This window comes from Panicum virgatum, chromosome 1N, assembly GCF_016808335.1.
Source record: "Panicum virgatum strain AP13 chromosome 1N, P.virgatum_v5, whole genome shotgun sequence".
NCBI classification, from domain to species: domain Eukaryota; kingdom Viridiplantae; phylum Streptophyta; class Magnoliopsida; order Poales; family Poaceae; genus Panicum; species Panicum virgatum.
Window position 1 is genome coordinate 181,883 of NC_053145.1, and position 69,825 is coordinate 251,707.

General features: G+C 46.5%; 5 protein-coding genes and 2 pseudogenes across 18 annotated transcripts; 2 read left to right on the forward strand and 5 right to left on the reverse strand.

The window, feature by feature from the left end:
* The first annotated feature begins 18,979 nt into the window (after positions 1-18,979).
* Positions 18,980-20,429, forward strand: LOC120654340 (annotated as a pseudogene).
* Positions 20,430-20,559: 130 nt separating this feature from the next.
* LOC120654339 (glycerate dehydrogenase HPR, peroxisomal-like) lies at positions 20,560-23,378 on the reverse strand. Its single transcript, XM_039931846.1, has 9 exons — positions 23,139-23,378; positions 22,839-23,063; positions 22,598-22,719; positions 22,273-22,519; positions 21,927-22,109; positions 21,736-21,813; positions 21,580-21,624; positions 21,350-21,452; positions 20,560-21,074 (listed from the first exon to the last, which is right to left on the reverse strand). The coding sequence occupies exons 1-9, from the start codon at positions 23,259-23,261 to the stop codon at positions 21,052-21,054; spliced, it is 1,149 nt and encodes a 382-aa protein (XP_039787780.1). The 5' UTR covers positions 23,262-23,378; the 3' UTR covers positions 20,560-21,051.
* A 197-nt stretch (positions 23,379-23,575) lies between these two features.
* LOC120654341 lies at positions 23,576-26,999 on the reverse strand (annotated as a pseudogene).
* Positions 27,000-30,397: 3,398 nt separating this feature from the next.
* LOC120654342 (E3 ubiquitin-protein ligase UPL3-like) lies at positions 30,398-39,425 on the reverse strand. 2 transcript variants are annotated; one of them, XR_005667041.1, is made up of 18 exons: positions 38,424-39,425; positions 38,239-38,349; positions 38,006-38,122; positions 37,744-37,911; positions 37,495-37,656; positions 36,290-36,526; positions 36,080-36,201; positions 34,525-35,935; positions 34,074-34,166; positions 32,340-33,902; positions 31,987-32,217; positions 31,793-31,897; positions 31,609-31,689; positions 31,468-31,536; positions 31,250-31,378; positions 31,024-31,143; positions 30,738-30,926; positions 30,398-30,574 (listed from the first exon to the last, which is right to left on the reverse strand). XR_005667041.1 is itself a non-coding variant. In XM_039931847.1 (17 exons), exons 1-17 carry the CDS (start codon positions 39,165-39,167, stop codon positions 30,861-30,863), a joined length of 5,529 nt encoding a protein of 1,842 aa, XP_039787781.1. In that variant the 5' UTR covers positions 39,168-39,425; the 3' UTR covers positions 30,398-30,860. The 2 variants fall into 2 exon arrangements, 1 of the variants encoding a protein (XP_039787781.1); XM_039931847.1 differs by having other exon boundaries at positions 30,398-30,926.
* A 719-nt stretch (positions 39,426-40,144) lies between these two features.
* Positions 40,145-50,730, reverse strand: LOC120654343 (kinesin-like protein KIN-6). 13 transcript variants are annotated; one of them, XM_039931861.1, is made up of 24 exons: positions 50,130-50,730; positions 49,809-50,020; positions 49,571-49,691; positions 49,252-49,346; positions 48,898-49,033; positions 48,753-48,818; positions 48,548-48,610; positions 47,789-47,839; positions 46,707-46,789; positions 46,187-46,301; positions 45,653-45,707; positions 45,401-45,522; positions 44,899-45,144; positions 42,565-42,640; positions 42,408-42,484; positions 42,194-42,259; positions 41,793-41,922; positions 41,549-41,707; positions 41,369-41,466; positions 41,094-41,181; positions 40,894-40,985; positions 40,659-40,750; positions 40,501-40,586; positions 40,145-40,406 (listed from the first exon to the last, which is right to left on the reverse strand). In XM_039931861.1, the coding sequence occupies exons 1-23, from the start codon at positions 50,592-50,594 to the stop codon at positions 40,529-40,531; spliced, it is 2,766 nt and encodes a 921-aa protein (XP_039787795.1). In that variant the 5' UTR covers positions 50,595-50,730; the 3' UTR covers positions 40,145-40,406; positions 40,501-40,528. The 13 variants fall into 13 exon arrangements, with proteins under 13 accessions (XP_039787795.1, XP_039787792.1, XP_039787785.1 ...); XM_039931858.1 differs by having other exon boundaries at positions 40,154-40,406; positions 40,501-40,573; positions 42,194-42,220; ... (1 more) ...; positions 42,601-42,640; positions 50,130-50,729; XM_039931851.1 differs by having other exon boundaries at positions 40,154-40,406; positions 40,501-40,573; positions 42,408-42,481; positions 42,601-42,640; positions 50,130-50,729.
* Positions 50,731-52,447: 1,717 nt separating this feature from the next.
* Positions 52,448-54,401, forward strand: LOC120654345 (probable pathogenesis-related protein ARB_02861). The gene is made up of 3 exons (XM_039931862.1): positions 52,448-52,906; positions 53,072-53,606; positions 53,713-54,401. Exons 1-3 carry the CDS (start codon positions 52,711-52,713, stop codon positions 54,122-54,124), a joined length of 1,143 nt encoding a protein of 380 aa, XP_039787796.1. The 5' UTR covers positions 52,448-52,710; the 3' UTR covers positions 54,125-54,401.
* A 53-nt stretch (positions 54,402-54,454) lies between these two features.
* On the reverse strand, positions 54,455-55,710 carry LOC120654346 (uncharacterized protein At5g39865-like). The gene has a single exon (XM_039931863.1). The coding sequence runs from the start codon at positions 55,514-55,516 to the stop codon at positions 54,647-54,649; it is 870 nt and encodes a 289-aa protein (XP_039787797.1). The 5' UTR covers positions 55,517-55,710; the 3' UTR covers positions 54,455-54,646.
* Positions 55,711-69,825: the final 14,115 nt, after the last annotated feature.

A 69,825-nucleotide genomic window follows, 5' to 3' on the forward strand; every position in this document is an offset into this window, starting at 1 on the left:
GTAATGTTGGTACACACTGTCTGATAGATGAAGAAGGGGAAGCAGCATCTCTCATGTCGAACATGCATGGGCTGGTGACTGGCCAGGACCAGGATCGATCATCGAGTGGCCTTAAGGGGGATAAAAGGTTTTTCTAGATGAGCTAGTAATATATCTAATTATGCAGTACGACGTGGCACAAATATAAAGTAGGGACAAAGAATAGTAAAATCCAGCTAGCTAATTAATCATTATTCTAGCTTGTTTATTACGTACGTACGTACCTGCTAGAGGTGCAATAATAATTGGCTATGATGCATGCTTTCGCTTGAGAAAAGGAAGGAAGAGACCAGAGGTACTACTGGGCCGGGGCAACACTGTTAGAAGTAGCGCTAGGTTAGGAAGTAGAGTAGTACAAGTAGGCCCTGTTTGGCAAGGCTCTGAAACAGGCTCCGGCTCCGACTCCACACGGAGCCCTACCAAACGGGGTGCAAAGAGGCAGCTCCATCGTATAAGCTCTTGAAAACCCACTCTCTGGAGCCAATCGACAAGGGTGGAGCCAAAAAATGTAGCTCCGCACACCTCCATGGAGCTCCTCCATGTTCCCTGCCCGCTTTGCCCCCGCCCACGCAATGCCTCCTCGCGCCATCTCGTGCGGGTGTAGGGGATGGCGGGAGCTCGCGATGGCCGACGGTGGGAGCTCGCGGCGACGGCCGGCGGGAGGTGGTTGTGGCGGCCGGCGGGCGCGAGCGGAGGCAAGCAGGAGGGGCAGTGGAGGTGGAAGGAGATGGGGATGACGGGGAGGAGGGGGCCGAATGAATACGGAGGAGAGGAGGGGAAAAAAGAAAAGATAGAGAAAAAAAGAAGAAGAAAAAAAGAAGAAAAGAAAATGAAAGAAAAAGAAAAATATAGAAGAGGTAATTTAGACATTTTGTAATCCCAATTCAATAGGAGAAGCTGTTTTGTCAGAAAAATTCAAAACGACTTCAACTTCATCAGATAGCTGCTTCACCGAAATCGATGTCCTAATAAATAGGCCCGCAGACAAGTGGTGCCTGCTCACCAATTTGACTGTGTTGAGTGAGGACACGTCCAACCGCAGGTGGAGTAGCTAGCTAATCTGATTTTCTATCCTACGTCATGAGGGAAAAAGAGTGCTAGCTAAGCGACCAACCAATCTATTTCTCCTAGCCTAAGAAAATGAGAGATAAGGCTAGTGGTGTATTTAAAGAAGAAAAATTATAAAATAGTACTCATTCCCTTTTTTTTCCTCTCACCTCCATGTTAAACTAGCTACGACGTAGCTAGTGCTACGAGGGTGAGGCTAGCCTGGCCAAGTAACTGCCTCTGCCTGCAAATGTGCAATGCACTGCATTTACTCCCCGGCCGACTTAAGGTCTTGTTTACATACCAAAACACAAAATGTAATTTTTTTTAAATCACTTGTATGATATACTAAATATAGTCAAAAAATAAATCGCATTACACAAATGGATTGTAAATCACGAGATGAATCTAATGAGTCTTATTATGGTGTGATTATATACAAAATTGCTACAGTAATTGTACAGTAAATATGCTCTAATGATAGATTAATTAGACTTATTTGATTCGTCTCGTAGTTTACAGACGAGATCTGTAATTAATTTTATAATTAATCTACATTTAATACTTCAAATATTAAAAATTCTCTTTCAAAAATGCAAAAATGCAAAATACAAAATAATCTAAACACACCCTAAACTGCTGGCCTTGTGCATGCATTGGAGGAGCATGCAGCAACCAGAGGCAGCAGCCAGCAGGCATTTTGCTGGTGGAGTATGGAGTGCATGCAGATCGAGCAGCGGTCATTGGGCGCACCTTAATTAAGTTATACGTACGGGTGCAGAGATTACACCAAGTACAATGAGGGGGGACCGAGCCTTAGGCTTTCTCCAACCATTCCCCCCATCCAACTCCCCCCAAACGTACTATTTACTATATTTTACTACCTTCCTCCAAAAGATTCCTCCCCCTATAACTCCTTCTCTCCAACCATTCCCCTCATATCTATTCCCCCTATATACTATCACTCATTAACTAACTATTTATTTAATATTTTTGAATTTTAAAAAAATCATACAGTATTTGTACTGTCATAATACGCATTATCATCATGTTACGGGGCTCAAACGGGATTAATATCGCGAAGAAACGGTGTGATTAGAGATATAGGGGGAGTTGGAACTCACCCCTATACGTAGGGGGAGTTTCAACTCCCCCCGTATATAGGGGGAGCTGTGGGGGGAGCCGTTGGAGCGCTCCCTCCCCCCAAAGCCCCCCCTACGTAGGGTGGGGGGCGCTGTCCAGGGCGCCGTTGGAGGAAGCCTTAGCTCGGTTGGTGCGCTCTCCAGGTGCGGAGGCCACCGGTAGCGGGTTCGAGCGCTGCTCGTCCCGAATTTCCCACCGGGAACAGTAGGTTCCCTATTAAATTATATTGTCTCTCACGCGTGGAGCCACAAAGGGATTGCGACGCGCCCGTCGCCTACGGAGCCTTGGATGGATCCGGTGATCTCACGAAGGACGCGATTTGATCTGAGTGTAGTTGTAGGTTTGTTTGTGTACGTGTGGTGTGAGTGTGGTGTGCGTGTGTAGGGTTGTTGTGAGTTGTACATGAACAGATACTACAGCTGTACCCAGATGAGAGGCTTAAAAAAAGTACAACGAGGGGTTTTATAGCCATTTGTTTACTTATGTGAGAGAGAGAAAAGCAAAAAATTAGAGAAAATGCTCTTATGCAAGAGACGTCTCTTCACACACCTCTAGACAGTGAAAGTAAATGAAGTGGAGAGAGAAAGAAACAGAAAGTGATTATGGACCCACCAGAAGAGACAGAGTGAGAGACAACATATTGTATGAGTCATTTTATAAGTGTCTCTTATAAACTTAAAAGACAAAAAAACTCTATTATTGAACATGCTCTTATAATTAGTTAACGTGCAGTGTAGAAGCTGCGTGCCCTAGGTACATCAATATGTAAATTTACGGCCGGACACTCTTCTATATTGATTTTTGTTGTTGGATACTACTCAATCTTATACTTGGATATTTGCTACAAATCACTATGTATTAATTAAAATAATAATTTTCTAATTCATAGAAGAGAGAAAATAAGTAACAGAATCAAAATACCCTTGCGAGCCGGCCGTCCTGCCAAAAATATATTTATAGATAAAGAAAAAGATTACGTATACGATTAGTCGCACTATAGATGCAAATGACACGACGATGCAAACAGTTATAAAATAATTATTTGATTACTTATGAACATGTCTAGCAGCATGGCCCCGTAGGGACATTTTGGTCTTATTGTCTATTTTTCTCTTTTCTCTGAACCTGAAAATTATTATTTTAATGAACATAGTGCCTTATATATACTACTAAAAACCATTAACTGTAACCTTTAAAAATACCCTCGGAGACCAGCACTATTTTGAAACGCCTTGGTTAATGCCTATGATTAATCGAGATAGTCATTTTTCATTAACCGAGACAGTTATAAAAACTACCTCGCAAAATGTATTAACAGAGGCGGACAATGTCCGCCTCAGTTAATAGATATTAACCGAGACGGTTGTTTTAACGCATATGCCTCAGAAAATATATTAACTAAGATATTAATTGAGGCGGGCGTTGTAAATAAACTGCATCGGTTAATCAAGCCCAACCCGCTAGTCCACACAGCCCATTTACGTTGCTGACTGCCTAAGGGGATAACTAGTTCAGACGTCCGAACTTTTTATAACTTCGGATGTCCGAACTTTCTTTTGACTTCAGACATCCGAATTTTTACAGGTGGATAGTCCGCCCGGGGCTGTGCGGACCGTCTGCCAGCTAACACCTGTTCTTGGATCGAAGGGGCGGACGGTCCGGCTCTGTAGGGGCGGATGGTTCGTTGTATATCTTCTGACCGAGGCGCTATAAATCCACACTCCGCCCGCTTGCCGCTTTCAATCTCTCACCCCCCTGCGCGGGGCCGGATTCAACGACTCACGCGGCGGCAGCGGCATGGCCCCCTTCCCTCCCCCTCCCCTCCATCCGTGGCCGCAGCAGGACCACAGACGTGAGGCAGCGGCGCAGGTTCGGTGGTGCAGATCTGACCAGGAGGGCCCTGTGGCAGTCCCGCCTAAATTAATCCGGCTTAAGTGTGCTAACCATCACCGAAACGGCAACCAGGATTAACACGCACTTAAAACGGAGTAATCCGACAGTGCTGTCGGGTAAAATCCCAATTAAACCACTTGAAACAGGATCGACAAAGCAGTTCAGAGAATACAACATTCCGCAAATTTTACAGCACAGAATATGAAACTGAATTATTATTACAAACCAAGTTTGAATTTATAAACGTACAACAGAGTTCAAGTTAATTTGACGAAAAACGAACGATAGTCTAGCGACGAAACCAGACATCATGATGAAGCCTGTACATGACGTCAACCACAGCCTCAGATGTACCACCTGAAAAACAAAGCCACAAGCAAGGCTGAGTATACTAATACTCAGCAATGCTTACCCGACTAAGGGTATACTTAGCCCTTTATCTAGACATACAAGGCTTTTGGCTTGAGGGGTTGGTTTTGCCGAAAAGCAGTTAAGAGTAGATCCTTAATTTTAGATTTTTAGCTTTCAGGTTATCAATTAACCATTCTAGGTGAGCATCTATCCAATAGCATACATGGTGAAAACAATTATCTTTCATCATCCAACCAGTCATATTCATCATCATCATCTTTCACTTCTTACTCTATGTGGCAGAAGTATTAAGTAGTCCCAAACCGTGAGAAGCGGACGATTTGAATTGAATTTGTTAACCTTGTAAGGCAGACCTAACCACACGTCATGTGGTTACTCCCAGAGTCACACGTGCAACATTTCCCCTTTCTTTCCGGGTTATGGATCAGGGTTACCCACCTCGACTACAAGAATCCACGTCTGGCGTGCGCCTTCTTGTACCCGCATGTGGCCGCATGTGAACCCAGTTCAAAGAGGGTGAAAGTAAAGTCCACTCGCCGGGCCGATCAGGTACTTAAGTTTACCGATTACCATATTTCTCGGCATGTGGTTAGTACGTTCAAAAGGTTAACCACCACTACCACACACTGCGGCCTTATCATCTTTCACTAAACAGACGGGGCATCACAAGTACCACAGCCCCGCCCGTGAGCCTTATAGTTACAGTATGTAGTAGACATTCAACTCCTATAATTCTCGCGAGTGACAGAAAATCACTCGACTTCTACCAAACCATTAGCCTAGCCAACTAACGACCTACACAAACTAGTGTTCAAGCATAGGTACCTAGGATTATGCAGCTAAGGTTCCAAGTAACTCCTGTAAACTTAAATGCGCAAGTAGATAAGAATACTAATAAGTTGCATAAATTTTAAAATAGATAGGACATGCTCCGGGGCTTGCCTGGGATTAACACTAGGTCAGTGTTAGTTAGAGGACAATCGGCGAGCATCTTCCTTCGGTCGTGCACACCGGGGTCCATCCGTCCATCTTCTAGACGTGTCCACCATTCACCGTCTTCTGGTTCGGCTCCAACGTCACATCCTTCACGTGGTTCATCTATCATATCTAAATGAAATGCAGCAATGCATATGTATGAATGCACAGTTTCGAGTTGCTCAATAATGTAGATGTTTTTACTTTTCCTTCACGATAAAGTTGCAGTCCAATAAAACTCAAATCAAGAAAACAACCCTTTCATTTTCTACTTATTGGGCAGTCATTTATACAGTAATCTAACACAATTTAGTTCATAAGAGGAACGAGGTGGTTTTCAAAATCTCGCTAAGTCATGTAACACAAGTATTTCAACAAACACTAGTCAAATAAGGATAAATCGTATATGTCAAATCATGCAAGCACTGGTAATTAAACTTTAACCGAGTGTTGATTATCTTAGAATGAGCTTACTGTAAAATTTCCAGGCTCAGACTATAAGTACACAAGGCATGGAAAATACAACAAAATATAACTGCAGTGATAAAGATTAATTTGTACAGCAAGTTCTAGTATGTTTTAGAGGTTCATAATTTACTTGAATGAATATGTACCCAACTAAAAGCTCCAGTAAAAATATAAGATTTTTCCAGTTAAATAAACTATTTTTCATGATTTAATGTATTTCTCCTTACCAAAAATCATTTGGTCAAGTTGAGCTTAACTAAAAATTCTCAAACTTTTTCTATAGTAATTAGGAACCAAAATAAAGGTACTGTAATAGTTTCAACTCATGAAACATAGTAGAACAACTTGGAACAATAAAACCATTTAACCTAGGCATTAATCAAGATCTATTTCAAAACATAAGTTAGGAGTGAGGACTGGCCATCAAATTTTTACACAAGACTACTCTACTAGCATATAGATCACTGGCCAAAAATGGTGGCCATGCAGTACACAGAACTTGAGATTAATTAAGTGACAAATAAACTTGCATTTAACCTAGAGAAAAATACATTGAGCAAATGGAAAAGTGCATGTAGAGAAAGTTGTAGATTTACTCATGAGGAACTCAGAACAATTAGACTTGCATTTTTCTGATTTTTCTATGAATTTCTATCGATTTTATAAGTTCACTATTTTTGAAAACAAAAAGGAACTATGGACTTGCGCCTAGGCCCCTGGAATTCTGAAAGTATTTGCAGGGAGGCCCCTGGCCAGAGGTTGAAGAATAGGGGCAGCTCGGCCGGCCAAAATCCGGCAAGGGGGCTCACCGGTGGTTGGGGAAAAGTGGTGGGGAAGCACCACATCGTCGAGAGGAACCCGTGGGTGGCTTTGGTCGGAGCTGGGATGGCCGGTGGTGGCTCGCCGGTGAGGAACAGAGGCCGGCGCCGATGAGCAATGGCGGCGGCGGGGCTCCGACGGCCCTGGGCGGTGGCGGCCGGGCTTGGAAGGACTAGTGGAGGTCGAGGAAGCTCGCTAAAGGGTCGGTTTGGGGAGAGGAGGGGCACAGGAGGAGGCTCGGCGGCGGCCTAGGTGGAGGCGGCGGCCATGGTGTGGTGGCGCCTCTGCGCGTGCAGGGAGAGGCGGTGGTCAGGCCTGGAAGATTCACGGGGCGAGGGGGATGCTATTTGGGTGCTGGGTTGTGGCGGAGGAGGGGCAGGGCAGAGGTTTCGCGGCGAGCTCGAGGGAAGGCGGCGCTAATGGCAGCGGTGGCAGCGCTCCTGAGCAGGGGAGGGGTGCTCGGGCTCTGGAAGAGGCGAAACGGAGAGGAGGAACACGGTTTGGCTTCGACGACGGCTTAAGTGGTGGTGAATGGAACGGCGACGCGTGGAATTGCCGATGAAAAGATCAGCGCCGGCGGCCTCTGCTCGACGGGCAAGAACAGGGGAGAGGGAGAGGGTAGAGAGGAAATTTTGACCGCATTTGACTCCGATTTTTCTCAAAATTTTCAATGAAAATGTGAAAAACTTTGAATACAAAAGTTGTTCAAGATTGGATTCCCTACAACTTTTGTTTCAAGAAAAACTTCATTTGAGGTTTGGTTTGAAAGTTAAATTTGAATTCTTGATGATTGTGCATACTTGCCATATTCAAGTTTAAATTTAAATTTTTCTCCACTTTTTGTATGGAAACTTGAAAATATTTGAACATGAAAGTTGTTACACATTTAAAATTCTACAAATTTAGTTTTAGGCAAAAGTTCATTCGAGCAATGATTTAAAATTCATTTTTAAAACCCATTTGTTTCAATTTGAAAGATATTTTAAATATTTAAAATTTTTGATTTGAAGAACTCGTCATTTCATGTGTGAAATTTCATTTTCTCACCTGTATTCAAATACACAGACACACATTCATAGACATAGACATTCAAGCATACACATGCATTCATTTTAAAGCTTCTTGGTTAATAATGCATGATGACAGGTTTAATTTCTCTTGCTTAACATTTTAAAAACCCGGGCTGTCACAGGCCCCCTCGGCGGCGGCACGGTTCCCTCCCCTCCATCCACGGCCGCAACAAGGTGGCGGCGTAGGTTCGATGGTGCAGATCCGACCAGAAGGGCCCCCACGGCAGCGGCATGGTTCCCTCCCCTCCTTCCGCGGCCGCAACATGGCGTCGGTGCAGGTTCAGCAGCGCGACAGTGTGGATCCAGCCAGGAGGGCCCCCATGATAGCAGAACCGGTTAGGAGGGCCCCCACGGTGGTGGCCCTAGCGGGACGTGGCGGCCCTAGCGGCTGGCGCGAGCGGTAGCAGTGGCGAGACGCGGCGACGACGACCGATGGTCTCGGTGGGTTCGGGATGGGCTCGGTGTGTAGAAGCACACATCGTGTATGACTAGGACTTAGAGTCTGATGCTTGTATCTCTTGTACCCTGTCCTACCCAGACTTAATCTCTGGGATATATAATGAACACGGGAGCCCTCATTGGGGCTAAGCTGTTCCAACATATTTTACATGGTATCAAGAGCCTCCTTCTCCTAAATACATCTAGCTACCAATTAGCGTTTTTTTCCCGTCAACGACCTACATGGCTTCGACGAGCTCGGCTTCGGCAAATTTCTCAATCCCGGTTTCTGAGAAACTCAACCGGGGAAATTTCCTGGTGTGGCGAGCCCAGGTGTTGCCTGTCGTGCGAGGTGCACGGCTTGTTGGCCTTCTTGTTGGATCATCTGTGGAACCTGCGCCTATGATCACAGTCAAGAAAGCCGACAACACTGAAGAAAAGGTGGAGAATCCAGCCTATGTGCAATCGATTGCACAAGACCAACAAGTATTGTCCTACCTTCTGTCATCCATGACAAGGGAGATTCTAGTTCAAGTCTCCTCTCTTGAGCATGCTTCGGAGGTTTGGAAAGCTGTTTTGGAGATGTTTTCATCCCAAGCCAAGTCGCGCATTCTTCGGATCAAATCTCAGCTCTCCAGGGAGAAGAAGGGAGATCAATCTGCGTCGGCTTACTACACTAAGATGAAAGGGCTCGCTGATGAGATGGCTGTTGCTGGCAAGAAGCTTGATGATGATGATGCCATTGATTACATCCTGAACGGTCTAGATGCATATTACAACCCTTTTGTATCCTCTATGTCCGTTAAAGACAATCTCAGCTTGAATGATCTATATTGTCAATTGCTCTCCTATGAAGCTCGTCTGCTCCAACAGAACCAAGATGGAGGGCGCATCTATTCCTCAGCCAATACTGCTTCTAGTGGTCGAGGCCGTGGTCGTGGCCGTGGCCGAGGCCCTGGACGTGGCACATCTAATTCTGGCTGTGGCTTTGGAAACCGCCAAGAGTATCGTCAAGATTCTGAGGATCAGGATGACGGGCCCTGGTGTCAACTTTGTGAACGCTATGGCCATACTATTCATCATTGCTGGTATCGCTTCAACAAAAAGTTTGTTCCTCCTAGTGCTGGTTATGGTGGTCCTAAACAATTGGGCTCCCAAAAGTCTGCTTCCTCTGCTGCTCCGTCGTATGGAGTCGATACAAATTGGTATTTTGATTCGGGCACCACTGATAACATCACTAATGAGTTAGAGAAGCTTTCCGCACATGAATGGTACGCTGGTAATGATCAGATTCAAGCTGCCAACGGCAAAGGTATGAGCATAAGTCATATTGGTAATACTGTTTTTCATAACCCCAAACATGATTTTTCCATCAGTAATGTCTTGCATGTTCCTTCTGCAAATAAAAATCTTGTTTCAGTACATCAGTTCACTTCTGATAATGATGTATTCCTTGAATTCCATCCCACCTATTTTTGTATTAAGGACAAGGACACCAAGAATCTTCTTCTTTGAGGTAGATGTCGAGACGGGCTCTATTCTCTTCCAACTTTTTCTCAAGTTCACCACATCAGCAAGCCCTCGACCACCAGATGGCATCACCGTTTGGGGCACCCTTCCTCGGTCATTGTTAATCGAGTCCTTAGAGATTACAACTTATCCTTCATACATGAATCTAGTGTGTCTATTTGTGATGCTTGTCAACAAGCAAAAAGTTGTCAGTTACCCTATCCTAAGTCTGATAGTGTTTCCACTTTGCCTCTCCAACTTATTTTTTCGGATGTATGGGGTCCTGCGCCTACTTCGGTTGGTCGCTATCAGTATTATGTTAGCTTCATTGATGATTATAGTAAACTTACATGGATTTCAACAACTAGTTGAATGCCTTTTTGATCGAAAAATTCTTGCTGTGCAATATGACTGAGGTGGTGAATACCAAAAAATTAAACTCTTATTTTCAACAAGTTGGAATCACGCATCATGTATCTTGTCCTCATGCCCATCAACAGAATGGTTCTGCTGAACGCAAACACTGACACATTGTTGAGGTTGGTCTATCTCTTCTTGCACAAGCCTCTATGCCACTCAAATTTTGGGATGAAGCCTTTTTAACTGCTACATATCTTATCAACCGTACTCCTACTCATGTCCTTGATTTTTTTCCTCTCCCTTCTCCATGTGTGCCAGCTATTCCGACAGCTCCCGTCCAGCAGCTGGAGTCTGCGCCTGTGGGATCTTCTGTGGTTCTCCATGGGTCGTACGTGCCAGAGGCTATTGTTCATATTCGGAGGCTTCCCCCTCCCCTGCCAGGACCACCACGTCCTATTCATGGACCTATTCCATCATCAGTACGCCGTCCAAGGAAAAGGCTTCAAGACAATATACAGAAGCCTAAACAATTTACTGATGGTACAGTTCGTTATGGCCTGCTCAGTGAAGTGGCTGAACCAAGTTCTTTTCGTGATGCTCTCAATTCTCCAAAGTGGAAGGCAGCTATGGATCTTGAATTTGATGCTCTCATGAAGAACCGTACCTGGCATCTTGTTGCACCTCAACATGGGCAGAATGTTATTGATTGTAAATGGGTTTACAAAGTTAAGCACAAAGCTAATAGCACAATTGACTGATACAAAGCACGGCTTGTTGCCAAGGGGTTTAAACAATGTTATGGCTTGGACTATGAGGACACATTTAGTCCTGTGGTTAAAGCAGCTACTATTCGGCTTATTCTGTCTTTGGCTGTCTCAAATCAGTGGAGTATATGGCAGCTTGATGTACAAAACGCGTTTTTGCATGGTGTTTTGGAGGAGGACGTCTACATGAAGCAGCCTCCAGGCTATGAACATAAAGAATTCTCGGATTATGTGTGCAAGCTTGACAAGTCTTTGTATGGGTTGAAGCAAGCTCCTCGTGCGTGGTATTCTCGTTTGAGTAATAAGCTTATAAGTCTTGGGTTTCAAGGTTCCAAGGCAGATACATCGTTATTCTTTTTTCGCCAAGGTGCTGTTACCATATATTTTTTGGTCTATGTTGATGATATTATTGTGGTCAGTTCATCAGATTTGGCTGTTCAACGATTGCTACACCAGCTTCGTGATGATTTTGCTCTCAAGGATTTAGGTTCCTTGCATTACTTCTTGGGTATTGAAGTTTTGGCTGATTCAGAAGGTCTCTTGTTGACACAATCAAAATATGCCAAAGAATTGATTCAAAAATCAGGTCTGGCGAACTGTAAGGCTGTTCCTACGCCCATGACCCTTTCTGAGAAGCTCACGGCTGCTGGTGGAGATACTTTGGATGATGCTACTTCTACAAGCTATAGGAGTATTGTTGGTGGTCTTCAATATCTTACTTTGACCAGACCGGATATAGCCTTTGCAGTAAATAAAGTTTGTCAATTTCTTCACTCTCCAACCTCTGATCATTTTACTGCTGTAAAAAGGATTCAGCGTTACATCAGTGGGACCATTGATTTTGGTCTGTGATTTACTCGGTCTTCTACTTATGTCATCAGTGCTTTCTCAGACGCGGATTGGGTCGGATGTTCTGATGATCGTAGATCTACTGGTGGTTTTGCTATGTTTCATGGGGATAATCTTATTTCTTGGCAATCGAAGAAGCAGGCAACTATTTCTCGTTCTAGCACAGAGGCGGAATACAAGGCTTTGGCTAATGCTACTGCTGAGGTCATATGGGTGCAATCACTTCTTGATGAGTTGGGTATCTCTCAGAGTCGGGTACGAATTTTATGGTGTGATAATATTGGGGCGACTTACTTGTCTGCTACTCCAGTGTTTCATGCAAGGACCAAACATATTGAAGTGGATTATCATTTTGTCAGAGGACGGGTTGCTCGTAAACAACTAGAAGTGCGCATTATCTCTTCGGATGATCAAGTTGCAGATGGTTTTACTAAAGCTCAACTGCTTCGACAGCTTGTTGAATTTCGTCGCAATCTGAATGTTACAAGTGGCTAGCCTTTCTTACGTTCAGATTGAGGGGGGATGTAGAAGCACACATGTATTAGGATTGGGTGTGTCATCGTGTATGACTAGGACTTAGAGTCCGATGCTTGTATCTCTTGTACCCTGTCCTACCCAGACCTGATCTCTGGGATATATAATCAACACGGGAGCCCTCATTGTTGACGCAAATCTCGGTCAACACACGAACGCACTAGATCGTGCGGCGCGAGAAAGAGCTCGATGCAGCTCTTCTTGCGTGGAGCGGTCAGACCGGTCTAAGGGACCAGTTAAACCGGTCGCCGGTGAGAATCGGCGACGGCCGACGAACGCGAACCCGGGAGGGACCCCGTCAGGGTAGGCGCATGTAGGTTTGTTCTAGGATCGGCAGGCCACCTAGAACGCCTTCAAACATCGCGGAGACGAAGGAAGAACAGTAGATGGGGTTGGAAAAGCTAGGGTTTGGAGAAGAGGATAAAAAGTAGAGTTTGTATTGATTTTGTTCGATTGGATATCCTCAATCGGCCGTGACCCTTTATATTTATAGGGTGGGGTGGACTTATCCCGCAAGGAATCCTTTTACAGATCTAAATCTATTAAAAACTCTAATTGTACTCGGACTCCTCCTAGACCGGTCAGACCGGTCGGTCTCTGCCGGACAAGCCACAGTGCCTCGACCGGTTGGTGCCAATTTTGGCTGTCAACATATGCCCCCCTGTTTTTTTGGTAAAGCTTGCTTACCAAAAAAACATCCTTCTGAGCCAAAATTGTCTAAGGGCGATGATTAACGTTACATCGGCCATTTTTTGTGCTAAGGGCGATAAACAATTATCGGTCATAACTTGCTCTAATCAAGTGGATGTTGAAACAACTTGTTTGGGCCGCCACACCATCTTCATTGTTGTTGACGTCTTCGGCACGGCCTCCACTTGTTGCTCCATTGCCTCCTTCTTGCGCATACGTTGCAGCCTTCGCTTCTGAGTATGAGACAAGTCTGAGGGACACCACCTCGGCTGTAAATACTTTGAGTCTTGCTCCTTGCTCTTCTCATTCTCCTTGCTGCAATTAACATTTTGTTGGACCAGATTATTGCTAGCAACAATTGGTCTTTTTGCATTGTTTGGATACATAGGAGGATATTTAATATAATATGACTGCATATACATCCTACTATAATCCATCGTTGTATAAAAGTAAGGATACCAGCAATACCATGGAGCAATCGGTCCATTAGATGAAGTATAATTAGCTTGACTCGATTGCTCTTGATGTCTTGGCGATGATTCCGTATCCTTGACTTTGCTTGGTTGCCCCTTCTATCTCTGAGCACTCCCTTCCTTCTCATATTTGGCCAAGAGTTCCTTAAAACTCAGCCTTGTCTTGATCTTGGAGGAGTTCCCAGATTTACTGGGCGCGCCGGTCAGATCGGTCCCATGACCAGTCAGACCGCCGCTGTGGCCGGTCAGACCGGTTGACTTGTTGTCGGCCTTCTTCTTCTTGTCTTGCCCCCGAGTGTTTTTGCGCCTTCAGGGGTCTTCAATGTCAGCTTCTTTTTAGATCTTACATCACCAACGACTACATTTTTTCCTTTAGTTGATTCGGCTTGACTCGGCCGAACTAGCACTTTAGGGTTATTCAATTCCAACATATGCACTAGGAAAGGATTTTGATCAACCTACATATTAGGAATAACCAATCGTCCTTCATTAATGGCCGATTGAATCTGTCTACGCAACATATTGCAATCATTAGTAGCATGTGAAAAAGTATTATGAAGCTTACAATATGCTCGCCGCTTCAACTCTTCAAGCGGCGGTAAAGTATGTGACATCTTGATGTATCCAAGTCTATATAATTCATCAAATATTCTTTCGCACTTGGATACATCAAAAGTAATTTTTTTGTCTTGCCGATTTTTGTGAATCGGCTTAAGAGCAGAACAAGTATACGGTTTGGCTTGGGATGGCCAAGCAAACTCAGCAGCATATACATCATTAGACTCATCGTCCGGACAATCTGAATTGCACTCTAAAGCATGCACACTAGAACGATGATGTCTATGAGATTTTTGAGACTCTTTGCTTCGGCTTTCTACAGCCAAAGCTCTTTGATACACCTGAGTAACAGTGAAGAAATCATAACCCTCTAGTCTTTCTTTAATATGAGAGCGCATGCCATTAAAAGCCAAATCAGCTAGATCTTTTTCTGCAACATTCACACTAAAGCATCGGTTTTTTGTATCGCGGAATCGTCTTATGTAATCATTGACAGAGTCATCACGCGATTGTCTAACCGATGTCAAGTGAGACAACTTAAGCTCATCATGTCCACAGAAAAAGTGCTCATGGAACTTCTGCTCTAATTGTTACCATGAGCCAATAGAATTAGGTGCCAAAGATGAAAACTATGAGAAAGCGGTTCCAGTCAAAGATAAAGAAAAAAAATGCACTTTCAACTCGTTTATTGAACCAGCTTCTCCTAATTGGGCAAGATACTGACTAATATGCTCAAAAGTACTCCTATTATCTTCCCCACTAAATTTAACAAACTCAGGCAACCTAAAATCAGCAGGGTATGCAACCGAATCAAACAAAGTAGGATACGACTTTTTGTATGTGCGGGTTTTGCTTCTAACATCCACTCCAAAACTTTCTCTAAACAGATTAGCCAAATCGTTCTTATAATCAGTAAGCATTTTATCAAAATTGCTCGAAGAATTTGGTTGTGTGTATGTAGATACCTCACGCTGGTTTGAAACAAACTGACCCAGTCGGACCGGTCGGTACGACCGGTCGGACCGATGGGGGGGAACCGGTTTGACCGGACTGGTATACCGGTCTCTGCCGGTTCCGCCAACGCTGCACATATCGGTCGAACATCTCGTCGGAGATAGGACCGATGTGTGGCACTGAGTTCCTGGAGATTTCTAGTGGTGTATACTGAACAATTTCATTTGTTCGGCTAATGTTGGCCGAACCAGGAATACTCATAATAGGATCAGTGTACGTGGGTGTAACAGTTTGACCACTGAAATAATTCATCGGCATCCCATATTGTGGTTAACTCACAGGAGATGCTGCCGATGGTTGAGGAACATAAAATTCAGAAGTAGAAACAGATGGAGGTTCATCGGCTGTTTCTGGTTTCTTACCAGCCGATTCCCTTTCCTTAGAGTTAAGCCAATTAACTCAATAAACATCACGCTCAGCTAGCAATTTCTGAATTTGTTCCATAGTAACACTAGAAGGTGGAGCAGTCGCAGCAGGTGTTACCTCAGTAGATGCATCCGTGGAGGTGGAAGCGAAGTCGATCTCCTTGATCTTGGTGACTTTGCCGCGTCGATCAACCTTGATGCTCGCAAGCGCCGCTTGTAGATCTTCTTCATCGCGCTTCTTCTTGCGCTCCTCCAGCAGTAGACGGACGTCCTCCGGAAGATGCTCGTATGTCGAAGGGATGATGTTCTCCTTGTCGATTTCTGCGTTGGAGCCCATCTTCTTTAGGGTAGATTAGATCGGTTTTGCTAACCAAGATCTTTCGTCCTCAGCGGAGTCGCCAAAAAGTATGTTGACGCAAATCTCGGTCAACACACGAACGCACTAGATCGTGCGGCGCGAGAAAGAGCTCGATGCAGCTCTTCCTGCGTGGAGCGGTCAGACCAGTCTAAGGGACCGGTCAGACCGGTCGCCGGTGAGAATCGGCGACGGCCGACGAACGCGAACCCGGGAGGGACCCCGTCAGGGTAGGCGCACGTAGGTTTGTTCTAGGATCGGCAGGCCACCTAGAACGCCTTCAAACGTCGCGGAGACGAAGGAAGAACAGCAGATGGGGTTGGAAAAGCTAGGATTTGGAGAAGAGGATAAAAAATAGAGTTTGTATTGATTTTGTTCGATTGGATATCCTCAATCGGCCGTGACCCTTTATATTTATAGGGTGGGGTGGACTTATCCCGCAAGGAATCCTTTTATAGATCTAAATCTATTAAAAACTCTAATTGTACTCGGACTCCTCCTAGACCGGTCAGACCGGTCGGACCTACCGGTCGGTCCCTGCCGGACAGGCCACGGTACCTCGACTGGTCAGACCGCTCGGTCATACCGGTTGGTGCCAATTTTGACTATCAACACTCATGTCCTACCCAAACTTGATCTCTGGGATATATAATGAACACGGGAGCCCTCATTAGGGCTAAGCCGTTCCAACATATTTTACGCGGTGAGCTTTTCTTTCTTCTTTTTCTATTCGATTAACCGAGGCGGGCAAGCAACTGCCTCGGAAAATACTCCATTTTCTGTAACATTTGCTCCGAGGCGGTTGGGGTTGCCCGTCTCGAAAATGTTTTTCAACTGTCTCGGACAAGATTATTGTAGTAGTGATAGCAAATATCTAAACTTCAAAAGTGTCCATTGATAAATACATGATTGAGTAGTGTCCAACAGTAAAATCAACATCGGAGAGTATCCAACACCAAATTTACCCTACATCAATAAGACAAGCATTTCGATCAATTGGAGAACTCGAATGCACTAGCTAGCTAATATAATATAATGGTCCTGCAAAAATCTAGACTTGCTCAAATGTTGCCTGCCTGACTGCCTCGCTCCTTTCGGCTGCAGGAAGTGATGGAAAGTGTGTGTATAATATGTAGACACACACGCACACTGCACATGTAATAAAATATGTAGGTATAAATGGTACTAGGAAAACGTTAAAATCCCTTGGAGCATGCCAATTGGAGTATGATGAATGGGGGGACTAGCAAAGCAATCTCCTTCTGGATCCGGAAGCAGAGGGAGTTACAGTACTACTGCAGTGGTCGATCGACTCTGCAGCTGCCTACCCAGGCATGCCTGCATTTACTACTGGAGTATCTGCGTCGGCATGGCACTGCGTTAAGGCAGGATATAGCCAGCCGCCGGCCAGGCCCAAACCCAATCACCCAACGTCCCCAATCCATATGGATCGACCGCATCTTTAAAACTCGACCGGAGGGGTAGACGGCGCTAGCCGTTCTTCATCACTACAACGTACAGGCGCTTTGCGCGCGCTATCAACTATTTTCCTTTAACGTTTTGAAAAAATTCTAAAATAAATATTGTGAACGAAAAAGTTATGAAATATCTTATGTAATTATTTTAACAGCATTCGTATTGCTGACTCAGTCCGTAGGTTGTGCTTAGCCATATATTTCATTTGATGAGCAGCATTAGAAGCTAGTAAACATTTTAGCACGTAGCTCGCAATATTGATTCAATTAGAGTAGAGTATACTAAAAGAGGAGGTAGTAGATATAGTTTGATCATGAATTATCCAATGGAGAATTTTAATTGATGCTGAGAGCATCGCTCAGTTTATAAAATGAATGAATGGATAGCATGGAACAGCAAAGTCATCAGATGTGCTCATCTCCTTCCTCCTAAGCATCAATGCTGGAATTATAAATATAGTCTAAACTAAACAACTATCTTGTAGGCAGCAACCAAAATTACTCAATGAGTAAACGAAAGACGTACTTGACTTTTCATTTTTTTTAAGACCTAGAACTCTAGATCCAAAATTCTAACCTACAAAATAGAATGCATAATGTGATCAATGAATCACATCTAGAGGCATAGCCCCCCTCTCTCTCATGTACATAGAATTGAGAAAAGTGCCTGTACATATAGTCTAATACAAAATAGAATTGATATTACAGTTAGTAGGAAATAAAGCATAATACTTCATAACCATATTTCTGTTGAAAAGTATAAGATGTTTAGAAATATATAAATTGGAGAATGTGCAGCAACATGAGCAGTTTTGCATATGCAAAAGATTAGGTAGGCAAAATGTGAAAAACAAATAAGGCAGGCGCCTTCACTTTTGACAGGACAATGCTCAATATTATGGGTCACGCACGCAGGGGTGGTAAAGGGCCCAACATTTTGAACTAGAAAATTTAAGGATCAGGCCCTAAAAGGGCCGGGCTCTAAACATATGTATTTTTGAACTAAAAATTTTAAGGGCTTTATTGGGCTGTGAAGAAGCCACTAGGGCCATGGCCCATTACCACCCCTACGCACGCGGTTGCGATCCGTTCTGTTGCAGAAGAGTTTCATGCTGGTTGTTTTCTCCTATTTTTGCTTTTTTCGCCCGGTCTAAACTTCCTGCCCAGCTGTTTCTAATTCATAAAAGGAATAAAGTCTTCGTATTCATACCTCGAACTCCATGCAAACCATAAAAAAATACATAGTTTGCAAACTAAACACTAAAATTAAATCGTAATTACAATCTTTAAAATAAGTCTACACTCAACTATATTTGATTTAATTTTTTAATAATTTAGTCCCACCAAAACTCGAACTTAGGATCTAAAGAGTGCTACCGAAACTATCTAACAGATAATATAAATACCCTCGCGAGTCGCGAATCGATGACATCTATGCGTGCCGGCATTGCATTTACTCGGCCATGTGACACCTACTGTAGCTACTAGTACTTACTACTCCGGCGGGCGGAGGGGATGGATGCCGATGCAAGTCCGGCGCGGCGCGGCGGCGGCACGTACTGCCGTCAGCCGGGGTCCTTCCAGCACCAACAAGTCCACGAGCCAGCCGAATGAATTGAAGCACGGCATTTACGACCATAAATCAAATCCACCGTCTCCCATCCACCAGGATCGTAGTATCTATTATATATATATATATATATATATATATATATATATATATATATATATATATATATATATATATATATATATATACACACACACGCGCTATGCAGCAGCAGCAGAGAGAGATATATATAGCTCCAAATTAATGTTGCACGCACCACACCACTAGCAGATCGAAAGGAAAATGAGGCATCGGGGAGAGAAGCAGCTCATCAGCTGCAGCTTGTTGCTCGTGCTCGTGCTGGCCGCAGCCGGTGTAGTATCTTGTGCAGCTGCTGCTACTGCCAACACCACCAGCACCACGAGATCCAAGCCCCAGGCGGCTGCCCTCATCGTCTTCGGCGATTCCATTGTCGACCCCGGCAACAACAACGGCATCAACACCATCATCAAGGCCGACTTCCCTCCCTACGGCCACGACTTCATCAACCACCGACCCACCGGACGCTTCTGCAACGGCAGGATACCCACGGACTTCATAGCGTCCCGGCTGGGCCTCAAGGACCTCCTCCCGCCCTACCTCTCCCCTCAGCCGCTGGACAAGCACGACCTCATCACCGGCGTCAGCTTCGCCTCCGGCGGCACCGGCTTCGACCCGCTCACGCCCAAGCTCGCCTCCGTCATCTCGCTGCCCGACCAGCTCGCCATGTTCCACGAGTACCTGGGCCAGGTGCGCGCCGCCGCCGGGGACGCCAAGGCCGCCGAGATCCTCTCCCGGGGCATCTTCGCCATCTGCGCCGGCAGCGACGACGTGGCCAACACCTACTTCACCATGCGCGCGCGCAGCAACTACGACCACGCCTCCTACGCGCGCCTCCTCGTGCAGCACGCCTCGGCCTTCGTCCAGGACCTCATCCACGCCGGCGCCCGCCGCGTTGCCTTCATCGGCATCCCGCCCATCGGCTGCGTGCCGTCGCAGCGCACCCTGTCCGGCGGCCTGGAGCGCGGCTGCTCCCAGGGCCACAACGAGGTGGCCGCCGCCTACAACGCCGGCATGGTCAGGGAGCTGGCGGCGCTCCGGGCCAAGTACCCCGGCACGCTGCTCGTCTTCATGGACATCTACGGCTTCCTCTACGACATGATGATGCACCCGCGCAGGTACGGCTTCGCGCAGGCCACCAAGGGATGCTGCGGCACGGGCCTCCTCGAGGTCTCCGTCCTCTGCAACGGGCGCCACCTCCGCCGTCTGCGACCCCGTCGGCGACTACCTCTTCTGGGACAGCTACCACCCCACGGAGAAGGCCTACAAGATCCTCGCCGACTTCGTCTACGACAACTACGTCAAGCTCATCATCTGAAATCTCATCTGATATAGATGGATTCATTTAATTATTCCTTCCTTCTTCAATTCCTTTAATTATTATAATTAATTAATCTCTTCCGGACTACCGGGCATCTGCTAGCTAGCTGCATCTGATAGATGATTCATTTCTTTCTCCATCTGTTTTAGGACTCTCTCGATTGTTGATCTATAGCTCTCTTCATCATCGATACGATGATTGAGATCTTCATGTTTATTTGCTATATATATAGTCGATCTGTCCTTGTTGATTCCAGCATCTCCTCTGATCTGTTTTCCTCACTGATGATGAATTGTACTGTACGTCCTTGTTGCATGTGTACATGTCGACTGTAGCAATCTATTGCTGTATCTATCTATTCTAGCCAGCTAGCAAGTATGTATCCGTACTACAAATTAATAAATCATATACATAGGTGGTTGTTGTGGCCGCCTTTAATATAAAACGTGGACACAATCACTGTGTTCGGCAGCTCCACCGGCCTCCAGCTCAATAGTGTTTTTCTCTCACACCGCTCCAGCATTAGCCCCTAGTCAGCCAATAGTGTTTTTCTCTCACACCACTCTAGCTCCAGCCCAGCGAACAGTGTGAATAGTGCAAGCAACAAGTACCTACTAGCTAGATCTGCAGGCCGGCCGGTCCACAGCAAACATGCATATGCTTTTACACATGATGGCTTTATTCCAGATACATATACATGCATGGATCAAAAATTACTATCAATGGAAGCTCTGACTGCATATGCTGTGCAGACTGCAGCTGCTCATCAGCCCTGACCTGATAGATGCCTTCCAAGTATATGTATATAGGCAGGCAGCTGCATCTTCGCTTCACTTGTAACATATGCAGTAGCAACGTCCTTTAATTGGCCCCTAAAGCTTTGAAGATGGCATGCCTGCAACAACCATATATAATCAGATAACTGAAGTAAGTGGCAAATGTATACTTGAAGAGGCAGCAAGCGGCAATTAACTAACATCCATGTGCATGTTTATGTACTTGTCCAATCCAAGCAGCATGCAATGCATTAACCATGCGTGTTTACTTTGGACGAGACAAGATGGATGACAACACACGCACCCCGCATAATGAATGCATGCATGGTAGAGACTAGTAGTAGTACTAGTAAGAGACAGATGCATTCCATTCATTATTTGCATGGTCACCAACCATTAACGATGCTCGGGCAAGCAGGCGGTGGCGTCGCGCTCTCCTTCAAGAAGGGCTCCACCTGATTGGGGTTTCCCCAAACAGGGTAACCCTTGATCTTACCCTGTTTTGTTAAAAAAAAAATCGACCCAATGCAAATTCTCCATCAATCAGTAAATCAGCAGAAATATATATAACACAATACATTACGTATGTGGCTATTGCTACTGCCACAGCAGCAGCAGACTTACAAGAACGTTGAGAGCAGCCAGCGTTGCCATTCCTTCACGTGTCCACTGAAGAAACAAGGAAAATTGCATGGGCAATGTCAGTAGTTGTGTCTATCTATTCAAACATAATAAGACTCATCACAACAACTTGAATATTGGCTGCCACCGTGTTCCTACCTTGGAGGCTGATGCAATGTGTGGTACAACGACGGCGTTCTTCATGTCGGCCAGTCCAGGTTTCATGTAAGGCTCATCCTGTTGAATTATTAGTATCAAATTGCAGATTATGTATTGTCAGCTTGCATGCTGAATTGCTGATGGATGACCTACTGATCATGCGCTATTCGATCATTTCAGTTTCAGTTTACCTCAAAGACGTCGAGCCCAACGCGGAACATGGGATTGGCCTTGAGATGCTCCACCAGGGCAACCTCATCGATCACAGGCCCCCGGCTTGCGTTCACAAGAACCGCATCCTTCTTCATGATGGCCAGCCTCTCAGGGTTTATGAGATGGTAAGTGGTCTTGTCCAGCACCGGATGCAGACTTATCTGCCATGATGCCCAACAGTATGTAGTACAAATTAAATGCAAATATATATATATATATATATATATAGTATGATGCATGTTTATTTATATGGTAATAATTAACTAGATTAATTGCAATGATGCATACTATATATGAAAATTTAAAATCGATGAGCTGACTGACCACATCAGCCTCCCTGAGGACATCCTCCATGGTGGCGGCCCTCTTCCAGGTGACAGGCTGCTCACCGTTGGCTTTGAGGAACTGCCCATATGCTGTGACGAACTTCTCAAGGCGTGTGGCCTGGTAGAGGTCGTAGTAGATGAGGTTCATCTTGAAGCCCTCGATCATCATGCGTGCATACGCGGAGCCGATGCGACCAGCTCCGATGACCCCAACAGTCTGCCCCTTGAGCAGGTTGCCAACGAACCTGCAGCAATTTGTTCGATCAGTAACCTGCTAGCTGCTCGGCACCCACTACTTGTATACTATGATCATGGATACTGACAGGTGCGGGAGCCATCCCTCGTATAGGCCAGCCCTCATGAACTGGTCCGCCTCCACGATCCTCCTGGCTGCTGCCAGCGTGAGGGAGGCGGCGAGCTCAGCCGTGGTCTCGGTGAGGACGCCCTGCATCGCCATCATGTGCAGTACTCAGTGTATATAGAAGTTGATGGAGTGAAACGGAGATCAGAGATATATAGCTAGTAATATGGTTAGTTGCCGATCGATCGAGCAGCACTACTCACCGGCGTGTTGCCGACGGCGATGCCGTTCCTGTTGGCAGCCTCGACGTCGACGTTGTTGTAGCCGACGGCCATGTTGCTGAAAGCCGTCCCGCCGGCGCGCTTGAGGGCCGAGAAGAGCACCTCCCCCCAGTCCTCGGTGAGCTGCCCGATGACAGCGTCGCACCGGTCGCCAATGAGCGCCAGGATGTCGTCGACGGAGAGGATGGTCTTGGCCTCGGTGCATATCTAGTTGATGATAGATGATTGCTGAGTGAGTGAGTGGACGGCAATGAATGGAACAAGAGATCGCTCGATGATTACCTCCAGGCGGCAGTCGTTGTCGGTGAGCAGGCGGATCCACCGCGTTCCCGGCATGGACTTGGTGCTCACCACGCGGTACTTGCCGCTGGGGTTCCACACCTCGATGGAGATGGGCTTCGCCATGGCTGCCCTTCCTGCTGCTCCTTCCCCGATCGCCGCGCTTATGATGGCCTGGCCTGCCTGGGCTCTGCCTTATCGCTTGGCCTCGCCCAATGGATCGGATGGATAAAAAAGCAGAGGCCATCCAGGGCTGCAGGCCGTCAGCATCGAAGCTGCACCCCCTATCCTATTCACGACAAACACATAGCACCATAGCAGAAGAAGCACAGCAGCGCAGCAAGCGAGCAACTCATCAAACAGGTGTGCAGCAGGCAGCTGCTGATTCCCAATCACACAAGCCATGATGAGATGAGAGACCAAAATAAAAAACAAAACAATAGAAAACAACAAGCTGCAGATATATAACCCATTCGAACATACATGGCAGTGCCACTCAGTTTAAGTTCCATATCTAATAAACCATAACCACCTAGCTACTAGGTAGGTTCGCCAAACGCAATTTATCACAACCATTACGACCAGAGAGTAGCAGAACTAGCACTGATAAATACTAGCAGCATTTGCATTGCCCACTTGTTTCTTCCAAGCACGGAATGAATGAAGCAGCCATCACAGGAGAGCCCACTGGTTGTCCCTGATGATCTCCTCTTCCTCATCAGGGGAGAAGTCGTTCATCATGTCGAACGTCTTGCGGATCTCCTCCGGACTCCTGCCCTTGATCATGTCAGCCATCGCCTGGCAGGTCAGGTCCAGCAAACCCTTGATGTCCAGGAAGTTGGCAGCCTGAAAGGCAATCACCGTATCAGCAGCTGTTAGGCTAGAACATCAAACTGCCTTTGGCATAGGCAACTTTAATTTGGTCAATTGCTAACAACTGCAGATATTGGACACATCTCATAGACAACATGTCAACAATGATATGTGCATTGCTTTCAATATAAAGCAGGGCCAAACCTGGCCTTTGGTCTAATTATATGTGCAGGCTACATTATATTCAGGTGACACTACCAACGGACATATGTTTGGTTTTATTCCAACTAAGAGGGAAATCCATACAAGCATGGACACTGATACAAGGACATATAGATATGATTGCGACACATAATCAATCAATCTAGGGTATAATCCAGAGTATATATAGATAGGATTGCAACACGCAATCAATCAATCTACACCAAGTAATCAATCAATCTAAATCGAATAATCAACTAGGGTATATTTTCCTCTAATACATATAACCTGATCACAACCTACAGATAGATCTAATAGGGGTTCAAAATCAGGAAGAGAGGGGAAAATAAGTCGGGGGTAACGATGTGCTATACCTCGATGAGGTCGATGAGAGTGGCCTGATCGATCTTGACCTACTCGGCGGCCCATTTCTTGAGGTCCTCGCCGCCGATAGCGGCGTTGGCGGGGGCGGGGGCGGCGTCCTCAAGTTTGGCGGCATGGGCATGCTTGGTGCAGTACTCGATGACTATGGAGAGGAGCTTGGAGTTAACGTTGGGGATCAGGATGCTGTTATCGGCGCAGTTATCCTCAATCATGTGGCGGATGGTCTGCGACTCCATCGCCACCGCCTCCTCCACCTCGAATTCCACCTTGTCGGAGCTCTTGAGAGTGATCATCTTCTTCTCGCCCTTGCCGGATGCCATCGAAACCCTAGCAGCTGCGGCGGCGGCGGCGAATGAATCGAACAAGATGGAGATGGATTTGGGGACGGCCTTACTTTCCCCGGACCCAACCTCTCAGCTTTTATAAAGGCCAGATACTAGCAGTACAACTCTAATAACGTCCTAATGTACTACTATACTAAAACTCTAATATGTCTATGTTTATAGTAGGTAGAAAAGAGTCATCTTAGATTTCTTTCCTTAAAATACATATTTGTGCTATGCAGGGACTTTATACCATGTTTTACTTACAGCAATTCTAATCTATAAACCCATACATGGCATATTTTCCTAAAACCTGTTGTTCCCAATGCAATATTTCTATCTATAGTCCAAGCAATTAATTTGCCACTCAGTTCGCACTCATATCTACCGATTATCTTTCTTTCTCATCTATAGTATCGTTTAGACATCCCTTTCTTCCAATGTAGGAGTAGATGATCAGACAAGCGTGATACTTTGGCATACTACTCTCACCAGCGCTACCCCAGCCCCCCCCTCCTTGGGTTATTTAACTATCTTCGAAAGCCACTCTTATTTTAGCTCCTAGATTCTCCGCTCCTAGGGGTGGGCAAATTTAACCGAAACCGAAGAACCGAACCGAAAGAACCGGAACCGAAACCGAAATAACCGGAACCGAAAAATTCGGTTCCTTGTTCGGTTCCAGTTATTGAAGAACCGAAATAACCGAAAAAAATTCGGTTCCTACCCTCGGGTAACCGAATTAACCGAAAGAACCGAATTACATAAACTTTGCATTTTGTAAGAGTATATTTAGTTTACATGTGATGTATCATACTTCAATTGCCATGTATTTCTCTTACTATATTGTTATTGTTCTCTTCTCAATTATTATTCTCTAAAGTAGAGGAAGTATTGTCTAAATTTGCTATAGAACATGTATATTTTTCTTGTTATCTTAGCTTTCGGTAAAAAAATTCGGTTAGTTCGGTTAGAACCGAAACCGAACCGAAAGAACCGAGAACCGAAATACTCGGTTCCTGAAATTTCTTGGAACCGATCGGTTCCTATTTTCTAGGAACCGAATTTCTTCGAAAACCGAGGAACCGAACCGAACCGAACCGAATGCCCACCCCTATCCGCTCCTCTACGCACGAAGCTAACTATTTGGCAATTTTGCCGACATGGCAAGCCACCTTCTCATACCAGCGTGGATTGGCCATGCGAAATGACAAAGCTGCCCCTGTGTTTCTTACTCACATCGCTAGCCTAGTGGGATGCGTCGATCTTCCACCTCCAGGCAAGAGTAATGATGAGGTACTTGAGAACAGCAGCAGCTCATCTCCCTTCTCCGCGCTTTGCCCCCAAACGAATCAAAGCATTAATTAGCAGTAGCTTAGTTGCATTGCCCATCTATGTGATTTGCTCCCAAATCAAGCCACCAATGCAAGCATCAACTGCGCCAATCTCCTTTCCTCCCCTCCATGTCATTTTTCTCCTGATGCAAATCAACACCAACGCTAATTCCTCGTCAACCGAGCTCCACCTACCAGAACTTTCAGATCATGCAGCGCCATTGCCGTCCAAGCCGAGCTCCACGCCTCCACCTACCACCACTGCTGGACACTTCCGGCCCTTGTCCTCGTCGTCCAACCCCTCAAATGGAACACGGTGAGCTCCTGCTCCTCAGTCCTAATGGCATCACTAACTCGCGACGTTTGCTGCCATATCACCGGGAACGCGGCCGTGCCACCATGGAGAGGCCGTCCGACGCACGGCATCGGCCGTGGGCATGCCGGCGGCGGGGTGCTGATTCCCAGCCCCATGCCGGCCACCGCGGAGACCTTCGCATCCGTAGCCTTGTGCGCGGCACGATATCGACCTGACATCAGCCATGGCGCCAAGCTCAGCGGCGCCCAGGCGGCCGGACCGCATGGCAGGCGATGAGGACGGGGGAAGGGTCGGGGGAGAGGGAAGGACTGGAGGGACGGGAGTAGGATAGAGGCTGAGGATCTGGCGGCTTCGTACCGCGGCAGAGCAGCCGGCGCGGCGGCCTCGGCTTCGACGACGCACTCGTCGCCGCCAAGCCGGACACCGATGACGCCTGCTGCTTGCGCAGCTAGAGAAGATCCCACCACTCAAATCGAATCAAGTGGTGCCCCGAACAGCGTACCCGCGGTCGAGGAGGAGGTTGACGATCCACGACGCGATGAAGCCGCCGGCGCCGGTGACGCACACCGTCGACGACCATGGGCGCGGGGCCTGGCGCCGATTTCTCCTCCCAAAGACCCAAACAGGCAGGTGGGTTTGGAGGTGGAAGGAGATGGGCGGGTCCCACCACCACCAGTCGTAGAGTCGATATTGGCACTGTTTGGTTTTGCTTAGGTTAGGCCCTGTTTAGTTTGAAAAAAAAAATTGCACAGTATCCGTCACATCGAATCTTCGAATACATACATAAAACATTAAATGTAGTTAAATAAAATAACTAATTACATAGTCTAATTGATTAGCACCAGATGAATCTTTTAAAGTTAATTAGTTCATGATTGGACATTATTTATCAAAAAATATGCTACAGTGTCAAAATCAAAACTTTTTCACCAACAAAACACACCCTTATAATCGCTCGCCTCTTGATTCTCATTTCTCGTGGTTCAAATCTCTGAAATGGATTACCAAAGAAGCAAAAAATAAGCAAAGCATTTGGTGCAAATATCGCTTATTTTCACCGATAAACCAAATATAATCAGAAACAAACAGGGCCAATACAGAGAGAACATAGGGACAGGTTGGTCATTTTGCGTCTTTCATTAATAATATTTTAAAAATAATTATTTTTGAATAAAAATACTATATGTGATAACAATTGGTTTGATTATGAATAAATAGACATTACTCTTATTTTGCTAATCTTTATAGTTTTCTTACCATCTACGGTCAATTTAAAAGATTTCACTCAGAGAAAATCTAAAAATAGCTATTTGTAGAATGGAGATAGTATATAATTAGCTTCACGCGTAACACAACAATAACAACATAGCTTTTTGTCCCAAGCAAATTGGGATAGGCCAGATATGAAACTCAAAAGAAATAAAGGTCACCGTTCAGACATGTGTTAATAGTTAGTATCCAAGCTCCTATCCAAAGTTAACTCTTTAGAGATATTCCACTCCTTAAAATTTCTCTTAACCATCGTCTCATGTTAGTCTAGATCTACCTCTATCTCTATTTATATTATCAACCAGCTTTAGAATTCTATTACACACCGGCACCTCAGAAGTGCTTCATTTGACATATCTAAACCATCTCTACCGATGTTGGAAAAGTTTTCCTCAATTGGTACCACCCCGATCCTATCCTGAATAATTTTGTTCCGAATTCTATCCCTTACTGTGTGCGCGCAAAACTACCGCTACATCCACAACTCAGGTACACCCAGTTGTTGGATATATCATCTTTTTTACGCCAAGATTGGGCTCCGTATAACATCATCGAGCGAACATCCACATATTTGCTACACTCAGTTGCTAGACATGTCATCTTTTTGTAAGGTAAGATTCAGCACCGCATAAGGCTGCTCGCACTGGGTCCGGTACCCATCCTGGAGTATCGGATAGCGCAAAAAACAGCTGCAACGGTGCCTGTAAAGCTTCCGCTAAAATCCACGCAAAGCGCCGGGTTCTGCCAAATTAAGCGGAGTACCGGACGTCCGCTGCGCCACTGTGGCCCCACCTCGTGTCAGAAGCAACTTTCGCGCGCCCCCGCCGTTGCTCCGTCCGCCGCTGGCCGTAACCGCCGCTCGCCCCCGCCCGCCGCGGCTCCTCCACTGCCGGTCGGCCAGGCCTCTGCGCGCGGCCGCAAGCTCCAGGGGGCGCACGGCGTGGCGAGCGGCGGCGGCGCACAGCAGCTGCCGCCGAGGCCGCGCGCCTCCGGCCGACGCCGCGGATCCGCAGAGCTGCCGCCAAGATCCGCCCAGGTCGACGGGTTCAGGCCCGTTTGCCTTCGCCTCCGCCGAAGATGGGAGGACCGCCGGCTGCCGTCCCCCGCACGCGCTGCCGGCTGCCGTCCCCCGCGCGCGCTGCCGGTTGCCGTCCCCAGCATGCGCTGGCGGCTGCCTTCACGCGTGCGCCGCCGGCTGCCTTCACGCGCGCGCCGCCGGCTGTCGTCCCTCGCAGGGAGGGGGCAGGCGGAGCGCGGATTCGGCCGCCGCCGCCATGGCGCCGCGTGGGCACCCGACATGGCCGTCGCCACCATGGATCCGCGTGGGCTTGCCGCGGCCGTCGTCGAATGGGGACATAGGGGCGGGCAGAGAGAGGGGCCGTCGTCGAATGGGGACATAGGGGAGGCATGGCCCCGCGCGGGCACCCGCCAGGGCCGCCGCGCCCCATGGACCCGCATCCGCGCCGCGAGGGAGACAGGACGCCCGCCGCCGGCCGCCGCTTGACTGGCGCGGCGAGGGAGGGAGAAGGACCAGAGCTCGGCAGCGTCGAGCGCCAGGGGAGGCCGTGAGTCCGAGCGCGGGCCGTCGTCGGGGAAGGGAGGCGCGGCGCGGCGAGGCGTGCCGGCGGTTGCAGGAAGAGGGAGGAGGGCGAGGCACGGCGAGGCGAGGAGAGCTGGTGGCGGCAGGAGGAGGGAGGAGGTCGTGGCGACTGGCGAGGCGAGCTGGCGGCGGCAAGAGAAGGGAGGAGAGAGACGGAGGGGAGGGCGACGGGGTGGGTGGGGTGGGTGTGGATAAAAATAATCTCGCTGATATTATAGAGATTAATGGGTAGAAACTTGGTATAGAAAAAAAATCTCGCTGACCAGACAGAGATATTTTTTTAGAGGATGAATATAGAGTAAAATCACTGTGGATAGCCTAACATCACCGGACGAACAGCCCGACCCAACCCGCCCGAAAAAAACCCGACCCGAGCTACATGGCGGGTGGGCGCGGACCGTATTTTTTGACCCGCAACAATCAACGGGCCGGGCACGGACCGTGATTTTTGACCCAAAACCCGACCCAACCCGAAAAAACCCGACCCAAAGGCCAAAAAACCCGACCCAACCCGAAAAAAACCCGACCCGACACGCCCGCGCAGGGTGCACGGGCCAACCCGACCCGACCCGGTGATAGGTACGGGTCGGGCGCGGGCCGTCCTATGCGACCCGTGACCCGACTTTGACCCGACCCGAACCCGACCCGACCCGACGTTTGCCCAGGTCTACTTCAGCAAGACTTTGCCATCTTTAGCTCTCGATGATAACTTTTATAGAATTCAATGAGTGATATGGACTACATTTTTTTTCTTTGTTCAATGCCTTCTTTCACTAATTAGCCTTTATAAATTTATTTGTTGCTGTAAATATTTGTGATGAAAGTTTCATATTCTTTTAAGTGCGTAAATAATTAATCACCGCTACACCGAGTTTGTTGCTAGCTCAACTGTGAACATGTCTCTCATCCGTTTAAGTTACATCAGCAAACACGTGCTAATGGTATTATCTGCTGTGCTTGTGTTTCTGGATCGGATAGCCTAGCAGTACTCGACAGTAAGCCTAGCAGTACTCGACAGTAAAAAATACATATAAGGTACACCGCACCACGTTTATTATCAAATCAGTCATCACACATTTACAGGTTCTTTGTTTCTGGATCGACACAGCAAAGGTACCAATTCTGGAACAAAAAAGATTCCTTTTTATTACATGTACTGAGAGAGAGAGCGGCTTTCTGTTCTTGTTGGTGCACTCAAGGGGCTACACAGGAAACAAATCAAACGCAAACCAAAACATATTAAACTTCAATGATAAAGAAGTAAATTCATAATAGGTGACAAGGGCAATTCTTTCTACGAAAAGTGTGTGCATATAGAAAGGATCCGAGGAGAATTAGATGAACAACAATAAAAAAACGCAGCACCTGGTTCACCCTTGAAGCTGTCTGCTGAGCGGCTAGTACCTCAACCTATGTTATAGGGACCAACCAAGAAACTAATTCTGCGACATAAATTGACCCCTGTATGTTAGTTTGGATATATATTATTTATGAAAGATCAAATGATCCTCGCCCTTCCAGGATTGCATAAAGCAACTTCTTGCGCATGATTTCCTGTTCAAACAGCAAGCAGCAACCAGTCAGCAGGAACCATCAGAATGTCAAATCTTTTTTTTTCAGAGAGAAGGTAAGAAAATAAAGGGCGCCATACTTTTGTGGAGTAGGGGGGCAACTTCAGATAATTAGCACACGTCATCACACTAGGCAAATCATCATCTGCGGACTCTGTCGCCCCAGTTGAATTTGAAGTATTTACCGCACTTGAAGGGTGCTGCCAATAATCAAAAGTAACACCAAGTTACCCAAAATACAGCATCAGACGGAATAACTATACACATGTTCCAATAGCAAATGTCATGATAGATCAAGAAATATACCTTCCTAACAATAGTAAGCTTGGGGCTAAGGGCTGCCAAACCACCGGGTGGAAGGCGAGGAGCACCAGTTACAAACTGGCAGAACGCATGCTGCTGATCAGGGGTGAATTCCGCCATTATATCGAGTAGCTACAAACAAGAGTAAAGAATCAAGGAGCTGCACTTCTTCAACACAACAATTGCTAAGAGACGTAACACTTAAGCACGGATGCACTTACATTCACAATCGCAGGACTTTTAGCAGTATACCCATGATCAAATTTTATGTTATCCACCAGGGATTCCGGCTGCAGAGACCAAGATTTATTCAGTGGAATACTTAACATACTATAACTTGGATAAAGAGAACAGAGCCCTACCTCCCAAATTTCTTGTCGGCCACATATTAGATAGTCAAGTTCTTGAGGTGAAAATATTTGGAGGGATGAGATGTCAAACACCTAAAGTATCAGTAAACCAGAACATTGGATTAAGCTCAATAAATATCATATCAATAAATGAAACGATTATAAATATCTTAAAGCAACGCAAATGAGGCTGTACCTGATTAAACCCTGATCTAAATGCCTCAACCTGTCGCTTTATCCCCGACTTAACTGTAGCATCCACTAGCAAAGTAACATACTCTTCTAAGTTGTAAATGTTAACCTGCGAATGGTAATTGCACTTGATAATACATAAAAGAAATACAAAGCATAATCACAAAGGAAAAACCCAGGATGGACGTTATATCTTACAATTGCGCTTCCTTCACCCTCTTTCAGAACATAATCAGGATAACCCGGAAGAGTAAAATCTAAACACAAATCTTCAATAGCAGCACCACGGAATCGCAAGTCTGCAACTTCTAGCTGATTCTCGCCAGGAGTGGACTCAAGGAACTTCTTTCGTTCAACAAGAACTCGCAGTTCTTGCAATGTCTTCCCAAATTCAGAATCAAATGAGACTATGTCAAACAAATCAAGCTCCTGTCCAATGAAAATGCATAGGTCATGAAATAGAATACAACACAGCATTAACAAATGAAACAAAGCAAAAAAAAATGAAAACAAATACACAGCACTTGGGAATAGAGCTTCTCTGTACATACCTGTCCAAGTATAAGCTTATAAAATGCTGTTGATAAAGGCAAATCTAAAAGTCTGCCATCTTGCAAGACTTTTGCTGTTACTTGACCAATTAACCGGAAATACTCCAAAACTTTGAAGAATCTGCTACCTTCTGAAGCATCGGCTTTAGGTGGCCAAGGCCGAGGAAACAATCCGAGAGGAGCTTGTATCAAATGTCTGCCATCATCTGGTAAATCTGAGCTGAGTTTTTTTCCTGACAAGCTATCTTCAGGGTCTAAATTAATCACATCATTCATATCAATTTGCAATCCTGAATCATATGGAGTAGTAGATCTCCATAGCCCCAGCTTAGCACTTTGTAGCTCATGACTTAAGAGAGTATAAAACTCCAAAGTAGGCCCCAGCCCAGTTCCAACTTCACCAAAGTATTCCACCTCAAGAACAGCCCTCTGACTGGAGAACATCTCCATAACTTTAGCAGCAGAATCCAGAATACGATTACGGGAAACACGAACTTTCTGGCGTTGTAACCTGCCAAACCGAACCTCTCTTTCACCACCAGAGCTGTGATTGTCACTCTGCTGTTGCTGAAGTCGATTCAATGCTCGTGACAGCCCAAAGGCTGTGGAGTAGAAGTATTGCCTCCTTGTCTCAAAAGGGAACAGAAATGGGCAGGCCTTGGTCATTTGATAACACCAAGAAGGTAAACTGCCACTACAGAGTGCAAGAACATCCTGCATTTGCCGAGCAAGCTTTGGCGTCAACTTACTATTGACAAACTCCTCAGAGGATACCTTGGCTCCAGTTCTATATAGCTCATCCAGGGTTTTGATTTTCCCCTCAGCAAAATCATCAGATGCACCTTGTGCTCTTAAGCGAGGGGATAACTGATTAAGCCCCTCCAGTACACGTAATAGTGCTAAAATGTTGTATGTTGAGTTTGTTCTCTCAAGATCACAAGGAAGTTTTCCTTGTAAGATGCTATCAAGAAGAGAAACTCCCTGTGCTTCAGAGATAGACCTTAAAGAATCTGATTTTGAGTTCAATGAGGTGGAACCCCCTTGGGATCCCTTCTCGGCTTGGTTATCAGCCTTCTGGTATGTTATTGTGAACACATCACCCCAGAAGCGGTTTCCATCGTTTGATAAATCAGATCCATTGAACCTTTCTTCATCATCCTCATCAAGCATCAGTTGACGTTGGATAGCTTGGTACACCGTCAAATGTTTGCTGAGCTGCTTCCCACCAGCAGTGAATATGAGTTTATTGTTATCATTAATGCTACCTCCAAGTGACAGACCACGCCGATCTCGGGAACCTCTAACACTGCGACCACCAACAGAAGCTAGCCCAGCCATTGTTGCAGCAACAAATGACATTGCACCTCGTGAACCAAATGTGCTTGCACTTCGGAATTCAGAAGAATCTGGTCCCCTGTTAGATGTGTTTCTAGCAATGGAACCAGATGACAGCTGCGTCTGGCTAAAACTGGCTGAGCCGATGTTAGACTCATCAGCATCACCCAATTTCACATCATGCACACCATCTTGAGAACAGATGGGAAGAGACCCTTCTTGGAGAACCTAAGAATTCGAAGAGATTATTTAATTAGTCAAAAAGAAAGCAAATGGTCATCATTCTGAATCAACAAAAAGCTCATTTTTTCCTAATCATAAATAAATATAAGACTAACCAACAACCAGTGTTAGAAACAAAGCAACAAGAAAAGTGGCATTCCATTTACAAATAGTTACCTCATGATCATCATCGTCATCCTCTGAAATGTCATCATCATCGATCATTAAAGCATCATCAATCTCAACGGGAGATGTATCAAGCTCTTCATCCTGCATATACCATTATAGAATGTGTTACTTATCAGTTACCATGCTTCCCCTCCCAAGTAAAAATGAGAGTACAAGGACATAATTTCTAGAATATTACATTAAGATTTTTCAAAATTACAGTCAGTTTGACCATGAAAAATCCATATATACATTTTATAAGGGTAGTCTAAATTTAAGACCTAGCTCCATGGACAAAAATCTCATGTTTATTTGGTGCCCAAGCAATGCACTATAGGTTACATTAATAATCCCAGAGAAGTAGAAGAACCATTAAGTATGTCTGCTAGCCAGCTAGAACTGGAAACAGAACCTTTTTAACTAGGCACTAAACAAACCAGGCATGCAAAAGAAATAATACCTCAGAGCTACTGTGACCATGCGCTCGCTTCATTTCTGAATCCTTCTCTGAAACAGACTTTTGGCGGGCAGCATTCCTCGTATTAGGTCCTTTTGATTCATCTGAGTTTGGTTTTACAATAGCTTTGCCTTTTCCTTTGGCAGTACTAGTGCTTTCATTGGGAGCGTCCTTTTTCGATGTACCACTACTTGCAGCAGACGATTTTGATCTTGTCGTTGGACGAAGACCGGAATGAGCTGTTGCAGCTGTTAATGATGCACCAGCTGTGGTGCCAGGAACACCTGATTCAGAATTATTTACAGATGGAACTGTAGGTTTCGAAGCAACCTCACTGCGTTGAACCCTGGGCCAAAGGAATTCTTCAACAGCTGCTAGACTGGCAAATGGGTCGATAAGCACAATATTTGATGAATAATCCCGAAGTGATTTTTCACCTTGAGCTCGGGACAGACGCAACTTGAAGGGCTGAGCCAGAGCACTAAGACCTGAGGTCAGACGGGAACCACCAATACCAATCCTACTAGACTGGCTGAGGACAACGGGGAAACGTTCCAATGAAGACAATGCACTTTGTAGTTTTTGAACCAACAGTGCCATGGGAGTTCCATCCCTTTCATGGTCAATAGAAAGGGCAACACATATGAAGGACTTGTATCGCCTAAGGACCTGCTGACGAAGCTGTGGTAAGTTTCCTTCAGATACTTTTTCCTTCCCAAATGTCCCACAGGACAGATAGTCAAGCAACACTGTCACAACTCCACTTCTAATGAACTCAAATGTGGAAACACCATTAACTTTGCTAAGCTCAGCGAGCATCTCAGATATCACTTCGTCTAATTGTTCTTCTACATCAATTGAGATGTCAAAACAATCAGCGCTTATAGCTTTTGATTTCCCTTTGGCTTTTGTTTTGGCATTCTCAATTGCAGTATTGAACTTTGAGCAGAGTGCTCTCAGTTTAAGAAGGTCGTCAGTAACTCCAATATCATTTGAATTACTGTCCGTCGGGAAGTATCTATCTTTGAAAGACTTTGCATGATCGCTAACTGCAAAACGCAAGCTGGTGTTTGGAACTTCTGAAGTGCTTGTTGTTGAGCAGGCAACCCCAAGATTGGAACTGTTTGATTCATCTAATGAACTGTTTTCTGCTGGCACAGCACCCCCACGCCTACGTTGACGCCTAGAACGTGACGGCATGGCAGAATCATTATCTTTATCCTGTGGTGGTACCTGAGAAGGCAGTGTATTGGAGGATTCTGAACATATAAGTGACTCCACAGCGTGAACAACACCTTCCCTTACAAACAACTTAGAAAATGTCTCTGGAAGCTTTTCCATCATTATTTCTGCTATCTGAAGAGCAGGAATCAACACTTGAGGATCTTTCCATGCAAGTATTCCTGCGAGGAAGCTGCAGATGGGAAATGATATACCTTAGAAGGGATCAAAAAATAAGTACATCCATTGAGAGAGTGCAAGAAGTTTTAGCATCCAATGTTCTGAAACATTTCTCTAGGCAAAAGGAATCAGGCTTTGAGAGAACTTGTATAAAAACCTGGATATGTTTGTTGTGCCAAGGAGGGATTGTATTGTTTCAGCAGAGCTGTAGTACATTAACTTCCCAATAATGGATAAGCACTTGTGACGTATCGGTGCATTTACACTAGAACCATACACCTGAATGAGAACACAGGCTATTAAGTACCAAAGACAAATACCAATAGCAGTTGAAATTGGTCATCAGGAGAAGAATTTTGGCACGAACCTGTGTCACCGTGGGTAACAAATCCATACCAAACTGCTGTAGAAGTTCAGGATGCTCACGCAATAGCCTCTCACGGCCAGATCTTTCATTTTCTGTTGAACCAGCCCCATCTTGTTTGATCGAAGCAGATTTCTTTGCTGAAGAGCTTTTATAAGAATGGTAGTATGTTGGTAAATTAATGACTCTCGCAGGCATGTGTGGAAGCAAATCATCAGCAAGGCTCACTATCTCAAACATCTGCAGAATTGGAAGTAAGTAAAATGAAAAATATTTGGGCAAAGAAGCGTACAAGTGTATGAAACCCATGGGTCAAACAGTACATGTTTCTATAATTAATGTTTCAGCAGTTACATGGGGAAATAGCAAGCAGCAGCTGCAGAAAACACTATATATCCGTACTCATCAAATGCCAGACTATTTTGCATATGTACGACATATGATTTCAGCAGCTAAGCAAGACGGCAACAAGCAGCAGCAGATGACACTATAGATTCATGATTAGTAAATGATACTCTTTTCTATCCGTAACTTATCGCATATGGCTGATCAAACACACAATTTACTTGCACACTAGGAAGAATCGAATAGCTACTTAATAGTGATGTGATGAGCAATGACAGATTTTGCTCTCGTATATTCAAGTTAAAAATGAGATTTGAGCTCCCTTGTATGCCTTAAATCAACACCTCCTGCCTCATTAAAACTAAAAAACATCTCAAAAGACTCGACTCATGGATGACAACCATATTAATCAACAATGCATGGCTTCAATACTTGGTTCTGGACAAGGACGAAATCTTAGTCCCTCAAAACAGCAGAATAAAAAGGATGCAAGTCTTTCAACAGACAGTATCTATTCAATGACCGTTTGCATGGTTTATGAAGACAAGTACAGAGTAGCTCAGTACATTTCAGCATCTATGTTCAGTGTTCACGAAGAATACCCAAGTAAATGCTCGATGGTGCATACAATTATGAACATATGATGTGACCTTTGGAGTTCTCAAAAGTTGTCCAGGTAGATGCGATAGATGTAATTTTATAAAGTATGAGATGCCTAAGCCTAACAATTTTCAATGATAAATCAGAATCTGCTTGAATATAATCAAGCCAAGTGCTACATTCACAGAAAAGATGGCTAAATTGGTCAAAAGTCTAGCATAGAATCAGAGTTTAAGTCATAAATCAGTGATAGAATTATTCACCTGATCGGCAGGCCTTGTTAGAGCAGGGGAGACTGAAGTTCCAGAAATCAAACCAGATCCAGAAAGGATATCTTTAAGAGTGCCACTGATCCCCAGCAGAAGTAGTGTTTTAACTGCCAGCAGTGATCCACTTGCACATACTGAGAGAAGACGGATTAAACCCTGAAAAAAAAGTACAACCTAATCTTAGCACAAGAGAGAGAGGGAGCATGGCAAACCCTAAGAAAGGATATAAAAAACGGTGCATACTGTATATGTGGAAGTACTTAGTGATGCCTGGCCAGAGGAGTTGCCAACAGATATCAAGCTAGCAGCTTGAGCAACCAATCCATGATTGCAGAGCTCATCAAGTTTCTCTGGGTGGTGGGTAAAAGCTTCGGCAATGCGTGTCAAACAAACAGAAGCATGCTCTAGTACCTGGAACACACATAACAGAGTTGGAATTGCATGCTATACCTGGACAGGATGGATAGGTAAATAAATAAGTCAGAGGTCCTAATCTGAAAAGCACCTTGGAATCATGGTGGTTCAGGAGATTCGTGAGCAAAGGGACAGCTTCCATGACAAACTCGGAAGCATCAGATGGCAGCTTCCTGCAGATATTTGCGGCGGTTGACAATGCCACTCTCTACAGAACAAAGATCCCCACCATGGGAACAGGTGTAAGTAGAAGCAAACAGTGCACAACATATGAAAGGCTGTGAGAATATAAGAGGGCTCGAAAGATATGGAATGCCTGAGTACCTGAACCCCAGTGGAGAAGAAGTCGAGATATGATAGGACGGCCATTAGCGCCCCAGCACGCAAACACGCGGTTGGGTGCTCGAGAGAGATCTTCTTAAGAGCTTGTAGAGACTAAGAATATGGGTGGATCAAGTGTTAGCAGCATGTACTCAATGATTGATTGTTATCTGGGGGAGACAAGGTACCTGCTCAGCGAGGTCCATGTATTCAATGGTTAGCAGTCGAGCACAGAAACACTGTATGGCCCCATAGTGCACGACGGCGGAGCAGGAGGACGGGAGCACGTCGACGAGGTTGGCGAGGGCCCGGGCAGCGAGCAGCATGACGTCGGGGCTGGCGCCGGCGGTGGCAGGCTCGTCCTCGCGGCCGAGCATCCCGACGAGGATGGGGACGAAGGCGTCGACGGGGAAGGCGGCAAGCGAGTCCTCGGTGCCGATGGAGAGCATCTCGCAGAGCTGCATGAGGGACTGGAGCTGGCGCGACTCGTCGCCGTGGGCCTGCAGGCCGGCGAGGATCCTCTTGAGGTGCGCAGAGGTGGCCGAGGAGGGGGCGGAGGAGGAGGAGGAGGGGAGGAGGTCGTCGAGACCGGCGCCGAGCCTGCGGAGGAGGCCCTGGAGAGCGGTGCTGGCGGAGGAGAAGGACTGGGGGAAGGGGGCGTCGGAGTCATCGTCGGGGGCGGGGGGAGAGGGGTCGGAGGAGGCGGGGTCGGGGTCCTTGCCCTTGTCGGCGGCGGCGGCGGCAGCGCGGGAGCGGCGGCGGGAGGACGGGGAGGGTTCCATCGAGGGGGCAGGGGCCGGGGCCGGGGCGGGGGCGGGGCCGGCGGCGGAGGAGTTGCGGCGGGTGTTGGGGCGGAAGCGCTTGGAGGCTGAGGAGGAGGAGGAGGCGGCGGCGGCGGCTGCGCGCTTGCGGCTGCTGCTGCGTGTTTCCATACAAGGCAAGGCGCGCGAGGAGAGGGGGGCGGCGGCCGGCCGGCCGGCCGTGACTAGGCGGCGGCCAGCGGCGAGCGGGGTCCAATAAGAATAGATCTGCGGGTGCGGTGGTTCGATTAGATCAAACCGGATGGGACGGGATCTCTCCTCTTGAGAAGAACCTCTCAATAGAGGAGAGGGGATTGGGGATCGGAGAGGACGGAAGGCGGAAGGGATTCGATGACGATTGCCGTTGCCTTGCCTTGCCTAGTGGGGGGGGGGGGGGGGGGTCAGGGGAGGGTCCGTTGGGGAGGGGTGGCAGGAAGAAGACGCCCGCGGCCTCCAGTGACAGACAGCCAAGCCAGACGACGTGTCACCCCCACGGGCCACGGGCCATGGTTAGGACGGCAACCACTGGGCCGTCGTTTTCATGGGCTGGGCCTTGTCTCCAAGCCCAGCTTGGTTTGCTTCCAACACAACCCAAACCAAACAAAGCAAATCCCTATATACAGACCTAAATAAAATTTGTATTTGTACCCCTAAAAACAACCTAAATAAAATTTGTGAGACACGTCACCTTGTTTTCATGGCCGTTGGATTTTGATTAGGCCGTCCAAAAGAGGGTATGGTTTCTCACGATTTGCTACGAAGCAGCCCCCTCTTCAAATATCTAATTTTATTTGTGTGAGCAGGGATGAAAAGACTAGAACTGTATCTATGAAAAGGTGATCGGTTATGTTATATTTCTTTATCTGAAACTCTTATATGCTCCAACCTTTACATTAGCCACTTTTATATGCATTGGCAACTCCATATCCTCTAGAAGATTGGAGCTATAAATAATTAGCTCACCATATGCTTGTACATTTCATGAGAAGATGGACAAATAATTAGCTCACCATCTCAGATCACCAATGCTATGGTACGTCTAGTCACGGTTAACATGCTGGCGCTCAAAACCCTCCCACCTCCTCGGCCTTGCCCACACACCCCCCACATCCATCGCCAAGCAGCAAAGTAGACAGATTAACATAGACTAGCATATATACAATCAATAAGTTGCTTGCTTAGCTAAACAGATTCATGGCGTTTCAACTGTCTGTCAACGAGCAGCTGCAACAAAATAATGTGCCCTGCACATGAAACTGTGAGGCTATGCCTAATTGCCTATACTCTACGGACTGGACGGGCCTTCAGAAGTCGAATCAACGCATCTGATCTCCCGGATGCCACGCCGGATGATGATTTGCCTCTTTCTTCCTGCAATAACCACCAAACCGCCAGCAAGTCAGCAAGCGTACCCATATGCTTTCAAAAACTACTGATACCATTTGCAGCACGCATGCATGCTTACCCTTTTCGTATCCACATCAAGGTCAGCACTAGTGAATTCCTTGAGCATCATAGCAGTGGCTGGCTGCAGCTTCCTGCTCGACAAAACTAGAGCCCAGTCACAATCACTGTTTATATATCTCTACTTCCACATAAGCAACAACATAACTCTGCACTCACCTCCTAGTTTTCTTTGTATCTTGAGGTCTACACGCAAAACCTTCTTTCTTTTTATCTGCAGCTTCGTCTGCCTCACTGACCTTACTTGGGGCCTAGGGGGCACAATCATAAGCAGCACAACACTGTATCAGAAAAACAAGGCAACACTACAAGAGAAGTTTCCCGGACACCGCTTCTAAAGCCGATAAAGAACTTTCAAGCCCATTCAGTAATGCAGACAAAACAAACATCTTACCTTTGAAGCCTTCACTGGACAAGTTATTTCCTTCAGCAAACATGGAACCCTGCCTCCGCAATCACTCATTTGCTCTGGAGCTTGACTGTGGCCTACACAAATGTTATGCATTTGTTAGGTAATACCTCGTCCAAAAAGAATTGCAAGGATCCAGACAGTCATATCGAAAAAAATTGCCTACATCAAGTACAACATATTACCTGCACATTCCACAGTTGCATTTACCACTCCTGGTTCACATCTTTCAGGTTCCAGGTCCAGTTCCGCAAGTTTCTTTTGAGGAGCAACCTAGACAAAACACGTGCAACCAGTTTTGTCATGTTTTAGGGACATTGGCAAGGCAGTAACATAAAAAGAAAAAAGAAAAATCTAAACCACAACTGAACCCACAAAATAAGCTAAGAATAACATAGCAATATCGATGTAAACTACTCCCAAGTTTATTTGGTAATGAAATCAATAATTCAGTACAGACCATTCCGAGCAACTCCAAGGAAGATTGGCTGGAGCTGACATCTTCTGTGTCAGAGCTCACTCGCTGACAAGAGCTCAGATAATCAGGATGCTTCACTTCTGTTAAGAGATCCAATAAAACTGTAATAGATTTGTATCATAGCAAGGAAACAATCAATACAAATAGAAATACAAAACTGACCTCTTATACTGACATCATGACGAATATCTTCTACTGTTATCTTGCTTAACTCTTCTATTTCATCTTCACTTTGTTCTATGGTAGCTTTCTTGCTGCAACTAGTGAACTGTGGAAACAGGTTGACCCTTTCAGTCTTGAGACATGGAAGCATATGATGTTCTGCAAAAAAGAAATATGATTCCTAACATCCTGCAGGTTGCCATGTAAAATTATTTAAGGGAAAAAATTGAAAAGTATAGGAAACCTGTCAAGCTTTGATCTGATTGATTATCTGAATGGCTGGATGAAAGCGTTACACCACCAGTGTGTGCAGATGTTTGCTCAGTAAAACATTCAGATGCATCCAATTTCTTATGAATCGCTTGTACCTCTACCTAAAAGAACAAAAGAGTAAAAAAAGATTTATTGCTATTACTTCCAATTTCTAGTTCTTTTGTTCTGGTCAGAATACGTAGTTCTTTTGCCTATTTGGTCTAGTGGACACTCCTGAAAATCTTGCCACAAGTGCTACTAACAACAAGGACAAAGCCTATTAGTTCCAAGCAAGTTGGGGTAAGCCTACATGTGCTACAGGTTTTTTTAAAATAATAAAAAGAAGGGGAAAAAACATTGGTAAATATGCAACTAGAGAATTGAAATATTCACCTTGGTATTTCCTTCTTCTGTGTGAGACTTGGGACCAAAAGCATCAGCAAAACATGTTTTTTCTGGCTAAAAAAAGGATTACACTGTATAATGTATATCAATGCAAAATGAATCTATGTTCCTCAATATTAGGTGGTATCACTATAAGTTAATATGTGAAATGTCAAAGGTTTGATCATGAGGGTGCACAAAATACAGAGGATAAGCATCAAACCTTAAGACCTCTGGAGCTCAGTTCTTGTTCATCTATCAAAGAAATCGACGACGTATCACAACTGATGGATTCCCCTGCTATAAAAAAGTGGATTCAGGACTGAAAACAACATTTTAAAGATGTCAAATCTAATATGTCTATTTTGGACATATTTAACCATTCATGCTACAAGGAGCTGAAGAATTTTCAGGACCATGGCTTTTGAGTTCTTTTGAGACATCTTCTGCTACTAACTGCAGGGGGGAAAGGAAGTTTTATCAGTGCCTTTTTTTGTGTATAACAAACAAAATCATATCATAGGAAACCACAACATCATATGTGTTACAAATGGAGGCTTGTTGTATTGATAGAGGCCCAAAGGGCAATATATATAGAGTACATGAGACACCCCAAACCCTAGAATATGTGAAGTGACTAAACTACCCTTGACACATATATAGTGACTATAATACCCTTAACACCCCCTCTCAAATGCAACGTGAATGCAATGTCGTTGCATTTGGAGAGTTGATACTAAGCACTAGACTCAAACATAAACATGAAAATAATACATCCAAAGTCCGAAATCAAAAGATGTCGAAGCGTGCAACTCTTGGAACATGTCGATGTAGAAAAGGATCTCCTCCACAAGAGGGTGTTGCCTTCACAACCGTACTTCAGCTAATACCTCAAGTCTTCACAAACCAGTACTTCAACTCCTCAAACATGAGCCTTGCTTTGGAGAACTGAACCCGACAGTAACATGGAGATGTGTCAAACCAGCCAAAATGAAGGAATGAGAGATCACTGCTTGAAGACGGCAAGTAGGAGGACATGTGTTGATGACGACGAATAGACGGCCATTGATCATGATGTGGAGCAAAACGGCTCCGAAAGGGACCAAGAGGGCAAAGGTCGCACCAACAATGACGACATCGGTTAGCAAATCGACGGGATTCAACTAACCATAAAATAAAACAAAGATAATGGCTGATCTGACAATGGAATTGTGGACATACACGGCTTCGACGAATTGAAGTGTATATGGACTTGGATTGACACTGATGCAATGTGGCAAAGGCAAATGACACTAATACTAGCAGCAAACTTGCATGGACTCAACAGAAACAACAAGCAAGGGTACTAGCAGCAGGCAGCAGCAATAGCAGCAGTCAAAAGATGACAGTGGATAGGAGCAGCCCAAAGTATAGATGCAGGCCCATATGTGGCCCAGGCAGATGGTCTCAAGGGGCAGACGGACGGCAGTCGGCAGGAGCTGCGACGGGCAGAAATGAGGGTGAGCCGCGACGAGCAGCTGGAGACGGTGACTAGCGGAGATGAGGAAGCGGCCGGCGACTGGAGGAGGGGCGGTCCGGCCGCCACGACGGCGACGGGCAGCGCTAGGACAGGCAATGGGACGACAGGCCGCCGCGGCGACGAGATCTGCGATGGACGGCCGGCGGAGGCGGCGGAGCGACGACGGGACGACGGTGGAGCGGCGCTGGATCCGCGACGGGCGGATCTGAGGCGGCCGCAATGGCGACCGGCGGGCGGACGGACGAGCTGCTTCGACCGCGAGGACGAAGACGGCCGGCAGAGATGGGCGGATCGACGAGGCGGCCGGATCCGCGACGAGCAGGTCCCGCGCGGACGGCGGCCGCGGGACGGGCGCAGACAGCGCCGACGGGCTGATAGGTGGACGACGACGGCGACGAATCGGCACCAGGACGAGCGGAACCGGCGGCGGAGAGGACGACGGCGGCGCTGCTGCCGCAACGGGCGACGATGGAAGGGATTGCTGCTGCTACGACGCAAAGGGAAAAAAATGGATTTGGGGCTTGAGGAGATGCTGGCCCCCAGGAGCAGATTGATGCTCCCAGGGGCAGCGCAGGAGAGATGATGGTGCCTACGGGATCTGAGATTTCAACCTTAGCTGTGATACCATGTTACAAATGGAGGCTTGTTGTATTGATAGAGGCCCAAAGGGCAATATATATAGAGTACATGAGACACCCCAAACCCTAGAATATGTGAAGTGACTAAACTACCCTTGACACATATATAGTGACTATAATACCCTTAACAATATGTATATACTTCTGCCAATGATATCATTTAACATTTACAACTAACAGCATTTTATACAATTAAGATGCCAACATAACAAAGGACACATGCTCCTTCTCACTTGGATGCGAGTAGTTGAAAGTAAACAGTAGGTAGAGAAAAGTAGAAGACACTGAAAAAGGGAAAGAGAGGGAGAAAAAACATGAACTGATGGTAGCCTTCCAAGTTCCAAAATAAAGATAACAATCCATTCAAAGTAGATAACGATCCTTTCAAAGTAAGTTCCAATGATTGTAGCAAGCAGAGTTGGCATGTATGGTGTCCAGGTTCTCCCAAAAGAAAACCAAGGAGATAAATGGAGTGATAGTCTGATAGATAAACCAAGTTTTGTGTATTAAAGTATCTTTTACTTCCTCTATCTCAAAAAGGAGTATCTTTTACTTACATGGAAATTATCTACTGAAGCATCATAAGATCCAAGGTTGGGTTTATTTGATAGAGAAACCAAACTTCGGCCAGCTTGACCAGATGATACAGAATCATCTTGGTCGATAGAGGTGTCTTCGGTCACTGGAATGTTCTTGGATGAACAGCAAGAGTTTAGAACCTCCAGCTCCTTTTTCAACTCCACAATTTGGATATCTTGATCTCTAATCAATTGTGTCATGCTCTCAGCAGCATTCTCAGACTCCTATAAGCAAACACATGGATCAAAACAGCATAAAACGAAAATAAGTAGGGAGGAAATAGGAGTACTTTCCTTAGCGACAAATAACATATAAAAGCATTCAAAGTCATTATATTCACCATGGAAGTTACAGAAACATTTTATTGCATACTTTAGTCTTTGACAATATTAGCAGCCCAGAAAAGTTATCCAATTAAAGAGATGTCCCACCGAACATAGTATCATACTCAGAAGAAAAGAAATATGCACTAAGAATTACCAGAAGTTTGTGTTTATACTGCTTTAGTACAGTCCATAAAGCCCTGGCAAAGTTCGTCATTATTGCTTCGCTTCTGGATACCCTTCGCAACTCTGAGTTGAGAAACTTGTGCTGCTTGTCATCTGTACACATTTCAAATATCATTGCAATATTGAAAGTTAATCAAATATTAATCGGTGCTGCAGATAACTTGAGAGAAAAGTAAAGCATGTGAATTAAACTAAATTAAATATTAGCTCGAATACACAGAACCTTCTTCAGAAACTTTAGCAATATTATCTGTCTCAACGTTTTCCTTCCGTTCAACCTGCATAAACATAAAACATATGACTCACTCCCACTAAGAAACAAAATATGTTTCCTAACAAATATCTTATAAGATATACTTCTTGTACATTGCAAAACAATGAAACGCATGATATGAGAGCAAACAAGAGAAATGTCAAGCTAAGCACTTGCAATGTAGTGATTGTATTTGTGAGCAGAAATGATAAAACACTACATTGATAATTCAATGACAAGGACAACAGAGGTGTACAAAAACAAGAATCCTAGCTTCTAAACAAGAGTAGTGCTTATAATCAGATAGGAGAATTTACTGGTTGACCCAAAAAAACATGAGTTTAAGACAGCAATATATATGAACTATGATATGTATGTGAACTGAAACTGTGAGATCAACATTCTCCGACACCTTTCAACTCAGAAGATGGCAGTACATGAAACTATATACAGTATTAAAGCTAAATAGACTAAAAACATTGGAAGCTAAACAGCAATTTGTACCCCAAGGACTTCGGGCTTCTGAACCTTCCTCTTTTTCTTGTTCTCTTGGCAAATCAAGGAGGCATTGCTTCTCTTTTGTGTAACCAAGTCAGAAGAATCCTCAAGGCTGGTGTACCTAAAAGATAAAAGGAAAAGAGATGAATAAAAAGAGGTAAAAATGGACATTTAGGCCATAAGATTGTCCAGTTATGATTTATGAATATCACATGGTAACAAATGACTTACAAATAAAATCCTAAATTGAATTCTTATCCTTTTGTCTAAGACAGAAAAGCTATTTGATTTTACCAAGTGAGCACTGTTGCCACATTCCTCATCGCATTTCTTTTTCTGGAGTTACATCCTATGATCTTTCCATATTAGCTACATCTACCAATATAGATCTCAACTATCAACCTTCTAGATACTGATATTGTTCGCATAGCCATTAGTATTAGTTACATTATATTCTTCTCAATAGTAGCAAAAGAGAGGAAGCAAATATAATATGTCAGTGAAATAGTAACAAGAGTAATAGTACTTTATTTTCATGTACGGAGAAGCTTGTCTGAGAAGAAATGATGTATCCAGGTAATCATCATTCGCTGGCTTCACATTCAGAACCTGAAAATGAGGCAATAAATAAATATTAAATTATACAGTAACCAATGGATGATAGACCATGGAGTAATAGCACCAGTGTCATGCAGCAAATTATGCAAGCACTTTGATGAGAAGTGTAAAACATGTCATTTACAAAGCCGTCATTAAGGAATTTTGACAGTCCAAATAACTCAAGGAAAAGGAAGACTTCTCATTATGTGAATAGCAACCATAGGAGTTCATAGCTCTGGCTCCTAGAACAATAATTGAAACTTCAAGGAGAAAATTCTTAGAATAAAGATCTACAAAAACCAACAATTTAATGGGAACATATCAGGTACAAACCAACCTCTTCGTGCAAACTTCAATCTGGACCACCAGATCAACATCCAAGGGGGTGCGCACGGGAGTGGGAGGGAGGATTTGCATAAGTGTGATTAGAGGCGGGCAATTAATTGTAAAATTACCCAATCCCCCCATGCCCCTGGGATGTTGATCCGGTGGCCCAGATTGAAGTTTGCACGGTTTGCACGAAGGGGTTGGTTTGCATCTGATATGTTCCCCAATTTAATACGCATACCAGAGTCCAATAGCCTCACAGTCCAAGGCACCTATTGTTTATAGCGCCTCTTGCTCCTGTGAACTAGTGGTATTGGGCATTGGCACCAAAGCTAACTACAATGTGAGGTCTAATGGTTGACACATTGGGACATTGCTAAAAAAAGCATTACTTGCTTAGGCAACTCATTCGAGAATGAGCCTACATGCCAATATGCCATCAGCAATGTAGCCATCATTCCTGTCTAGATCATCAAGTGTTTTACATAAATGTTATACCTTTTGGGTTTCCCCTATACTGCTAACTTGTAGATAATATTTACCAGTTCCCCTCAAAAATCAAAATAGCATAAACCGCAATGGCGCATTCAGAGATAAACAAATAAAATCGTAAGTAAAACAGTCATTTCAGGAACTATGGATAGAAAAAAAAAATGATTATTTGAGGTCAGAATAGGATACCAGAGTCATTTTCTTCCTTCCTTCTAGGTAATCCCTTAAATACCTTGTCAACTGTCAAAATGAAAAAAGATTAGGGAGGTAACAATAAGAATATTACGTACTACTACCTTAAGTTAATTAGGAAACATCATATGAAGTAGTTCGAGAAAATAAGTAGGTTCTTAGAGCTGAAGTAAGTGGTCAGAATTAGCACACTAATTTGATCTTTATATCAATAGACTTGCGCTGTATACATGAAGGGATCCAAGTTGCACGAGTTAAAATAGCAAATATAGAAAATCAATACTCCCTCCGATTCCAGATGTAGGTCGTTTTAGCCTTCTAACGTTATTCAAATGAAAGTCATCCTAGAACTTCTATGTCACCCTTTTTTCCCTCCTTGCCCCTGCTTAAGAAACGCTACTACTCTCACAAATGAGAGTCATCTTTCCAATTGCAGTATAAATGTGAAGGGTACAAAGGTCATTTGATCTACTTTCTTAATTCTCATGAACAATTCTAAAATGACCTATGCTTGGAATCAGAGGGAGTAGATCAGTTTGAGAGGGGGTGTCCCTCAGAAATATTGTGGCTGCTAGATTTGTCACTTATTATATACTCAATGCTTATTGATCTACATATCACCACTGCAAATGAAGATTGCACAAAATATGCATTAACGACTATGGTTAGGGAAACAAAAGATGGGACATGATTTGGACTTTGGAGTTGCCCACGGCAACCACAAAAGAAACAAAAGAGGCGACATCTGAAACTCACCATTGAGTTCTTGAAATGCTTTTCTAATGGTTTCTTCTGATTCTTCTGATATTCTAGCAAAGACTGCAAATAGAAAACAAAATGAAAGAGGGCATGAGCTGGCAGGCATATCTTCTATTGATTCAAAGACACAAATGATGACATATTTTTTGCAAGGAGGCTGCTGTAGAAGAAGAGCTACAGAAGAAAAGCTATTTGGCAGTACCCTCAAACAGAGACCAAAAACCATAGATGTATTGTTGATGAAGTTACTTTCTAACAGCCTTGAACCCTGCAAATGGATAGTTAATCAGTTTTGAGAAACTAGCTGTTGTTATATATTACAAAGTGACATTGATTGGGAAACAGACTTGATTTCCAGTTTTCCTTTCCCGCTCTGCCCCAGCAAGGTCGGCTATGGTCAGAACAGCATTGCTAAGTAAATGTTCACTGTCCGCATCACTGCTTTTATGAATGCCATGTATAGTGATGATGCACTGTGATCGGCTGTAATACAAAGTGAAGTTCACAGTAACATCACACTGATAACTACGACTAAAAAGGTTCTTTAAAACACCTAGAAGAGAAGCAAGAAAACAATGGTGCTCAGTAGAGAAATACAGCATCTATTACTATTAAGAACATTCCTTCAAGGTACACGTGTATATTCTAGATAAACTTTCCTTTACTAAAGACCAAGGGGAGATAATTATAAGAAAGCATACCTTGAGTTGCTGTTAGCATTTGTTGCAGCAGTGCTGCGTTTCAGCATACCACGTGAAACTAAGCTCTCAGCATCTGCGAGATTTGAAAGTGGCACCTGCAGATCAGAATAAAGATAACGAATTATTGTGAGCTGCTGCCAAGCATATTAGTCTCATCCTCAATGCAATTCAAATGCCATGTGCTGTTCGAACTTCCAAAGCATCCATTATGATCAGAGATCAAGGCTGGCACAGCACCGCTCACCCATGCTCATTCTGACTATCCAATTGGAATTCTCAGGAAGATGCAGTGTACTAAAGGTGTTTGTTTCAGATCTACCTCTTGAAGACCTTTGATTGATGACTGCTGAAGAACACACTCTGCAGCATCAGACAGTAGGTCAAGAATGCGTTCTCCTTTTCCCTCAGAAAGTATCTCAAACATTGACAAGGAAAATGATCTGTAATCATAGAATGAAAAATGACAAGATATGAGCTCAGCTGGGTTTTAGATAGATTCAACACATACATAGCGCGCAAATCTAACTAGGGATTCCTTGTGAAGTAGCATATTTTACCTTGTCGTTGCCGGTTGGCTGGCGACCTTGTTTTCATCCTGTGCTTTGAAGATCTGCTGAAGCGTAAGCGGTAGTATACCAGGATTCCTCGGAGAACCGAAGATGGTATGCGTCTTTCCAGACCCTGTCGGACCCATAGCAACCAGAAGGCCGCTCTTTCCTCCCAAAAAGTCATCGACCAGTGGGTTCATCACTTGCACGAAGATATCAAGCTGTAAGGAGGAAAGCAGCAGGCAGCAGAAATATGAGATTGTACCAGAGATGCGGTGCGGTGGGTTTTGACAGTAATGAATGGGGATAAATGCAGGTGAGAAATGGCACCTGGGTGGAGTCGGGCGGGAAAACGGCGGAGAAGCCGTCGAAGACCTCGGTGCGGCCTCGCTTGGGGTCGACTAGCTTGGACTGCGGGACGGTGAGCGCAACGGAGTTGGGTCCGGTGGGCACGAGGCAAAGGTCCGCGCCCCCGGCCTGCTTGGGCTTCCGGCGCGGGTCCTTGGCGGGCATCGGGCGGGGGACGGCCTTGCAGTGGTCCCGGACCGGGAGGGGGCGGATGCGGAGGAACACCTTGAGGCGCTCCTCTTGCGGGGAGGACGAGGAAGGAGGCGGAGTGGGGATGGAGGCTGCGGCTTCGTATTGGAGAAAACGGGAGAGGGAGGAGGGCTTGGGTTTGGGTTTGGCGGAGGCGAGCGGGGTGGGGGGAGGCCTCGCGCGGCGTGGTGGGTTCCGGCGGACGGTGGTCGGAGGAGGCGGAGAGGCCGGCTCCGGCGGCGCGGCGGCTGGCTCCATCACTGATCGATGGAGAGGACCGATGGGTGGCCTTCCTTCCCTTCCGGGGGGCACCGGGAGGCGGCAGGGCGGCGGCGGCGATTCCCTTCCGGGCGTTCCCTTGCCTTCCCTCCCTCTCAAGTCTGAAAATTTAAAGGAGGGCTGAGGCGCGTGGCCGCCGCCAACGCAACAAACTGGAAGTGGAACACTACCCTTTTTTTTTAAAAAAAAAAGTAAAGCTCATCATGGATTCCTAAATTTGTTCCACTGTATCATCCCGGTATCTAAACTTGCAAATCGATCGTTTAACTCCTCAAATTTATTCGGATGTGTCATCCCGACCCCTAAACTTAGAAATTACTCGTTTAGATCTTCAAATTTGTTCAATTGTGTCATCTCAGTCCCTGAACTTGATTTTGAGTCGCATCTAGATCAAAACAGGGTGATCTAAAAACTCTATATTATAAAATAATTTATAACCTTTTCATATGAACTTAAATGAAGATAAACTTTATGTCAAAATTATAGTTCTCAACACGATCTACAACTTTATAGTTGAAAAGTTTTTTATTTGAGGTCGTTTAGTGTCCCAAAATTTAATTCTAAATTCTAAATTTCAAAATCTATAGACTTATAGAAATATTTTGGGATCCTAAACAGTTTTAATTCAGAAACTTTTCAACTACAAAGTTATAGATCGGTTCGGGAGCTACAATTTTAATATAAAGTTTGTCTTCATTCGAGTTTATATAAAAAAAATTATGAATTATTTTTTATATAGAGGTTTTGGATCATATTGTTTGAAACTAGATGAGACACAAAATCAAATTTAGAGACCGGGATGACACAAGTGAACAAGTTTGAGGACTTAAACGGATGATTTCTAACTTTATAGACCGAGATAACACCACCGAATAAGTTTGAGGACCGAGATAACCTATATGAATAAGTTTGAGGACCTAAACGGTCGATTTGCAAGTTTAGGGAGGAGTACAAACTTATGAACCGCTGATGTACTTTACTAAAAAAACAAATGTGAAACCGAACAGCAGTGGATGCAGATCTCACCATTCAATTACTTACATCAATAATCTACTACTACGAGTATAATTTTATTAAATTAAATGTATAATACTCCCCCGTTCTAAATTATACATTACTTTAGCATTTGTACTAGGTGCACATAGTTTTTGCTAGCTAGTATAATTTGTGGAACGGAGGTTCTGATTTTGTTAGAATGAACGACTCTAGTGTTCAGCCTTTTTTATGGAGATTTACTCATTTTAAGTTAACTTAGATCTTGTATTTACGTAAATCACCAACGTGGACCATTGGATCCCGTCTAGAATCGATTTGTGTCTTGTTTTGCCTTTTTTATTTATTTTGTTTTGTTTGTGTCTTGTTTTGTGTCTAGTGTTACAAGTGACTTATGGAAATACAATACCTAAGACCCTGTTTAGTTCTCAAAAATTTTCATGCAGTAACCGTCACATCGAATCTTCGAACACATGCATAGAGCACTAAATGCAGTTGAAAAAAATTAATTATACAATTTAACTGTAAAATGACGAGATGAATCTTTTAAACCTAATTAGTCCATGATTGAATATTAATTGCTAAATAACAACGAAAGTGCTATGATTCCAAAATTCTTGTCGATGGGTTTGCAAGAATGATACACTTTGATTTTCTTGCATTGTGAGCTCCCTCCCTACCTACGTGTTGCATTGTCCCTACTTGTTCATCTGAAAGAAACCCAAGCCTGAACAGAAGCATCCCTACTTTTTTGCAGACGGTTTCCCTTGGCATGAAGAGCGGTGGAGGCTTATAATGTACAGGGCGGCGTATCGGCCGCGTCACACAAAGCTAGCGATCGATCATATCGATGCGCAGGTATGGTACGGCGGCATGGCATGGTATATATACCGCACCACATGGCCATTCATTCACCAGGCAAGGCAGACATGGAAGGATCGATGCAGATCACCAACAGCCTACCCAACACCACCCCAGCAGCCTAATACTCCCAAGTAATCAGGGTGCTTGCGTGCATTGCTTCCTTCCGATCCGATCCGATCCTTAGGCGGCGGCGGCGGCGGCGGCTGCAACCAGCACAGCACAAGACAGCTAGCCGGTGATGGATACGATGATGATGATGATGAACGAGAAGCGGCTGCCGACCATCATCAGCTGGTTGACGATCATCTTATTGGTCGCGTTCGGCCCGGCGGCGGCGGAGGCGACGGCCCCCGCCAGCACGGTGGTCGCCGGCATGGTGTTCTGCGACCAGTGCAAGGACGGCGCCCGGGGCCTCTTCGACTACCCGCTCTACGGTGGGTCCGATGCATCCGTCAACTACCTGCTTACTACTCCTATCATCTCAATCATCCAAAGAAGAAAGCAAGCAAGCAATGCAATGCAATGCATGCTCTTGCCTCTGCCCACCTAACCCATACCAATCGGCCACGCACGACCTCGGCGTGCCTTGCATATTGCAGGCGCTCGCGTCGCCATCCAGTGCGGCGGCGGCGACACCCCGCTGACCGTGCGCGAGAGCAACACCAACTGGTTCGGCGGCTTCTCCATCCGCATGGAGGGCTCCCCGGACATGAACCGCTGCACCGCCCGCGTCGTCCAGGGCACGGGGCACTGCGGCGCCGCCACCGCAGGCGCGCCGAGGGAGCTCACCCTCGCCTTCAGGATGCTCGGCCTCGCGCTCTACACCGTGCCGCCGCTGCTCTCGCAGCCAGAGGAGGCCATGGACTTTTGCCCCGGACGAGACAGGCGCACTAGGCCTCCTCCTCCTCCTCCTGCAGCCGCGCGTTGGCCTTGGCCGGCGGCGGCTGCCCCGGCGCCCGCTCCTCCGCTCCCGCCCTTCTGGCGCAGGAGGCGCCTGCCGCCCATCTGGCGCAAGCCGCCAACGTCGTTGCCGCAGCAGCAGGACCAGCCGCAGGTGCCGCCGCCGCCGCAGGTGCTCCCTCCTCCTCCTCCTCCTCCGGCGCCAGCGCTGCAGGGATCGGCCTGCACCTACGAGTACGTTGACAGCCCATACATATATGTGTGTATATATATATATAGGTAGCGATGTACTATGTACCAAGAAAAAACCAATATATATGCAAGCCATGTCATCGATCAGGCAGTGGGCGTCGCCGGAGCATCGTTGCCACTGGAAGGTGGTGACCCCCAACACGACGGTGGCCATGGCGCTCGGGCCCCTGGCGGCGCAGCGGTACGGCTCGGAGCTGACGCTGCGGGACGCGCTGGAGGGGCGCGGCGACATGTACCGGACGCTGCTCCGGGAGGCCACGGCGGCGCTGCTCAACGCCTACTACAACGCCCCCGGCGGGCCCTTCCTGTACCCGACCACGGCCAGCGTCATCGACCACATGAACGGCGCGCTGCTCAGCTCCACGCAGAGGGTCCTCATCGAGGGGGCGCGCTTCCGCAGGGCCAACGCCGGAGGCGGAGGCCCAGCCGGACGGACAAGGCTGCCGTGCGTCTTGACGCCCTGCTGCTGTGCCGCGCCGCCTCCCGCGCCCAGGAGCTAGCAGCTATGCTCTGCTCTGCTCTGCTCGTTGATCTACTTACCACTAGCTAGCAGTACCAATTGCAATGCAGAGAGGGATAGATTGATGCAATTACTAGCTAGTCACGACTTGCATGTTGTTCGTTTCAATTGTCGTTCCAGCACACCACCAATGTCTGAGTCATCAGACTGGAAGCTCCTTCTTCCTTGATAGATGTATGTTGCTGACCCTGCAAGCAAGGGAGCACTCACTGATCTATCTATCTATCTATATCTATAATAGCATGAGATCGATGAGAGAATGCGCGGTCCAATCTGAATTTCAGTTTCAGACTTTCAGTTTACTAGTTACTACTGCAGAATACCATTCTCTTTGACTTGATCATGAACGACCAGGCTTGGCTTGATTACAACCACTTGATTGATTAGTACTAATGCTGCACTACTGATAGAGAGGAGAAGAAGAGGAAATTATTAAAGGAGAGGAGAGGGGCTGATCTGAATGGGGTTGGCTGGTTGATTGATCGACGGATCGGAGGAGCAGTCAGGAGCAGATCGGGCAGAGCACGAGGCCGTTCTCGTTGCACTCCCCGCAGCGCACCACCACCGTGGTCCGCCGCCTGCGACCCGCTTGGTTGCCGGGCACGGCCACGGCCACCTTGCGGCTCCCGGAGCAGTCGAAGCAGGGTAGGAAGCTCGTGCCGCCGCAGCCGTCGCAGCAGTAGGTGCCCGATCTGGGCAGGCCCTCCAGCAGCGGCGCCAGCAGGCCCTGCTCGTCCAGGCGCAGCACCTCCTCCGCGCCGCCGACGTGGCGGCCCCGCAGGAACAGCCTGGGGAGCGAGCAGGCGGCGGGGGCGAGCAGCTGCCGGAGCTCCTCCCTGAAGCCCCGGTCCATGGAGACGTCGCGCTCCCTGAAGGCGACGCCGTGGGCCTGGAGCGCCGCGCGGACGGCGTTGCAGGCCTCGAAGGTGGCGCGGACCCCGCGGAGGGAGGTGGTGTAGAGCACCGCCGAAGCCGCCGGGGGAGGAGCGCGGGCGCCTGGCTTGGCGTTGCCGGCGATTGGGCGGAGAGGGAAGCGGATGCGGCGTTTAGGCTTGCAGGAGGGAGACGGGGCAGGAGGCCTGAACGGGGTCGAGGGGTCGACGAGGCCGGCCATGAGCTCCCACGAGTTGATGACCTCCTCCGGCTGGGGATGGGGATGGGTTTCGGGTTTGAGATTCGTCGGCGGCGGCGGCGGCGGCGGCGGCGGCGGCGGTGGAGGCGCGGAGGTGGTTTTTGTTGGATGCGGCGGCTCGGAGTAGGTGAGGATGCCGTAGGTGGAGGAGGTGAGGGAGACGATGTGGTGGTGGGAGATGATGCGGCGGCGGCCGTCCTCGGCTTCTTCCTCCAGGAACGCCGACGAGACGCACCCCATGCTCAATATATATTTGCTCCGCGGCCTCTGCTGCTGCTCCTCCTGCAAGCAAATCTCCTCGCCCCTCCTCCTGCAATGCAAATATGGAATGGAATGGCCGAATGGGAGGGTGGAAGGGGGAGGAAGAAGACGATGGATGGTTCAAAATTTCAAATGCTGGTGGCTCGCAACTCAAAAGGCAAAGCAGCGTCGCCTCGATTCCGTTGCCGCCGTTTTTTCTTTTTTATATTTTTAAAAAATAAAAATTTCAAAAATATATGTCCATTTTGAAATATTTCAAAAATATCCCCCGGTCGCCTCCCATAGGGCGACAGGCTCTAAGTGTAATTTTTTTTCATCAAATTTGCAACGAGATCCCTGAAAAAAAAGGGGGCCTGTCGCCCCAACAGGCTACAGGGGGGGCTGTCGCCCCCTCCGCGGGCGACCGGGGTAAGCACCCTTATATAAGATGCAACCCCCCTTCCCTCCTCATTTGAGCCCGAAAAGAGAGGGGTGAGGAGAAGGGAAGCGGCGAAGCCCTGCCGGATTCAGCACTTGTGATCTGCAGGTTAGTACATTTAGTTTATATATTTTTCTATTTAAGTACTACGCATTTAAGTAGGAGTAATTTAAGTAGGTGTGAGTAATTTAATTTAATTAGTGCTATAGTAGAACTATTTAAGTAGGAGTTTAATAATACTTTAGTTTGTAGTTACGTAGTAGTAAATTAGTTTAGAAAATTAGTACTACGCATTTATTATTACAATTGCAGTACTATTAGAGACGTGTTTATAAATTAATTATGATTTAGAATAGAATTTGGCCTATGCAGTATAGAATTTGAGTGTCATCACGTAGTTATGAATACTTATACGTTGTAGTTGAATTTCATACTTAGTTTTTACGGATTATTAAATAAGGTAGTGAAGTAAAGAGTATAACTTGATAAGTATTATGTGATATACAGATATGTCGAGCAAGATGCAGTTTCAAGTATTTTATGGTGACTACAATGTTATGTATGGACCAAATAGAGTAGATCTTTCTGCCTTTAAGTGCACATCTGCGCCATAGATAAACCTGTGGAAAGGAGTTTTGGTTCCATATGTAAGTGGCTGCAGCGTGGGTTCCGTGTTGATCCATTGACACATGTGATCACCGTCCAGTCTCTTGTTAATTGGGAGGTAGAAAGTGAATTATGGGAATTGATGATGATACACAGCACTGATGACTGGCTGAAGTACATGCAAGCAGCTCTAGAGCGTGGGTGGCCTCTCGCCATTCTTGTTCAAATCCGGGAGAAGACACAAAATGAAATCCAACATTGTGCAGATCAAGGAACTCCGAGTATTCAAAGAGAGACCAATTATGTTGAGCAAGATGAGTCAGAAGAGACAGGGAATCAAAACATGGGACCACAGGGTCTTGCTGATGAGGGAGAGATGATACATAGCATTGTGGACGAGATGGAGGCAGAAGACCAATCCGCAATAGAGATGGAAGAATATGAGGGCTCATCTGATGACGAGCAGTACTCATTGCCAAAAGAGTGGAAGGAGCATGGTTTTGGCAGTCATGTCGCAGAAGATGTACGAAATCAGGAGTGGGAGTACGGAGGGAATGAGGTAGTGCAAGGTGCAACATATCCAAACATTGAAGCCGTAAAAGATGCTGTGAGACTATGGGCAATATCATTGAAACGAGAATTCAGAGTCGTAAAGTCTGGCAGTAAAGAATATGAGGTGAAGTGTGTGAATGATGGATGTCCATGGCGAGTACATGCATTCAAGGGGAAATGGAAGTCAAACTGGAAATGTTCCATTGTGACAGAGCACACTTGTTTGCTGTCAGAAGTTCTTCCCTCGCATCGCAATATATCATGCGACTTTGTTGCAAAGCAAATGTATGGGTTTATTATGGATAACCTAAATTATGAGCCAAAAATAATTGTTCGACACATTGAGCAGACTTACCAGTACACCATCAGTTATTTGAAGGCATGGCGGGCTAAGCAAAGGGTGTTCGAGATGCGGTTTGGCACATACGAGGCATCATATGATAACCTACCTCGGATGTTATCCCAGGTTGCTGCTAGAAATCCTGGAAGCTTTTATGACACGTACCTCGTACCAGCCGTGACTAGGGGACAAAGAATTATGCAACGAGCCTTCTTTTGCATAGGTGCTTGTGTTAGAGCATTTCAGTTTTCTCTTCCGGTGATCTGCATTGATGGCACATTTTTGACTGGAAGGTATAAATGTCAGATACTCACCGCAATCGGTGTAGATTGCAACAACCAAATAGTTCCGCTCGCATTTGCATTTGTGGAGAATGAGAACATAGACAGTTGGTATTGGTTCCTTGAACGAGTGAAGATTCATATTGTTGCTGCACGTCCAGATGTGTGCCTTATTAGTGATAGGCATGCAGGTCTACTGCAATCAATACTGAAATTGCAACGTGGAACTGCGACAACGCCTCCATTGTGGCCCGATGTCCAAAACAGGTGGTGCATTAGGCATATGGGTGCAAACTTCTATGACCACTTCAAGAACAAGGATCTTAAGAACCTGTTTAAGAGGTTGTGCACCCAAAATCAATAGAGAAAATTCAATGCATTATGGCAGATGCTTGATAAGTTGACTGCAGAGCTAGTGAAGGTAAGGGCATCAGGAGCAGGCACGAGTCAGGCTGCAGAGGCTAGGGATTCAATTGAGAAGCCATTTTCACACTGGATTCGAGGTGCACCTAAGGAGAAATGGTCATTCCTTTATGATACCAACGGAATACGGTATGGTATTCAGACAACGATCCATGCAGAGTGTTTCAATATGGTTATACGTTCTTGTCGTGCCTTTCCTCTTGTGGGAATTGTTGAGTTCATCATGTATGGGTGCATGAAGTATTTCAGAGAGCGTTACACGGCTGCAAGCATAAACATCAGCAACCCCCAAATTTAGTTTTGCAAAAGAGTGACACAATATATGCAAGAGAAGATTGAAAAGGCCAAACTGCACCGCGTCATATCGACAGGTACAATGGAGCATAGATTTGAGGTTCTATGCAAGGATAGAACTGGTCGTGGTATCCGTAGAGATAGGGTGGTACAGGAGAGTTTGATTACAGTAGATGGCAAAGCCTTCTGCTCCTGCATGAAGCCTAAGTTATTGCATTTGCCATGCTCCCATCTCATTGCGGCATGTGCAGAGTCTGCGTTGCAGCCAAGAGTATTTGTTTCACCTTACTTCAGCAAGGAAACAATTGTATCCACCTGGGGACATGAGGTATACGGGATTGGAATTGTGGGGCCTTTCACTCAGGATAATGAGAATAAGATGTTTATTCCTGATCCAGCCACTAAGAAAGGCAAAGGCCGCCGTCAGACACGTCGTATTCGGAATGGTATGGACGAGTCGGAAGCAAGCAAGGCACAAAAGCATTGCAGCCAATGTGGAGCATTGGGTCACAACTACAAGAAGTGTCCTCAGAATGCACTTCACGATGCTGCTGACGTCGGTCCTTCCGGAAATCCCAGAGATGGAGCACCTCCAACGTTCAGACGAGCATCGGCGAGAATTGCTCGTGGAAGGCATTCGGTGTCATGATCCACAATTATATTTCATTATTTTTAATATGTAGAAATGAAATATTGCAGGTATGTAATGAAGTATTATTGTACCTATGTGTCCAGTTTGTATGAAATATATATTTACCTATGTGTTCTCATATATTTTTGAATGCAGGTATGGAGATGGACTCCTTGCTAGACCCAGTTATCGACTCGAGCCACAGGTCTTACTTTGCAGCTGTTGAGCACCGAGCCCTAGAGGTGCTACGTCCTCGTCCACCCGGGGAGGCGATCTCTATACACCACGATTGGTGTGACCGGTATGTAATGAAATATTATTGTTTATCAATTATGTATTCGTCGGTATTCCTTTGTTTCGATAATTTTGTTTTTTTGCAGGTTATGTGAGGCTGGTTTACTGACTCTGAGCCGTCTTGTCGAGGTTGGGCCTATTCAGCTCGACCGATCCCTCCTGACGGCGCTCGTTGACAGATGGAGGCCGGAGACACACACGTTCCACCTCCCTGTGTGGGGAGATGACTCCTACGCTGCAGGACGTGGCCTACCTTCTCGGCCTCCCTATCGTCGGGGAGGCTGTAGGTCCGCGTGTGGTGGCGGCCTCGTGGAAGGATGACCTGGAGGCCCGTTTTGCCCTGGTTGACCGCGTGGAAGAAGCAGGTCCGATCAACCCGCACCCGCGAGCAGCAGGTCCTTCGAAGACCTGGTTCCTACAGTTTACAGTACGTATTCATTCCATATATAAATTTAATTATTACAATTCACATGTTCCATTGACAGTTGAAACCATAAATCTTAATTGTTTATGCAGCCTGCTCTGTTGGCTGCGGATGCCGACGAGTACAGTGTGACCAAATCGCTGGAGGCGTACCTACTTTGGTTGTTTGGTTACATCATGTTCAACAACACTCATGGCAACTCGGTCGATAGGATTCTCCTTCCGTATGCACGGGAGATTGCATATGGGGACGAGGGCGTACCGCCCTACAGCTGGGGTGAGGCGGTACTTGCAGCCACTTACCGTGGACTCTGCGACGGCTGCATGAAGACACACGGGAACGCTATCCTGGCAGGGTGCCCACTACTGCTAGAGCTTTGGTCGTACGAGAGGCTAGCCGTTGGTCGTCCCATGGTCAGCCACGAGCCTTACCACGGGGGCATGTACGGCGACGAGGAGGACGAGAGGCCCACTATGGGAACTATATGGATCTGGCATCAGGTACGTTCTTATACATCTAATTTTGTTATTCATTGTTACATGATGCATTAGCGCACTTTTAATGTTACTTATTCCGAATGCAGAGGTCCTGGGCACATGCGCAGGTTAGACGCGCATATCCTGAGTTTGTTTCGGAGCTCGACATGCTGACGCCCGAGGACGTTGTCTGGGAGCCTTACAGCCCAGAGGCTGTGGCTACCCGTGCATCAGTAGGCCTGTCTTCGCACTGCTCCGCGAATGCGAGCCTGTGGCTTACTTCCGCCGTCCTGGTTTATGACATCGCGGTTGAGGCATATTGCCCCTGGAGAGTCAGGAGACAGTTTGGGCAGCGCCAGGAGTTTCCGGTGCCCACCGCGTTGGAGCGTGTCAGTCGCCAGGACCACAGGTAATTATGAATGAACTTGGCTCATACATTCGTGTCGAATCTAACGATTCTTCGTGGTCCACTTTGTAGGTTGTCAAGGAGTGGCTTGTCGTGCTCTGATGATTGGCTCACCAAGATCCAGCCGTGGGTGGACCAATGGGAACAGGCAGAGGAGCACTTGGTCCATCCAACAGGACCACACACAGACAGCTCCTTTAGGGCTTACCTCACCTGGTACTTACCCCGGACTCGGGCTCGTCTGGTTTTTGTTGACACTCACCCGCAGCCACACCAGGCGAGGCCTCAGGATGGCTATGCCCGGCACCACGTGGAGGCACTAGCTGGCGCGGTGAGTCTCTTGATCATATTCGCATATATATATATATATATATATATATATATATATATATATATATATATATAATCAGTTTCATAAGATAATTCATGTGTTTGTAACTGTACCTTTACTGAATGGATGCAGCTTCGCCTTTGCAACATGATGGAGATGGACTGCTCGACTTACTTGACGAGGGTACATGCCGGATCCCCAATGACCCAGTTTGAGTAGACAGAGGCATGGTCGAGGCAGCGTGATTAGTTGCGTCAGGTAGTGCACAACTTCGGAAGCTGTGTGCAGTACGAAGATAGCCACGGGTCGTCCCAGGCCTCGTCATCGTTCCCGTGTCCGTCGACCGTGCACGGGCCGACGTCGCAGTTCTTCCCAAGTGCAGGTAACGTACATATCTCTTTAAAATTAGATCAAGTGTTCCTACATATTTACTAATATCACATACAGGATACGATCCAGCTACTGCGTTCGGCCATACTGGAATGTTTAGAGGGACAGCACCAGTCGGCGGACCGTATCCAGGGATGGCACCGGGGCCACAGATACCGGTCTACACAGGTTAGTTTATGTTTCGTATTTCGGTTTCTACATGTTATGAAAAAATATACGAGCGTACACTAACATCCACATTTTTTGCGTAGGATTCTACCCTCATGCGGGCGCCGGACCTTCTTCTTCCTCCTTTGGACCAGATAACGAGACCTTCACCTTAGACGACTTCGACAGCTTGAGTTCAGAAGAGCCTGCCGCGCAAGGTGACCCCGATGTCTTGGGGTATTCACAGCTAGGAGGAGCACCACTTGGGATCTCTCAGCAGCAGACACCGTAGCCCCTTGCGCGTCCTGAGCGACAGGTGAGGTCTCCGGATGTTCTCACCTACTCCGAGGGCCATGTCCGTGCCCAGCAGAGGGCTAAGAGGGTCCGACGCCCTAGGGGTGGTTAGATATATCTGATGTTTGTATCTCTGATGTTTATTTGTAATGAGATAGTTGTGGACCACTTATTTGTATCCGATGTTTATGATTGTGCTAGTTTACTTGTCATTTGTTTCTATACATACTATTGATGTGAACTTATTATGTTTGTGGGTTCCATAATGCTCGTGAAATAAGGGAAGTTCTTGCGATTTTTTCCCGTGATTTAATGAAGGACAAGTTAGGTGCGGTAGGAGTTAGCGGCCGAGATCCTGCCGACGATGATGACGACTACACGCTCGAATAGCTCAAAATAGGAACCATAGTGTATCTAGCTGCGAGTACGAGATCACAGGTTGCCACTGCTCAGCACGGCGATCACGGGTTTCCGAAATGTCGCATTCTTTGCCCAGACATACGTGACCCAATAGCAGTGCCCTTCCACCATTTCAAAAAGATGTGACAACACGGCAACCACTACAGCTCACCTTCAAAGCAGTCTCTTTGTCGAGGACGACGGACCTGTCATTCTACAGCGCAGGTCTGTGGCGTGTAGTGGGGAAGGCGGCATCTAGGCGCGATCGACCGAGCGGCAGCAATGCAGCGCTGTGAGTCTGCATGCACAGAGATGCATCGAGTAGTCATTTCGAGAATCGAATCTAGCCTTTTCAGTGTTTGGTCAGCTAGCCTCTTCACTGTGTTGTCATGTAGGCGTTTTAGGTGCATTTACACTCCACACTCCGGGTATCAGACCTTTGTGCGCCTATAAATACTCCGAAGTTTGTGAACTCCCAGCAGCACTTAAACACCAAACCTCATTGTATACCCAATGTCTGGAGGTGGGTCTAGCGGGAAGAATTACTACGGTTTTGGGAAAGGAAAAGGGGGAAGAAAGGGAGACCCCATAATATGGGAGGGGCCTCTTGGACCTGATTCCTTTCCGGAACCAGTGTTTGAGTTTCCACCACAGCACAAGAGTGAATTTACCAATGAAACTCCTCTTCGACAATACAATAACCGTAGAGAACTGTGGCCAAAATGCAGACATGGTGAGGACTGCTTAGTGCAGATGTGCACCGACGGGATGGATGGCGGTCGGCGTTTCTTTAAATGTCCACACGCATGGGTAATACTCGGTTGTTTCATTTCTTTATCTTCAATGAGACACCTTACATGAAATTTGTTTTGCAGTCTTCTGATGCTCCAGAAAACTGTGGTTTTACTAGGTGGGTCGATACTGCACCAATTGATTCTGGTCAGGAGTTCATCGAGTACCTCCAGATAAAGATCTTTGATCTGGAATGCAAGGTGAACCATTATGAGGAAGTGAGCGAGGGTAACAAAGACGACGAAGTTGATGATACCAGCAATGCTGCCGGTTCACAGGATGAACCATGCACTATTCCTTACTGCAGCTGTCCTTGTCACAAGAAGAAGGGCCCTGCGCCTCCGGCACCACCGCCTGCACCACCTGCAATGGGTGCATACTGCGGAGAAGGCTCAACGCAGTTTGCTACGTGGGGGTACGGCTACTAGAACTACCCTAGTGCTAGTGACTTGCTGCATCGTTGTGTTTGTTCTGTTTTTTTCTTAAAATTACCTAAGGCATGTTAGGTTAGTCCGGAATCTGTTTACCGTAGTTTGCAACGGGTTCTGCCATGCCACTGCATGTGTGATGTTTGTTTCATTATCGTTGTATTATGATGTAAAATTTGATGGTTCACATTATGTAATGCATTTCTTAGTTCTTATTTCTTATCGTTATATTAATTAAATGTGTGCTTTATAGTATTCTAGTCACATGAAAAGCTCCGAGGGCCATGTCTGTGCCCAGCAGAGGGCTAAGAGGGTCCGACACCCTAGTGCTTTTTATACACTTCAACGTTCGCCTCTGATCACTCTCGTATTTTCCATTACATACAATAGATGGTATGTTTATACTTCGATGCTCCATTACGACTAAGTACGATTCAAACTCGACATTATGTACATGTCCAGTGAATGCAAGTTTGGTACGAGACATACATACAAGCAAAATACAACATTAACAATACTAAATGCGAATACATCTTAAACCGATGAACATCATATGTTATAGATCATGGCATGAAATCATCTAGGTCGTCATCCCAGTTGACAGATTGTGGTGCTGCAGGTGGTATACTATGGCTCGACGAACCTCTTGGCTTTCCCTTTCTCTCTTTTTTGGATCTACGTTCATGTACAGGGGGAGGAACATCATGTGTTGGAGGCCATGGTTTGGGGGGCATGAAGTCATCCATGTCGTCATCCCAGTTAACACAAGTTTGTGGTGCAGGTGGTGCAACATGACTTGATGAACCTCTTACCTTTCCCTTTGTCTCCTTTTTGATTCTAGGTTCATGTACAGGGGGAGGAACATCATGTGTTGGAGGCCATGGTTTGGGGGGCATGAAGTCATCCATGTCGTCATCCCAGTTAACACAAGTTGGTGGTTGAGGTGCTGAAGCATGACTCGACGAACCTCCGGGCATCTGTTCTTGCGCAGGCCAAGTACTATCACCCGAAGATCTTATCCGCCTCCTTCGTCTAGTTTGCGGCATAAGTCCACCACCGAAGATACATACCAATTTACGGAAATTTGGTATCGTTTTGTTAATCAACTCCGTGTCCTCGGGGTAATCCTAGCATATAATTAAAAAACAATGTTACTGTTTCATATATATGGATTCGAAATGACGGACGGAATTACAACTGAATGAGAGTTACCTTAATGTGCATCTCATACACCTCTGGCCGCATCCATATCTTACAAGCACTTTGTAAGAATCCAATGATATTAGGATGATTCGCTAGTTCACATACTCTCATGTATATCTTCCGACGTTCTAGCAGGTGTCCCTTTACATCTTGCGTCGTAATACCTCGAAATAATGTGAAATCTTTAAACTCTACTACTTTGGACAACACCATCTCTATCGTACCATCCGCTAATGGATCCAACTTCTTACTGATAACAAGATGAGTCATGATATCAAGTATTATACTAGATTTTTCTTCGGTCCATGAAAATCCTCCACAATTGTAGGCAGCCATTGCCTTATGCTGCAATATCAATAAGGCACTTTCATAATTCTGTTCTAATTCATAATTAATTTAAAAACAAGTATGTAATAGTACTGAAATTGTAATACTAAACGAGTGTTCTAAAGCACCAAATCTAATTCAGCTAATCCGCTAATTAAATTTAATTGTTATACAATATCAATGGATTCATACGGAAGTTACCGGTAGATCACAAGTACGCAATTCGGCAGAGCTTCGCCGTTTTTCTTCTCCTCACCCCTCTCTTTTTTCTGAATTTTTTGGCTCAAATGACAAAGGGAATGGCGGCATATGGCGGCCAGGGCTTATATAAGGGGAGGGGACCCTGTCGCCCCCCCAACGGGCGACAGGCCCCTGTCGCCCGTGGGGGGGGGGGGGGCGACAGGCCCTTTTTTTTTCCAGGGACCTCGTTGCGAATTTAAAGAAGAAAAAAATTACACTTAAGGCCTGTCGCCCTATGGGGGGGGGGCGACCGGGGGGTATTTTTGAAATATTTCAAAACGGACATATATTTTTGAAATTTTTATTTTTTAAAAATATAAAAAAGAAAAAACGGCTCCGTTGCCAGACTCAAACCGAGTCAATGGCCACCTGGGCTTCGAGTGGGCCGCTGGACCTATACAACTCGATCAAATTTATGTATATGGGCTTTTCATCATCGCCCGACCAGAAGGCCGACAAGAGCTCAGCTCTCTGGTTGGGTTGAGCCGCAGTTTTTATAGCTTTTTTTTTTAAAAAAGCTGCTGTTGGTTTTTTCTCAAAAAAGTCAACAATAGTTTTTCGATGTTGTTTTTATTTTCTGGACTCAAAAAGCTATAAAAAGCTTGGAAAATTGAGATTTTAACTTTTTCATATAATTTCAGCTTTTGTAAGCTTTTAATTTTTCAAAAACTGCGTCAGAAGCACTATTTGTTTGAACTTCTAGCTTTTCATGCTAAAAACTGTCTAGGAGCTCAAACAAATAGGTCCTGAGTCTCTCCTGTTGTCGTTGACTAGCTACCATGTTAATTGACTGAACGAAGACGGTCACCAAGAGGCCGGCATGTAAATATTACTTATGAAACTCTGAAGAATATAATCATTGCCGCCTCCATGTGTTAATAGTCGTAGAAATGTAAATTAACCCCCACCTCCTTTTCCAATTTTTCCTCGATGTTAAAATTTAATTACACCATCGAATGAACAATTAATTAATAGTACTCTCGTGCATGTACGGAAACGAGCTTTTGCCCGTTGCCGCTGTCGTCACGCCGTCTGGGCTGCTGCCATCGAGGGATGGGTGGTGGGGGAGGGGAGCGGCAGGCAGTAAGATCGCCGCTGGCCGCCGACAGCCGGGGTGGTTCTTGAAGTGGCAGTTAGGGTTAGGGTTTCGGGTTTCCGAGGGTCGGGGCTTTCATGGCCGACGACTACAGAGAGGGAGCCACGGACGTCTCGGTCCAGTGCTCCTCACTCTCTATCGCCATTCCTCTCCCTCTCCCTCTCCCCTTTTCTCTCTTCTCCTAGCCCGTGCCGAGCCGAGATCCCTCCACCACTCATCGCAATAAGCCGGCCACACCTCCTTCTTCTTCAATTCCGTCTGTGATAGCCTCCTCATATCATTCTTCACCTTCACCGCCACTTTCTCTACTTGTTCCGTCTGTTTCCCGATCGGAATCACCTCCGCCCCGACTGGTCACAATTGAAGTCCATTGGAGCTCCGAGCCGCACACCGACAAACCTCCTCCGATCTTCCTCCGCCCGAACCAAGCCTATAGTGAGCACCATGTTGCCACCCTCTTCCTCCCGGCCCTTTCCCCTGCCCCTCACACTGTTGCAGCCAACTCGTCGCCACCGCTCCACCCGTCGTGGGCTGGCTCCCCCATTGGCTGCCTCTGCGCAACCCTGCGCCGCGTCACCGCATGCCATGGCTGCGCCTTGGCGCGCTGGCCGCGGTGCCGATGCCGGCCATGGCCTAGCCTAGGGCAGCTTGCCCTTGACTCACTATTCAAAGGGAGAGTAAGACAAAAAAGATTGGGGAGGGGAAGAGAGGAGCAAATAGCAGAAGATAAGATTATATAGAAGGATTTTTATAAATCTTTACCAGCGTTGCACCACGTGGCGTGCCAAGTCAGCGTCAAGAGCTTGCATGGCACGTTTGGGACCTCAGATGGACTATTTGACATGGTTTAGGAACCAAAATAGACCATTTGAGAATATGAGGATCTAGGTGAAATTGCGGGATAAGTTTGGAGACTTGGAGTCACTACTATAAAAAAATGATTTACCGCGAGACTTTTTTTAAACACCTCCAAGGCGGGCGGATCCAGTCCGTGAGGGCAACGGCTTGGCGGCGGCTCCTCTCCTCAGTGTGGGTGCGGGCCCGACCGAGGCAGCGAGGTTGAGGTTGCGGCCTTCCCCATTCTTCCCCACAGACGACGCACCTCCACCACCCACACCCTCCTCTGACGGCGTCCTCCACCACCTCTAGATTTGGCACGGGTGAGGACGGATCCGTGCGGGGAAGTGTTGATCCACGACGACGACCTCCCCTACCACCAATGCAGCGGTCCAGCAAGTCACCGGCGAGCTGCGGCGATGGCCTGTGGATGAGCTTGGTGGGCCCGTGGATGGGCTCGCTTGGTTTGTCCACGGGTTCTGATTTTTTTTTGTTTTTTTACTCGATTCATCGAGTCGAGCATACAACTGCCTCGAAAAAGGTCTCATTTACTGTGACCTTTGGTCCGAGGTGGTTATAGTAACAACCTCGGTAAATCAATTATGCCTGCCTCGCAAAAGTTTTTTTGTAGTAGTGAGTGTAACTTACTCATCATATATGATATGATCGTTGAAGAGTGAGAGCTATGCACTGATCTTCCCAGGTGTGAATGATTTCTGGAGTGCAAGTTGACAAAGTGAAAGCGGAACTCCATCTAATTACATACATGCATGTCTTTTTCATGAAATGACGCGGCGTGCCGCCTGCGGCCTCGCATGATTGGTCCCCCCTCCCCCAGAAAAGCTATTTATCGCGCACGCGAAAAATAGCGGCGCTATCGCAGAAGGGGGGAAGAAGCCCCTGTTCTTCTTCTTCTCCGAGCTCGGCGGCGGTGGGGGTGGAGGGGTGGCCGGAGAGCGGTGGTTGGTGGGCGGAGCGGCCGCCGGTGAGGCCGCCGGCGGCTGGGGTGGTGGAGGGTGGCGGCGGCCTTATGAATCCGGGTTGTTGGGGGGTGGGGCGGCTCCAAGGTCGCCGGACCTAGAGGAGGGCCCGGCGGCGGAGGGCGCGGCGGCGCGGGAGCGCCGTCGGCCGGCTGGGGCCGGACCCCCGGTGGGTGGTGCCGGCGGCGGGGGCGAGAAGAGGTAGCGCGGCGGCGGCTGGACGGCGCGACGACGAGCTCGGTTGGCGTCGGTGGCGGTTGAGGGTGGCGGCGGAGGTGCCGGGAGCGGCGTCAGAGCCCGGGAGGCGGGGGAGCAAGGGCGGGGCAGCGGCCGACTCTGCCTTCTGCGATGTGCCGCGCCCCCCTCGCATTGCGGGAAATAGATCCCCCCTCCCCTCCCCTCCCACCCCACCCCACCCCGTGATAAGGAATTAAGGATCTATGCGGACGACGCGGTCACGGAGATCATGACGTCCTGATAGCACCAAGCCCTCCATGTGATTAGAGGATCCGCTCTAATGGTTAAAGTTAGCTACTAGCTCATAGAAAAAAATATAAAAGCAATTTTTAAAAAATGTTTTAACTCTTAGTAGCTAAAAATATAGCTAGCTAGACCCAAAAACTCCTAATTCTTTTCTCTCTCTTTTCCACCTTAACAAAATATTACACTTTAATCCTACAAGTTTGCTGACTTGGCATCATTGCAGGAGGCCTTATCCATGGTCTGTTAGACTACGCTCATCTATCTATCTACTTTCTCCGTTCCAAATTCTTAGTTGTTTTGATTTTTTAGTAGTATTTGATCTATTTTATTTGCATTTAATCGAGAAGTTGTTAGCTGCCTATAGTAGCAGGTGCATGGTGGGTCGACGAATCCAATCGTTCCCTCGATAGAATCCATGCATGCATGTGTCGCTGAGGAATGAGAGTACTCTATCCTACTTGTGATGAGTGAATTGTCAACCGTGCGGTGTGATCGTGCGCTTGGTCTTTGGATTGCAGGAACACGGGCGTCGAGTGTCAACGGAGAGTTGCCGTGGAGGAGCTCGGGCTGAGCGGCAGCTGTGGCGTCCACTCCTGGATCGAGGATGCAAGCGGCGACAGAAGGCGGGTTTCTTGGTTTGCGCCGGAAAACCAAGGAGGCGGACGGCGGTTGAAGACGCCAAGTGATGGAGGCACGGACGTCGGTCTCGGGATTGACGGAGGTGACGGGCGTCGACGGCGTCTAGGGCCTCGCCGCGGGTAAGGAGGAGATGGGCGTCGGGCGGCGTCTAGGGCCGTCGGAAGGCCGAGGCGGGAACGGCGTCTATGGCCACGGCGTGGAGGCGGGAATCTTCCCGCGCGTGGAGTTTTGGCGGTTTTCTCAAAACCGGCCAACTACCCAGGTTTCGCGGACCCCCCTAAAAAAACCGCGAACCGGATCTTCATCGACTGGCGGCATCACGGAGAAGACTTCGACTCGAAGAAAGAACCTCGACCGTCGGATGAGATTGTATTTTTTTTCGGTTTTGCCCCTACGGGCTTTTCTAGTATCTAGTAGAGTCTAGGGGTAGTTTAGTCCTTTAGTCTAGAGTTAGTGGGGGATAAATATCTCTCTCTCCCCACTCTCTCTCTTTTTTCCCTGGCTTGGAGAGCACGACGCACAGGTCTCTCTCTGGCGCCCTTCCCCTCTCTTCCTCT

What these genes read in the sequence shown, in the direction of transcription:
- LOC120654343 (XM_039931848.1), bottom strand. Translation starts at nt 50,594, where the DNA reads ATGGAGCCAGCCGCCGCGCCGCCGGAGCCGGCCTCTCCGCCTCCTCCG. An exon ending in TGCTAAAGTTTCTGAAGAAG is followed by an intron (nt 45,523 to 45,652) that starts GTTCTGTGTATT and finishes AAATGTGTACAG; the next exon opens with ATGACAAGCAGCACAAGTTT. An exon ending in CTTCAGTAGATAATTTCCAT is followed by an intron (nt 42,641 to 44,898) that starts GTAAGTAAAAGA and finishes TCCCCCCTGCAG; the next exon opens with TTAGTAGCAGAAGATGTCTC.
- LOC120654346 (XM_039931863.1), bottom strand. Translation starts at nt 55,516, where the DNA reads ATGGGGTGCGTCTCGTCGGCGTTCCTGGAGGAAGAAGCCGAGGACGGC.
- LOC120654342 (XM_039931847.1), bottom strand. Translation starts at nt 39,167, where the DNA reads ATGGAAACACGCAGCAGCAGCCGCAAGCGCGCAGCCGCCGCCGCCGCC. An exon ending in TTAGATCAGGGTTTAATCAG is followed by an intron (nt 31,690 to 31,792) that starts GTACAGCCTCAT and finishes CTGATACTTTAG; the next exon opens with GTGTTTGACATCTCATCCCT. An exon ending in TGCCCCCCTACTCCACAAAA is followed by an intron (nt 30,927 to 31,023) that starts GTATGGCGCCCT and finishes CTGTTTGAACAG; the next exon opens with GAAATCATGCGCAAGAAGTT.
- LOC120654339 (XM_039931846.1), bottom strand. Translation starts at nt 23,261, where the DNA reads ATGGCGAAGCCCATCTCCATCGAGGTGTGGAACCCCAGCGGCAAGTAC. An exon ending in TCGCCGTCGGCAACACGCCG is followed by an intron (nt 22,720 to 22,838) that starts GTGAGTAGTGCT and finishes ATGGCGATGCAG; the next exon opens with GGCGTCCTCACCGAGACCAC. An exon ending in GAGGGATGGCTCCCGCACCT is followed by an intron (nt 22,520 to 22,597) that starts GTCAGTATCCAT and finishes AAATTGCTGCAG; the next exon opens with GTTCGTTGGCAACCTGCTCA.
- LOC120654345 (XM_039931862.1), top strand. Translation starts at nt 52,711, where the DNA reads ATGGATACGATGATGATGATGATGAACGAGAAGCGGCTGCCGACCATC. An exon ending in CTTCGACTACCCGCTCTACG is followed by an intron (nt 52,907 to 53,071) that starts GTGGGTCCGATG and finishes TGCATATTGCAG; the next exon opens with GCGCTCGCGTCGCCATCCAG. An exon ending in GGATCGGCCTGCACCTACGA is followed by an intron (nt 53,607 to 53,712) that starts GTACGTTGACAG and finishes GTCATCGATCAG; the next exon opens with GCAGTGGGCGTCGCCGGAGC.